Source organism: Cupressus sempervirens, chromosome 2 (genome assembly GCF_028749045.1).
Source record: "Cupressus sempervirens isolate cs-2001-9-10 chromosome 2, ASM2874904v1, whole genome shotgun sequence".
In the NCBI taxonomy this organism is placed as follows: domain Eukaryota; kingdom Viridiplantae; phylum Streptophyta; class Pinopsida; order Cupressales; family Cupressaceae; genus Cupressus; species Cupressus sempervirens.
The window spans coordinates 260,987,662-261,059,750 of NC_143119.1; the positions used below are offsets into that span (position 1 = coordinate 260,987,662).

At 32.9% G+C, this 72,089-nt stretch overlaps 1 protein-coding gene and 1 pseudogene across 1 annotated transcript; one reads left to right on the forward strand and one right to left on the reverse strand.

Annotated features, from left to right (window-relative positions):
• The first annotated feature begins 22,914 nt into the window (after positions 1-22,914).
• LOC149572047 (berberine bridge enzyme-like D-1 pseudogene) lies at positions 22,915-24,507 on the forward strand (annotated as a pseudogene).
• A 25,667-nt stretch (positions 24,508-50,174) lies between these two features.
• LOC149572048 (berberine bridge enzyme-like D-1) lies at positions 50,175-52,047 on the reverse strand. Its single transcript, XM_089810422.1, has 2 exons — positions 51,330-52,047; positions 50,175-51,270 (listed from the first exon to the last, which is right to left on the reverse strand). Exons 1-2 carry the CDS (start codon positions 52,005-52,007, stop codon positions 50,359-50,361), a joined length of 1,590 nt encoding a protein of 529 aa, XP_089666548.1. The 5' UTR covers positions 52,008-52,047; the 3' UTR covers positions 50,175-50,358.
• Between the last annotated feature and the right edge of the window lie 20,042 nt (positions 52,048-72,089).

A 72,089-nucleotide genomic window follows, 5' to 3' on the forward strand; every position in this document is an offset into this window, starting at 1 on the left:
TTATGAAAGTTATATGCCCACTCCAAACTAAAATTTGATTAGGGATCTGGAAAGTAGAGGAAAAATCATTCACTTTTAAAAAAAAAGCACCTAAAAATGTTACCAAATGTGCCGAAATAGAGCCTTGAAAATTGTAAAAAATAGGATTTACAATTTTTAGAAAACTTCATAGACAAAGATCCAAAAATTAGGTGCACCACTATGTAGATTGTGAAATTTTACCCCCAAAAAAAAAATCTTGGAAAAAGGAGTATGTATGAGGAAGATATTGCTATTTGAAAATTGCCTCTAAAATTATTTTTTCTAAATCGCCAACACCACACCTTCAAAAATCAAATGGCTCTATATTTGGCCTCAAATGTATGATTTAGATGAAATGAAATTTGATTTAGAGGTCTTTGGACCTCCTCTATATGATGCCAACCTCTGATTTGTACCACCAACCTCCAATTTTCACCTACAATAGAAGGTCACAAAATAGGACTCCCAAAATCTCCTCCAAATTATGATATTTAAATTGAAAAATGCTACACTAATAATGAGTCAAGCCAAGATTGCACTTCTTGAGAAGAATTCTTCACACCATGAGAACTTTGATACCATGTTAGAGTTTTAGGTGACACTAACACCCCTAGGATCAAATGAAAGACCAAGATAACTTGCACAAGAGATTTGCAAGAAATTTGCATGAATATGCAAGAATGCTATGATTGATAATGGACTTGATTGATATCCAATGGATTGATTTTAAATGTACATAATAGGCCCCCTTATATAGGAGAGGCAATAAGAGACAATGATAAGAAGAAGATAAGTTATCACCCACACAAGTTGGAATCACATGTCAACCAAAGCTGGATCATCCTCCATTATGCAATGAAGTATGTGCGATGATGAGTCTGATAATGTGATAAGTACACTAAAGGTTAAATGAGATAACAACTATGACCACCTAGAGTGGAATTCTCCTACACCATGTGTTTAATTGAGGTGCAAACTCCTAAGCATCTAAATCACAAACTACTCTGAAATGCATCATCCTAAATAAGCTTAAGTAAGTGTAATTAGTGAATATTTAATTACACCAAAAAAATTATTGATTTCAAGTGAGTTAAAATTTGAATCATTATAAAAGATAAAATATAGGTATAAAGCTGATGTTTATTTTTTATTGTTCTAGCTATATATGTTATCTACAACATAGTCTGAGATCAAAAGGAAATAGATTTATTTCCCTATAATTTTGTGGTGGGAACTAGACCCCCACTTTTCAACATTTTTCAATAGCTAAAAAATTGCTTGTAAAAATAAGGAAAATATATCAATTCTTATTCCAAATAATCATCCTCAACTTCATCCATTTCTACACATTTCATTAGTTTGCTTCCTTTTCAAATTAAAAATAATAATATTAATTTTATGTCATTGAAGGTGAACAATTATACTTTTGTTAACCTTTTAATTTACAAAAGGGTGATACAGGTTTGTGCGTTCACCCTCTCGTCCTCCTTTTTGTATGCATTCATGAAGGACTCAACCACACATTTTCCCATTTCCTCCTCCTCTTTCCATGACCTTCTTCCTTCCTCCTCCAGGAAGGTAATGGTGTGTTTTTTTTTTTTTGTGTTTCAAGGAAGATATATGGAAAAAGGAGGTATTACTATCACCTTTAGAGAGCCAAGAAATATAGGATCTTTTCTTCCAAAAGACCTCCTCCTTGCTAATAGTTTCCTTACACTTCTTCCTATAGAACTCCTCCTCTTGGGCGATAGCCTCTATGTCATCCCCTGATGCCATAGAAGCTTGAAGCCTTTTGAGTTCCTCCTCTATCTCCCTTTCAATTTTAAACACATCCCTAAAGGATATCTTTGCACATTCCTTAACATTCATCCTAACATTATCAAGTTTTTGGATCAGTGTCAACATAGCAGTCCCATCCACCCTAGCTAATATTCCACCATTCTTCCACTTTATTTATGAAGTCTAGGTGATATTTCCACATAATTTCATACCTAAAATATTTAGGCCCACTAGCAAGTCTATTCACCCAATTGAACATAATCAGGGAATGGTCAAAAATAGTTCTTGAAAGATTAACCAGGGAGGAGGGGATGATGTAAGGCTAGTTCCCTTAAACTAGGAGTCGATCTAATATAACTTGGATCAAATCATGGCCCTTTTTTTTATTGGTCCATGTAGAGTGGTTACCCTACAAGTCAATATCTAGAAGATTATAGGTGTTAATAAAATCCAAAAGATATTACATGCTTTCTGAGAATTCATTATTCCCCTCGATCTTTTTTGAGTGGTATAGGGGGTGTTGAAGTCCCCCATACACATAATAATTTTATCCTTCAAAGTTCCCACCACTCTTCCATACCTTCCCTAGGCTTCACTTCTTCCTACCTAGTATTTGAGGTGTAGATGTTTACCATGTTCCACACCATTTATTCAGTACTAAACTCTGTAATCATGAAGTTCTTTTCTTTATGGACCTCCCTACCTATCAAAGCATTGGGGTTCCACATAGTTGCAATATCCCACAAGGACCCTTCTGCTTCCAAATGAAGGAAAATAGCACCAAGCCATAAATTATCAACCAACTTAGTAAAATTTTGGTTAGTCATCTTAGTTTCCTTAATTAGAATACAATTTGCCTTTTCAACTATAATACATTACCTAAGAGCATACTATTTTTGGGAGTTATTCAACCCCTTCATATTCAGAGAAAAGAATTTCATTTCATACCTTTCTTTATTGTCTTTAGTGTTAGTTGTCTTCCACCATCCACCTCCCTTACTGCTTGCTTCGTTCAAGTAGTTCTATTGTTAGGATGTCCCCAAGTATTAGTTACCCCTACATCTAGTTTCTTCCCACCCCTAGTTTTCCTCTTTAGGAATTCCCACTCTCCCATAACACTAGTTTGAGGGGAGCAAGGGGCCAAGAGAGTAATTTTTCTCTCATCCTCCTTAATACTTCTCATGGCTTTGGAAGGAGCTTCCTTACAGGTCACCAATTTGAGCCTTTTTGGGGTTAGAATCCCCTAGTAGGTACTATTATCCATCCTTTCATATTCTCCTATATTGGAACCACAACTCACCTCCTTTAGGAGTAGAGAGTTCTTGACTAGAGTCACCAACACTATGGTTTTTTTCTTGGCCAAAGAGCTCGGGGTCACCAAAGGTGTTGTGGGTGAGATACCTTGACATTCAATAGTAGCATTTCCTATAATTTCACCTTCCTCCAAAGTCTAATTAGAATTATCCCCTCCCACCACTGGGGATTTTAGGAGGTTTTTGTTAGATTGTGGTGACTGATCAGGAAAGTACTGTACATACTTCATGACTGATCAGGAAAGTACTATACATACTTCATAAATAGTGGGGTGCCCCGAAAATTTTTTTTTGGAAGTAGCCGACATGGTAGCCGACATATTATGGCCGACATATGGCCGACATGTTATAACCCTAAAGCGGTTTAATACTTGTATAAAAAGGGCTTAGGGTTGGGTATTTTTCATGTGTGGTGATACGAAATTGGTTCTTGCGGCGGTATTGAGCTGTAAGGGATTACGGATTGTAATCAGGTTGTAATCACTGGATTGTAATAAGATCGGACTTGGTGTTTAGTGGACGTAGCCCAGGGATTGGGTGAACCGCGTTAAATCTTGGTGCCTTGTGTTCATTTCTGTGTGTTCTATTATTTTCTGTTATTGGTTATATTTGCATGTAGTTTTTTATTTCTGTCTGTGGTTTATCCTAACAAGTGGTATCAGAGCCTAGTTGTTTTTCAGTTATCCTCTGCAGGAAAGTCTCACGGGTAAGTGGGAGTCTCACGGTTGAGTGGGAGCAATGGCAGATGAGGGTAAGCTGAGGGTTGATAGGTTTAATGGGCAGAACTTCCAGTTATGGAAGATGCAAATGGAAGACTATTTATATCAAAAGAATTTATGGAAGCGGTTGGAAGGAAAAGCCAAGAATCAGGGAACTATGTCAAAGGCTGAATGGGATCTTTTGGACAGAAAGGCACTCGAAAGCATTCAGTTATGCTTGGCACCATCGGTGGCATTTAATATTACAAAAGCAAAGACGACAGAAGATTTGATGAAAACCCTAGCGACACTGTATGAAAAGCCCTCCGCTTCAAATAAGGTATTTCTCATGAAGCGTTTATTTAATATGAAAATGGCAGAAGGTGGATCTGTTGCAGATCATTTAAATGAGTTTAATACTATTACTAGTCAATTATCTTCTGTGGGTATCAATTTTGATGAAGAAATTAGGGCTCTCTTGATTTTGTGTTCTTTGCCTGAAAGCTGGAATGGCTTGGTAATGGCGGTGAGTAATTCTGTTCCTGGATCAAGTACCCTAAAATATGATGATGTGATCGGTGTTATTTTAAGTGAGGAAACTCGTAGAAAATCCTCAGGTGGATCTACATCAGGAAGTGCTTTAAATGCACAAAGCAGGGGCAGAACAACTGAAAGAGGAAGTAACTCTAGAAATCATGGAAAATCAAGAGGAAAGTCAAAGGGGAGGAGGTCTCAATCGAGAGGACCAAATGATTGCTGGTACTATGGGAAACCAGGGCACAAAAAGAAAGATTGCTGGACTCGAAAGAAAAATGAAGGAGATAAATCAGATGGAGACAAAGAGGCAAATGTGGTAAGTAACAAATCTGAAGAGGATGCTTTGCTTCTGTCTTTAGAGAGTGTTGATGATTCATGGGTTTTAGATTCTGGTGCTTCTTTTCATGCTACACCTCATAGAGGTTATTTCATTGATTATGTCCAAGGGGATTTTGGGCTTGTTTATTTGGGGGATAATGAACCCTGTCAGATTGTTGGAAAGGGAAAAATTAAGATTGAGTTGTAGAATGGGAATCATTGGCTACTACATGAGGTAAGACATGTTCTAAAGCTGAGTAGGAATTTAATTTCAGCAGGGCAACTTGGTGATGAGGGTTGTGTAGTTACTTTTAATGATAAAAATTGGAAGGTTTCAAAGGGTTCCCTTGTAGTACCAAAAGGTGTGAAAGTAGGCACCTTATATCTTTGTACAGGTCATATTGTTCCTTCTACTTTGATTGTTTCAGAGAAAAATGAATATTCAGGAACAATTACTGCAGTTCAGCAGGGAGAACAAATAGCTGTTGTAGATTCTGATACAGCGCTGTGGCACAATAGATTTGGGCACATGAGTGAGAAAGGTATGAAAGTACTTCATTCAAGGAAAGTTTTACCAGGTCTAAAATGTGTGAATATGGATTTCTGTGAAAGTTGTGTGTATGGAAAACAAAAGAGAGTGAGTTTTGTAAAGACAGGGAAGGAAAACAAAAAGGAGAAATTAGAGCTTGTGCATACAGATGTATGGGGACCGGCTCAAGTATCTTCCCTTGGTGGCTCTCATTATTATGTTACATTTATTGATGACGCAACTAGAAAAGTATGGGTTTATTTCCTTAGACAGAAATCTGATGTATTTCAAACTTTTAAGAAATGGAAATGCTTGGTTGAAAATGAGACTGGTAAGAAATTAAAATGTCTCAGATCTGATAATGGTGGTGAGTATTGCAGTCATGAATTTGAAGATTATTACTCCACTAATGGTATTCATAGACAAAAAACTGTTCCAAGGACTCCACAGGAAAATGGAGTGGCTGAACGCATGAACATGACTATAATGGAGCGCGCAAGGAGCATGAGGTTGCATGCTGGGTTGCCCTTACACATGTGGGCGGAGGTTGTCAATACTGCAGTATATTTGATTAATAGAGGTCCCTCTACTCCTTTGGGCTGTGGTATTCCAAAGGAAGCATGGACTAGTAAGAAGGTGAGTTATTCTTTTCTCAAGACCTTCGGTTGTGAAGCTTTTGCTCATATAGACTCTGAAAATAGAACCAAGCTAGAAGCTAAATCAAAGAAATGTGTCTTTGTTGGATATGGCATTAATGAATTTGGTTATAGGCATTGGGATTTTGAAAATCATAAAATTATAAGAAGTCGGGATGTCATATTCAATGAAAAAGTGTTGTATAAAGATCTGTTGCAGCAACATGAGAAGAAAGAAGATGATTATGTAGTGCTAGATGATACTCCAAAAGTTGATGTTCCAGCCATTCCTCATGATGTGCAACAACCGCAACAACAAATACCACATACACTAGTGAATGTTAGACGGTCAACAAGGCCAATTAGACCTCCACAAAGGTTTTCTCCCTCTTTGTATTCTATTTTACTTACTGATGCTGGTGAACCTGAAAGTTATGATGAAGCTATGCAGGTGGATACTAAGATTCAGTGGGAGTCTGCACTGAAAGATGAAATGGAATCTTTGCTGAAAAATAAGACATGGGATTTGTGCAAGTTGCCTACCGGTAAAAAGGCTTTACAGAATAAATGGGTTTACAAGTTGAAAGAAGAGGAAGGAGGTAAGAAAAGATTTAAGGCTAGGTTAGTTGTAAAAGGATTTGCACAAAAAAAGGGAATTGATTTTGATGAGATATTTTCTCCTGTTGTTAAAATGACTTCTATTCGTACTGTTTTAAGTCTTGTGGCTACTGAAGATTTGCATTTAGAGCAGATGGATGTTAAAACAGCCTTTCTTCATGGTGATTTGGATGAAGAAATATATATGGCTCAGCCACAGGGTTTTGAGGTTAAAGGTAAGGAGAACTTAGTGTGCAAATTGAAGAAAAGTTTATATGGCCTGAAGCAAGCACCTCGGAAATGGTATCTGAAATTTGACAGTTTTATGCATGAGCATGGATATAACAGGTGTCATTCAGATTACTGTGTTTATTTTAAGAGGTTGGATGATGATAGCTACATTATTTTATGTCTATATGTTGACGATATGCTTATAGCTGGGTCTAACATGCATCATATTAAGGGGCTAAAATGCCAGTTAGCACATGCATTTGCTATGAAGGATTTGGGGACAGCAAAACAAATCCTTGGTATGAAGATTTGCAGAGATAGGAAGAACAGAACATTGACGCTATCTCAAGCTGATTATGTTGAGAAGGTGTTGCAACATTTCTCTATGGAGAATACTAAAGCTGTCAACACACCTTTACCTGGTCATTTGAAATTGACTAAGGAGATGTGTCCCAAGACATAGGAAGAGGAGGATACGATGTCCAAGGTACCCTATGCTTCAGCTGTAGGAAGTTTGATGTATGCTATGGTATGCACTAGGCCAGATATTGCACATGCAGTGGGAGTCATTAGCAGGTATATGAGTCATCCAGGTTTTGAGCATTGGAATGCTGTCAAGTGGATTCTCAGATATTTGAGAGGAACATCCAATAAGTGTTTACACTTTGGGGGCTCTACTACTGATTTACAGGGCTATGTTGACTCAGATTTGGCTGGGGATATTGATACTAGGCGGAGTACTACAGGTTATGTCTTTACTGTTGGTGGGGAAGCCGTGAGCTGGGTTTCTAGGCTACAGAAGATTAATGCTCTCTCCACTACAGAGGCAGAGTATGTTGCTGCTACAGAGGCAGCCAAATAGATGATATGGCTTCAGTTCTTCTTGGAAGAATTGGGACATCCTCAGAAGGATAATTATTTGTTCACAGATAGTCAGAGTGCCATTCATCTTGCTAAGAATTCAGCTCTGCATTCTAAGACCAAACACATACAGTTGCGGTACCATTTCATTCGGTCAGTTTTGGAGGATGGACAGTTAAAGCTGGAGAAGATACATACCAATGACAATCCAGCGGATATGTTGACAAAGGTTGTAACAAGGGAGAAGCTGAACTCCTCTTCAGCTTCGGTTGGTCTTTTAGACTGAACATGAATACAAGAACAGTAGAGTCCAGGATGGTTTGATCCAGTGGGAGCCCCATGTGGTAGTGGTATTGCTACAGGATCAGTCTCCAAGTGGGAGATTGTTGTTTAGTGTGGAGCCTGATCAGTCCCCAAGTGGGAGATTGTTAGATTGTGGTGACTGATCAGGAAAGTACTGTACATACTTCATGGCTGATCAGGAAAGTACTATACATACTTCATAAATAGTGGGGTGCCCCAAAAAAAATTTTTTTGGAAGTAGCCGACATGGTAGCCGACATGGTAGCCGACATATTATGGCCAACATATGGCCGACATGTTATAACCCTAAAGCGGTTTAATACTTGTATAAAAAGGGCTTAGGGTTGGGTATTTTTCATGTGTGGTGATACGAAATTGGTTCTTGCGGCGGTATTGAGCTGTAAGGGATTACAGATTGTAATCAGGTTGTAATCACTGGATTGTAATAAGATCAGACTTGGTGTTTGGTGGACGTAGCCCAGGGATTGGGTGAACCACGTTAAATCTTGGTGCCTTGTGTTCATTTCTGTGTGTTCTATTATTTTCTATTATTGGTTATATTTGCATGTAGTTTTTTATTTCTGTCCGTGGTTTATCCTAACAGTTTTCTATCTCCTTTCTAAATGGGTATTCCTCCATGTCAGTCCCTTTCTTCACTTCAACACTTGACAACAAAACCAACTGGTCAGCTTACACATCCTTATCTTTCTCATTTCTTTCCTCTATAATTTGGTCTTAAGTGTTATCCTCCTTTCTCTCAACTTCTACCCCCATAGTATGTAGTCAAATATTCTCCCAATATAGTAGATTAATACTTAACTACCTAGTAAGCCCACCTTTTGCTTGTCCTTTTGAGAAGGGGAATTGAAATCTATCATCACATGGCCAAAATGACCACATTTTTGGTAGTAGAGGCTAGTGTTCTCATATTCTATAGACTAAACCCTTTTCCCCCTCTTAGTAGACAACATGACCATGGTTGGGAGTGCCCTATTAATAGCAACATCCTCACATAATCTAGCAAAGATAAGTCTAGATTTATGTAGTGTTGGTCTACAGCTACAAAATGTCCAAAAGTGTTACTTATGCATCTTAGGATCTTTTCATCCCAGAATTCCAATGATAAGTTTGGCAAATAAACCCACACTGGGGCCAAACTTTAGACCTCCAAGCTAGCATCAAATCCACGATACCATTTAGCCAAGGCTAAATAGTATTTAACATAATACTAGGTCCTCGAGAGAATGGCCGCCAGGTTCTCAGTAAAGGTGAAGTAGAAGTGGAATAGGCCACTAAGTATGGCCAATATACATACACTACCCTTCATGAACCATTTCTATGCCACCCACTTCCTGGTCATCTCAATCATTGGGTAGAAGGAAATAAATCTATGCACAACACAATGTTTAAGGGAGGTAGTAGCATTTTCAATGATAATATTTGGGAAGGAGATTTCCAGTCCTGTAGCACCATGGATGACTTTGGGATCCTTAGGCTTAGGATTCCCCTCCTTTTCCCCAATGAGTGCATTTTTCCACCCCCCATTTGGAGTGGGGGGAGAAACAATGATCCCACCTCATTTCAAGTAGAGTCAACTTTGGAATCCAAAGGGTTCATGTGTACTAACTTATCCAAAAGCATTACCCAAAAAAGAGGGGGAATCAATCCTTTGTAGCTCTAGCACCATGTGTGGGTGGGCACAATAGAGCCTCTACTAGAACTAGGCCCTCTAGGGCCATGACAATTCAAAATTTAAACCATGAGGTGAGTGGGAGAGTTATAGAGCCATTTTATGTTTATATGTTCATGAATTACTTGTGGAAAGATCTAACATGGATCACATTAAGGGGTTGAAACAATAGTTAGAAAATTCATTTTTAATGAAGAATTCGGAGGAAAAAAATAAATCCATGGTATGATCATTTGTAAAGATAGGAAGAAGAAAATATAGACACTATCTCTGGCTGATTATATTGAAAAGGTGTTGTAGAAATTTTATATGGTGAATGCAAAAGTTGTTAGGCTAATTTATTTAGTGAGATTGGTATGGGTGAATGACTTGGATTGAGTTTAAACCAGGGGTACAAGGTTTGGATAAGGGTTAGGCTAGGGTTAGGATTGACTAAATAAGAATTATTTAATCAAAAGGGATAATTTGGGAATTAAATGTTCAAATATGTTTGTTCATTTATTTAATTAATAGAGTAAGAGATTTATTAACTATTAGACTATGGGTCATCAAAATAATAATTAATTTGATTGTAGTTAATTAATTAGATTAATTTTAATTAACCAAGGGGATGATGTAAATCAATTAAATAGTATTTATTTAATTAATAATGTACTAGAATAAAAATAAATTAAATTACAAGTTTATGTAATCAGACTTAGGTATCTACAGTTTATTATCTTTCTGAGGTGCAAAAATCAAGATCAACATGAACCACAATAGAGATCTAAATTGGGACAAGAAATGACCCCCACTTTTGTAGGTATAGATATAGAGTTGCATTGAATTGTCCCTCAATAATAAATTTATGATTTTGATTGAGTGCTTGAGATTGTAACTTAGTCCATACCTTTTCTTTTTTTAAATTTAATTAAGACATAAATATTAACTATAGAAAAGGAAATATGAAAAAATAAAATTCTTACCTCAAGAACATCCAACTCGATGAAAGAATGATTAACTCGAAAAATAGTCAAAAAGGTTTCTATGATTTCTATAACCTTGATTAAATCTCAATTACAATCACACATTATCCTTTCTAACATTGTCCTAGTTGAAAAACATGTAAACATCTATAGAGACTTTTTTTGATATAGTAATATTGACAAATAGGTAATTTTTTTGGTACATTGCACACTTTATTAGTGACATTCAATCCCCTATGCTTCATGTTTTAAATATTGATTGTTATTTAAGATTGTGGAGTTTGAATTATTCTCTTAAACCTTGATTCTCAACATGTATTTTAAATTATAGATTATCTATTTAACAACATACTCTTCCTTTCCTTAATCATTTCTATTGTAATTAGTATACATCTTATATTATCATTTAGTAATTTAGATCTTGATTGACGAATGCATTTGTATTCTCACAGAGATGTAAACAAAAAAGGGAAAGTGAGCAATGATGTGTTAGTACTATTATGTGAATGAGATACACCTTTGGGCTTACATTGGATATCAGATGTGAAAGATTGTGTGGCACAAGAGGAAAGAAACATAAGGAGTATTCAAAGGTCAAAATGGGAGAGTTCTTATTATTGATAATAGAAAATATAGTAGTTTGAAAGTGAATAATAGAAAATCAACCTTGATATTTTTAAGAATAGATATATTTGTTAAAAATAGTTGTTCTCACAATATCATCCCATTTTTATTTGCTTGAGTGGCTTTTAAGTGAATTTAATACTTTTAAATTATTATTTTTAAGTTGATAGGCTTATATGTGGGAGGTTTTCTCCCAAATTTTACAATTTCCTACCTAAAATTTGTCAACCCCAACCAACAATTTTTGGATTTTAATTTCAACATTTTAAAGAAATTTCTACAAAATTATCTTTAATCTTTTCATAGAAACTTACTAACTTAAATTTTTGGATGAGTATTTTTGAAAGATTTGAACTTAATCATTGTTTCTTTTATCCCCAACAATTCTTGTCTTGCTGGTGGTGGTCTTTCCTAGTATTTGAAGATGGTGAATTCTCACCATTCCTTTGCAAAAGAATCCTCTTTATTTTTTGATTTGTTTTTGTGAATTTAATTTATGAAACAGTTATTTATCATCGAAGATGTTGAAGGTGACCTAGAGGAACTATCAAACGATATTGGTTTCCTTCTAAAATTTCCCAATAGTACATTACAGTTGAGATCCATTGTTTATGCTTCTAAATTTTGTGTACACATCTTTTGATGGAAATATCTTTGTGACTTGTTTCTATATTTTCTATTTTTTGTTTGTGAGATTGATAGAATAAGTACAATATTTTAGGGGATTCAATGAGAATAAGATCTCTATGTCACCCCTATTGAGTTAATTTTCCTTTTGTATATGCAGAGTTATAGTTTTTAAGTTTTTAGATATGTTATGTGCAATCTATTTCAATGAACATCAATATTAAGTTGCATACATGTTAATTGATGTATCTTTCACTCTAAAATGAACACTTTTTTTCTTCAAATTATTTCCAGCTATGAATTTAATCAAAATATGTGCATTATCAATGAGATATGCTAAAATGCTAACATATCACAAGGTTTGTTAAAAAGATAATGTTCAATGTTCATTTATTGTAGTTGGGAAAAACTAGTAAATGTAATTTTCTCCATGTATGTATCAATCATTTGAGTGCAACAAATTTAAATGTGTAACTCAAAGAATGCTCATAAATATTTGTTGATGAATTTATTTGAAATATAATGGTTTGAATTTAGTTTTTCATTTGTAGCTATTTATAATAAATAAAAGATTTTTAATTCATTTTCAAAGTTCTTAATATCTTTAGAAACCCCTTATAATAATCAGTGTGTTATTTTCTTAAGTTCAAAATGCACCATATACTATAATCTATTTTTTGCTGTTCATTCACAATGTTTATTTTATTAATTTGTCTAGTTTTAGATAAAAGACAAAAGTCTTCAAACTCAATAGCTACATATACTAAATTTCTTTTACTTTATTTTTTTTTAAATTAAAAAATACAAAGTTGCATCTATCTCTTTTCACATATGTTATTTTTCTTCATAAAACCAGTAAATTATGTATACAAATAGAAATAGAATTGTTATAAATGTTTAATAAGTGAGAAATAATATTCCAACCCTTACAAAATAAGTATAAAAAACAACAATACACCATCCAATTTTTTTTTTTTAAATTAAATAATGAGGTCAATGCAAGCTTTATATATAAGATTTCTTAATCTTAGAACAACAATTTCATGTCAAAACATCAAACTTATATGAAACTGCATATGGTATAAACCAAATCAATCATTACAAAATGATTATTTAAAGAATGTATTTTTTGACCTACATATCTAGGTATTGTTGATATTGTGATAGGATAAAAGTCCATTTGAGTGCATGATCCTAAAAGCCATAGTGCTAAAATACCTTAAATTTTTATAACAAAACTCAAAACTTATTATCTTGTGTTTAATCACAACTTTCCTCACAATTCATAGTTTTGCTGACAACCTTAATAAAAAATCAAAATTCTATTTAAAACTAAAGCTAAAGTGTGGTGGTTATTTTTGTTTATGAAATAAATCATTTGTATTTGGAGATATTCATAGACTTTAAAGTAGAAAAATATACAACAAATTAGAAAGAAGAAAAATACAACACAACAAAATTCATCACTTTGGTATTCACATAATTTTATGACACAATAGATAATTAGAAACATTGAGTCATGCCCAAAATCTCTAATAGAATGAAAATTATCTCTTGTTCTAAATTTTATTTTAAATTATCAAGAAAAGAAATTCTCATAAATTATGTGGTGTGTGTGTGTGTCTAGATATACATGTGTGTATGTATATGTACACACACACACACACACACACATATGTACGTATGTATATGAATATGTATATATATACATATACATATGTATACACATATACATATTTGTGTATGAATTTATAATCTATTAAATGAGAATATACAACTACAAAATAACTAATTAAGAATCAAGAGTTAGAAATGACCCTTCATTATATAAAAAATTAATTTAAGATAAACTTTTGTTTAGGAGAGGGCCAAATCTATATAAAATTTACTTTACCTAATTTAATAGATATAAATTAATTTAGATTGAAAAATAATAATATTTATATTAATATATATAAAATAAAATCTATGATAATTATCTCTAAGGATGGAACTTATAAAGTCAAAGAAGGGTATAGATTGATCACAAATTCCCAAATATTGGAGGTTAGTACCCTCCCAATAAACCTATCTTGGGATCCAGTAGGGCTCCCCAAAGCAAGTATATTTCTTTGGATAGCCATGCAAATGAGAATACTAACAATAGATAGAATTAAAAAAATGGGTCTTGAGGGACCATCAAGATGTATACTATGCAAAGAAAGTGAAGAAACTATAGAACACCTCCTATATCTCTGTAAATACACTCAGGAGTGCTAGAGGTGGCTCTAATACAAACTTAATTGGAATTATTAAGGATCCTAGTAAGATGGAGATGAATTATTGAGGATCCTAGTATAGACTGGCTCCTGAATTATTTGTGGGCCTTTGATGCATACATCCACCTGGTTGTAGACCTCTCTGATTTGGAAAATGTGGAATTCTACCTCCCAAATTATGATAAGTCAAGCAAAGGCAAGACAACCTACAAATTTTCTCCAGGCTCAAAAGCCACAGAGCTACATGAGGCATCAAAGATTATTATGGTATTTAAGAAATAGAATTGACATCTATAGTTATAAGTCTAGGTCATTTTGGTAATATTATATCGACCCAATTAAATATAGGGCATAGTACCTACATACAAGTTTAGTTTCTATACTTCTTGTCGACTGGTATTTGGTTTCAATTTCTTAAAATATAAGTTTTTAGTAAGGCTTCATTTTATAAGCAACCCTCTCATCTGCCTGACATTATCTTGTATATAGTTTTGATATGTAAATATTATTTTTAGAATAGATAAAGATAGTTATTTATGTCATCTCTCTCAACTCCATGAGCTAGTTTATGGCCTCTATGCTTTTGGCATGTGGATCTCTTTCAGTCTTTTAGTTTGGTTTTCCCTTCATGTGCATGCATGTCACTTTTCCAGATTGACTTTTGCTTCATATTGCAATTGACACTTTCATTTCTTAAATCTGTAATGACTTATGTAGAGTGGTGTGCACTTATATCTATGGATTATTCATTGTATCCCCTTACTTTCAACAATCTAATAATAATTTACTCTTTAAATATCGAGTTATTATGATCATCAGTTATTTGATGGATTTTGCTCCTTTCGGATTTTGTTAAGCACAATCACATTATTGTAATTTTATAACTTGACTTAACTAACATTTAACACCACTTGATGTTTATTATGTGATGTCTTATAGAAGTTAGGGCCTTCTTTATGCAGCGTCTGGAGCCCAGATGGTTTAAAAGATCAATTTTAAGCATATTATGATGTAATCCTCTTGACATAATGTCAAACTTTTATAAACTATGTTATGCCTTGATGTATAATATAGGACTTTGGTTCCAGGCTAGACTAGAGATTTTCTTACTCAGTTCTTTTCTACCAGTGCCCATCAGAACAGAGAAATTCTTCTATTCCTTTAATTTTTATTAATATAATACAACAGAAGGCTATGACCATTTACTAATATTAAAAAAAGTATGATAATTAGATAATTATAAAATTTGTGAAGTTTTTTTATTTTTCCAAGAAACATATCATTCATCTCGATTTATCGTTGCATGTAGAAAAATGTGCAACTGCCAATTAATTTTTTTTATTAAATTCCTAATGGAAACCATAACTTCAATCTAAAAGTAACATCAATCATCTGGTCGATTGACTTCAATGCCCATTTGGACATGAAAACTAGTAATTGCAACTTAATTGTTGGTTATATTTAAACATCATTTGTTCACAATTTGTATTTCATATATTGCCAATGAGCTTAAATAAACACATATTTTATTATTTGGTGAGACACATTTGTAACCAGAAATACAAGCAATTAAATCAAATAAAAAATCACTTTTGAACCTGATTGGACCCACAATATTTGAAATTGAAAGACAAAGTGTCCTGATATCCCCAAAAAAGGCCAATTTCACCCACACAACTCCATATTTATTCAGTGGCTCCTTTACTTCCATATATTTTTATTATATCTTTTGCCATTGTAGAGTTCTCCTAGTTGGACGGCTTTTCCAACCCTTGCTTTTCACACCACAAATGATGTAGTCAGCTCCCTTGTTTTTGGGCTTCCCTTTGAGGCCCCATTGAAGTTAAATTTGATCTAGTTAGACCATTTTTGCACTAATCTCTTATCCAATGAAGGATTATCCATTCTTATCCCCTAAACATGTATACCCTAATAATATTTTGCATGAAAGCAAATAGTGAATAGACATGACATGTTGACAAAATAATTTAATGTTAAAATTATTTAACCTATAGTTTGATAATTTGTAATTATTTTTTTGATTCCAATTCACCCACATACTTATGTATTTTTCCATTAGATTATGTAACATATAGAAATATTGGTTATATTTCTACTCTTTTGGTTTTCATTTGTATACTTCTGTAGATGTATAATCTTTTGAGATTTTGATCTTTAAAAGTTAGTGTTTCCCTATTTTTAAACTATTTTTAAAAAATAGATGATTTTTAACAAATTAGTAAGCATTTTTAAGACTTTGATATCTTGTTCCACATTACAAAATAATGATAATAAGGTTTTTTCTTATACAACACTAATTAAATCTTTAGACTAGCATAAACAATCCCACTATTTAGAAGTACTTTATTCAATACATTTCTTGTTAATATTTCAATTTATCAAATATGAATTACAAACACATATAATTTAATCTAAACAAATATAATTATGCAAATTTTATCATTATATATAAGTTATTATTTATATGACCAATGGTGAGAGCATCACATTTGAACTGGATTGAAAAATAACTACATTAAGTACCATACACCATTTTATAATAATGATTCAATTTAGGGAAGACATGCCCAATTAATTGACCATAAGCTTATAAATCATTTTCATCTTGTTACACTTTTTAAGCCACTATGTTTCAACTCTTATTTTTCTCCTTCATATAAAATGACATGAATGTAAAAACACAAATTGACCATTGAAGTTGATGAAAGATCAACCCCACAACTCCCAAGAATCATCTGCATGCAAACACCTATCATAGAAAGAGAAGATCAAAATCTATGGAGGTTGGAATTCATAGATCCATAGAGGAGACATTATTGATGAGAAGAAAGAGAAATTTCTTTTATCAAAAGTGAATTGTTAAATTACAAAGATGGATCAATCCTTATGAAAGGAGATCCAAACCCCAAAAGGTAAAACATAGGTTTCATTATAATAATTAATAAAAGAATTAATTATTATATGCCTAAATTTTAGCTTAAGTGTAATAGAGTTAATTAGAAATTATCTAATTGCTATAACACACCCCCTTAAGATAAACTTATGGATTAGCTAAAAACTTGGAAACTACTATTGAAAGTAGATTTGGGTCCCATCAACAAAGCTAGATGAGGTACCCAGGCACAATCAAATCTTTGTAAAGAGAAGAAATAGAGAAAATTACATGCAAAAAACCCTACTCCAAGAAGAGATAGAGGTAATGTTGAAAGAACTAGTAAAGGACTAAATAATCCTTCAAAGTAGAGAATATCCCAAAAGACAATGAACAAAAAAAATGATCATGTAGAACATCATTGAAACATGTATACGCTCCAAAGATATGTCCAAAAGTAATTGTTGATCTAAAGAAATTCAAATAAAATAGAACCTAGCTAGATAAAAGAGACTTTAATTTGCATCAATGCTCTTAGAGTTGATCAATCAAGCATGGAAGGTTGCATCCAAAGTAAGAACAAAACTAAAAGTGTTTGTATGGTAAATGATCCATCTACCAAAATGCATAGGTTCCCAGCCACTACATATGCTTATTACATAAGAAGAAAATAATAAATAAATAGCTCACTCCATCAAACCAAGGAATCATAAGAACAAATAGAGGAACCCCCCTAATGCATACAAGGGTGAGGTGATAAGCAACTAGAAAAGTGAGCCAAAAGAATTTCTTGTCAAGGAACCACAATCAAGATGCACAAAAGAATACATATGTGTGTAGTTAGGTGATCAATCTCAAACATGCCATGAGGCTAATGTCATGAAAGGGATACTTACTAGACCAAGGAAGATGGGAAACAAAGGAAAAATATCAACCCCCATGGCACTTTAATCAGAGTAGTGCATGTTTAATATGGCACAAGAGATAAAATGAATCCAAATACTACAATAATCTAGATGACTATCCTTACATGAAACTACTTGAATCAAAAGGTAAAATAAAGAAAAATAACTTAAATAAAAATACAAAAGCAATATGAAATTTTATCTTAGTGAGTTTGCAAGAATGCGTACAAATGATGTTTACAAAGACTAGAAGAGACATAAGGCTAATATAATAGATAGTACAACCCATGAAAAAAATTCTGAAGAAATGAATTTGATGCTTGACCCTAAAATAACCAAGATATTTACCAAACTATAAAAATATAAAAAACTGAATAGAATGTTCCTAGAGAAAAATATGGAAAAACAACTAGCATGACTGGAAAGAACTCTAAAACACCTTTTCAAGGATTTAAATAATTTCCAAATTAGAGATCAAATCCTCAAGATATGACTCCGAGAGTACAAAAAAGAACTCTGAAGTTTGATACCAAAAAAACCATTAAAAGTGCATCGAAACTAGAGAATACTTGCACCATTGTAATGGGCTTAGTAATAGCCTTTCAATGATCTTAGTTGTAGAAAATGGAGTCTATATTTCTAAGAAAAAAATTGAAGGTAAGTCCAAATAGAGCCTAAAGGGCTTGCAAGATATGTTGATGCGGTGCTAATGTTAGCAAGTGATGAGCCCAAATTTTATGGTCAAATGGCCACAGAGGCAAAAAATGGTCATAAAAATGATCTTTGTCAGAAAAATAACCATAGTTGGTAGGAAAAATTTTCCAAAAATGGATTCCGTGCCCAAAAATATTTTCGTTAGCCAAATAAGCATGTGAGAAAAATGCCAAATCACCACACAAAAACACAAAAACCATCAGTGCTAAACAAATCATTGGTGTGACTAGCAAACTGCCCATGCAAATTGTAAAAACACTTTTTACACGACCAATCATGGATTGTCGACATTGGTTATGCATAGTTCATGAAAAAAATGGAGACCAAAGAATGTTGATAACTTTTTAAGAAAATAAATAAACCATTAACGGATGGTGGAAACTACCAAAAGAATAAGAAAACCTTTGTTTGATAACAAAAAATGATAAAGATTCTACTCATAAAATGAAGAGACCACCATGCAATAATTTGGAAATCACCCAAAATCAAGAAAATGATTAGTCAATCACTAATCAAACCCACCCAAGAACAACCTTTATTAATGCTAAAAAACTCTATAAAGAATCCAAACCAGAGAATCGACGAGAAAAAAACTACCAAATAAAAAGAAAAAACTTATGAATCAAAGATAGAGGTGACAATGGAGGCCAATCAAGTTGTCAACTTATGAACTAAACTATGATTTGTATTAGCAATGTGAATTGTATTTGTCAGAACAACTTGATATTACTTTCTAACCATTGTATTAGTTTTTCAATCCTTTAATCAAGATTGACCTAAGAGTCATATGTAAATCCTTTCATTAAGGTGACATTCTAATCGAATGTTCTTAAGTCCTCTAACAAGAGAACTCCTAATAGGGTCATTAAAACCTTTAACAAGGTCACATTTAATAGTGTATTTTGTAAACTTTAATAGGGTTGGCTCCTAATAGAGTTCACTTTAGAATAATAAAAAAATGGTGACATTGTACTGCTAGTTTTTTCCCAAATTAAGTTTCCACATTTAAATCCTAGTGTCATACTTGTGTGGATATCATTTGAGATATTTTATTGTTAATGTTTTACATTTTGAAATTTTGTTAGTATTAGGATATTTGACTTCAAGTTTATGTTATTGATTGTTTGTTATAGAGACAAAGCTAATAAATGTCTATATTTGAAGTTTTTGAAGTGATTAAAAGTTAAATTGGTACAATTGGACCTTGGATAACTAATTCAACTCCCATTTCAGTTACTTGAAATCATTTTAACACTGGGAAGAGTAGTTAAAGTGTAGAAGATTAGGTGTTGATAATTGTTAGAGACTAGCACTCTATCTAACTTAACTAGTATAAGCTCTTGATGTTTCCTATAACTTGTCTAGGTGAAGGGGGAAACGTGTATGTCCACATCAATGAGGTCATTTTGATTGATAAACAATGCTAGAACCTACAAACTTAATGTGAAGTCATTTAGCCCTCCCAACCTCTGAGAGGGGTAGAGAGGAGAACTTAAGTCCCCATCCATACAAGCATTTTGTCCCTATTATTTTTTTATAAAGGTATTATGGGCCTCCCAAGACTTGTATTTAGAGCATATACACTCAAAATATACTAGTTAACCTTTTTAGTGACATGTTCAATGACAAAAAAGTTTCTACTATGTAAAAGGAGTCTACTAGATAAAATAAGGAACATTCTCCACCTCCAATTGCGCCCCCCCAAAAGAGGTCTACAGTGTTGCAAATTTAGGAAAACAAGAGGCCCAGAGTTAGATTTTAGCCTATCTTCACATGCCATGCACATGCAAAGTTCTAATTCATAACCAAGCGGGAAAGTTGTTCAAAAGAGAATCTATCATTACTTATCCTGGCTAATATTTGTATTAATTATTCTATTTAAACAATATAAATAATATCATGTGTGTATGTACTCTTCTACTGACCTTAAGAAGGTCTTTTCCTTTAGTCAAAATAATAATAATAATGATATAAATTTGATAGTATTACAAACTAATATATCTATATTTTAATATATTTATGTAAAAGATCTTGAAGGATAGAATTTCAAGGTGTCCATTCTATTTTATTTATTTAAATGAAATCATAAATGAACCTTAGCTCAAATAGTATATGTAGTTATAATCTTAAAGCTAATTGAATATTTAATGTCTCCATATTTAGTGCTAGATGCATTATAACATTGATCTAATCCTTAATTTATTTCTATTCAAAACCTATCTTTATAATTGATTTCTTCCACATAGAAAATAATTAATTTATATTTAACATTATTGTCAAAGTTTATTTAAAATATGAGAGATGACATTATTACAAAATAAATTGTAGAATAATTTAAATATTATAGTAACAAGATGTCTATTTTAATATCTCTTCTAAATACCTTCCTATTTTCAATATTACCATCCTATTGACTAGACCTATTTTAACGAGAAAAATGTCTAGCTAATAAAATATTTTTATTTTAAAAATATAGTAAATTTATTAATATTAATTAAAATTATAGTAAATTGAAATAAATAATTAATGTCGATAAGCATTCTACCATGGAAGAATGGGTGGAGTGGGAAAGTGTGAGTGTGTTAATGTTAACATTTACTTTCTAGGTTAAATTTGACAACCATCTACATGTCAAGATCTTAATATTTATTATAAATACGGTATAGTATTCTTTAAAGTTTAATAAATGATCCATAAAATATTTTAAAAATTAAAAATTAACAAATATAAATAATTATTTTTAAAAAAATTTAAAAAAACTTAAGTGTATGTAAAAAAAGGCAAAATATAAAAAAATTAAGTGCAAAAAAAAAGAATAGAAATAGAAATATTTTCAGATTTAGTAAATTAAATTCTAATCGTACTTATAATCAATATCTATGGACATTTCTCTAGATAGATTTATTTAAGATATCTATACTAGTTTTAAAACATTGATGTATTATAAATTAGTAAATTTATATTTAATTTTATATATATATATATATATATATATATAGAATAAATAAAAGTATCTTTTAGCATAATTGATAGAATTAGGCCAAGATCTTCCATTAGAAGGGTAATATTAAAAATAGTAGGATTTATATAAGATGTCTTTAAAATTCAAGATAAAGAACATCTAACAAGAAAATTTCTACATACTTAAATATCTAGAATATTTAGATCATCATTTGAATTTTTTTAATATTGATTAAATCATTTAGTAAATTGAACCACAATAAGGATAGAACTTTCTATATTATATTGATAAAAAAATAAGATATAATTGAAATAAATCAAAAATGTTATTAAATTTACATTTATTTTTCATCATAAATAGCTTTAAAATATAAATTTAAAATTATTGCAATTGAGTGTCTATTTGACATTAAATAACATAGTTTCAACTAAGTGTCTAGTTCACATTGGAGAACATAACTTCTATTAAAAATCTATTTCACATTGGAAAACATAGTTTTTCTTACAGGAATATTTGTATTTAAAATATTTTACATTTACAATTTTTCTAAATGTATTTAAAATTTACATTTAAATCAATATACAAAAGAGGTGTCTATTTTGAATGGAAGACCACAATTTTAGTTAAAGATCTTGTTCATAAAAGTATAATATTGAAAATTATAAGGTTTATAGAGGCTAAAAGCAAATGGGAAGAGCATCTAAAGAGGAATAAATCAATATTCATAGCAATCGAGATGTCTATTTTATATTGGATGGCACACTTGACATTGGTAAACACTTCTAAGAGAAAAACTTCGAATGAAAAAATGCCATTACAATTCAATATTTAACACATTTAGAGTATCTATTAAATTCATTAATATTATTTATATTTTATCTTAAATATAAAATATTATAGTCATGGAGGTGCCCATTCACATTAGAGGGCAAACTAGATTGTTCACAATGGAGTAGTGTTCCAAATTATGAAGATTACAGAATAAAGAGCTTGAACAGTGAAGGAAAAAGCATTCAATTTTTTTTTTTAATCATTTAATGTTAATAATATAATAAATTGAGAGAGATGTTGGTTTTACATTGGAAGATACAATTGGCAGTTAATGGTCTAACCAATGGGAAGCTAAAATTTGAAATGGAAGGAATATAGAAGAGAGAGCTTGACTAATATTTGAAATTTAAGGGATATAGAAGAGAGCTTGACTAACAAAAGGAAGAGGCTCCAGCTAGGGACCATCGGCATAACCCTAAACCTAAATTAAATGCTTGACACGATGGCGCGTGAAAAGAGAAAAGAATTACCGCGTAGGCGTGGCCAAATTTTATTTGATCCATCATCGGTTTAGATCCTCGCCGCCCTACTTTTGGCTATCCAAAAACACCACAAATACCCACGGGCTGCATAGCGTGGACACACAAAAGAAGCTGAGCACCTCACCTTCGTATTGAGTTATCATGGCGCTCTTTAGGTTTTCCAAGTTCATCAGATTGTTTATGCAGCTGTTGTTGGCGGCGATTATGTGCACTGGAGATGCAGCACAACCACCAAGGGATGATGCGAATGCACAATCCCTCATCTCATGTCTGGTCGGAGGCGGGCTGAAAAACGTGACAGTGAGAAGCTACTCTCGTCCCGGAGCATTCGATTCATTGCTCAACTATTCTCTGCAAAATCTGCGCTATGCGGAACCGGGCGTGCAGAAACCATACGCTTTGATCGTCCCCGAGAGCAGACAGCAAGTGCAAAAGGCGGTGCAGTGCTGTATTCAGAGCAGTTGGCAGATTGTGGTGCGTAGCGGAGGGCACAGCTACGAGGGCCTCTCTTATACTTCTCAGAACCCTAATTTCGTGGTGATCGATTTCATGAAACTAGATCGGGTTGATGTGGACATGAAATCGAAGACGGCGTGGGTAGAGTCCGGCGCATCCATTGGACAACTCTACGCCGCCATTGCAGACAAGACCAACCGCTACGGTTTTCCTGCGGGAGTGTGCCCAACGATAGGCGTGGGCGGGCATTTCAGCGGAGGTGGTCTCGGCTTACTCACCAGGAAATACGGCCTCTCGGCAGACCATGTCATAAATGCCGTTCTCGTGAACGCGCATGGCGAAGTGGTGGACAGAAAGAGGATGGGAAACGATGTGTTTTGGGCCATCCGAGGCGGCGGCGGTGGCAGCTGGGGTGTGGTTGTTGCATGGCAGATGAGGCTTGTCAAAGTGCCCGCCAAGGTCACCGTGTTTAATGTCAATCACGCGGGAAGTGATAATGTGACCAGGGTTCTCCAGCGATGGCAAGATTTTGCACCGACCGCCCACAAGAATCTGTATGTTCGTGCGTTGGTGTTTGGAGGGAAGCCTGAGGTGAGAGTTACTTTGAATGGTATGTTTTTGGGGTCTCTTCATAAGCTTGTTAAACTTGTCAATAAGGGTTTTCCGGACATGGGTTTGGTGGAGGGGGATTGTAAGGAGACGGACTGGATTGGTGGTGTGATTTATACAGCTGTTTCCAATGGTTACTCTGCTGACCTCCGCAACAGATTCTTGCCCGCCAAGAGTTACTTCAAGATGAAGTCGGATTTTGTGACAAACCCCATCTCGGCATTAGGGTTAGCAGGAGCTTGGAAGATTATGGAAGAGCAGGCCAATAGCATTATGATATTGGCTCCACTTGGGGGAGCCATGAACCAGATACCCTCCTATCAGATTCCTTTCCCTCACCGGCAAGGATATCTATATGACATTCAGTATATAGTTACCTGGGACAACGCTACTACTGATAATCAGTCCCTTGCTTGGATTCGAAAGTTTTATGACTACATGGCTCCCTATGTCTCCAAATCTCCGAGGGCTGCTTATGTCAACTATGTGGATCTGGATTTGGGGACCAACACATTTCACTCCGAAGGCTCTGGAATTGGACAGTCGAAAACATGGGGCGAGAGGTATTTTGGTGGTAATTTCGAGAGGTTGGTTTATGTCAAGAGTAAATTTGATCCCATGAATATTTTCAGGGACGCTCAGAGCATTCCTTCTCTGCCATATCAGTGATCTTCTCTTTGTTTCCCTTTGATGTTAGGGACGCTTTCAAAATTAGCTAATCAATAAATGAGCATTCCTTTTCTGTAATGGGAGTTGTGCGTGTGCCTTGTGTCTTGTAACGTTCTAAACGTTATTTTCCCCTCAAAAAGGTCTTCGTTAAAAATCTATTTCTAAAGTGTCCTTTAATTATTATTATCCAGTATCTCTGTTTGTCTTTGCTAAAGTACACAATTTTGTTAGATATAAGAGAATAAATGTTTCACTCTCTAGATTTTTAAGAGGAAAAAGAATACACATTCATAAATGTCCCTAGATTTTAACCTTTTGTACTTTATAAATAAATTTTTAAACAAATACATATTTATTATAATACTTTGGAAAACTACAAAGGTTCATGATTTTTAATGAGTTTCTTAAGTGAGTATATTGCTAAAGTACATGATTTTGTTAGATATAAGAGAATAAAAGTTTCACTCTCCAGGTTTTTTAAGAGGAAAAAGAATACACATTCATAAATGTCCCTAGATTTTAACTTTTTGTAGTTTATAAATAAGTTTTTAAACAAATACATATTTATTATAATACCTTGGCAAACGACAAAGGTTCATGATTTTTAATGAGTTTCATAAATGAGTATATTTGTAGAATAGCAACTAACAGGTTGTTAAGATATTGTAATAATTTATAAAGATTCATTTTAAAACAAAAAGTGGAGGCTTGTTAAGCAAACTAAAATTTATTTTGTGAGCCTTAAATAAAGTTCTAAGAATGAATTTATATTTGTAGTTTTTTTCAAACCCTAGAATTGATGGTTGGTCAAATATAGTTACACTGTCAATGTGTCCTTGGTCTATTGGTGAAGATGAATGGCTCACAAACAGCCTAGTAGGGCTAAGAACATAAGGGATGAGGCACAATGGGCTGCCTCATATTTGAATCCTCCATAAAATGTGTGTGTGTGTGTGTGTGTGTGTGTGTGTGTGTGTGTGTGTGTGTGCGTGCACGTGTGTGTGTGTGTGTGCGCATGTGTGTGTACATATGTATATACATATACGTATATGTGTGTGTGTGTGTATACATACATACATACATACATACATACATACATACATATATATATATAGAGTTGCACTTAATTTATGTAAAAATTAATTTTGACTAAATATACTATTAAAATATAGTTAATTTTTATTTAATCTGAATAAAAAGACACTTAATTTTTTAATAGAACAAATACTAATAAAATATTCAAATGATTTTTTTATCAAATAAATTTTTATTGTTTAAAATATTCAATTTTACATTATTGACAAGTTCATGTATGACTAAGATTTGATGATAATGATATTTTGTTGCTTAGAAGTATTTATAAAGATAGTGTTTGTAAGACACACACATAAATTTAGTAAATTTAGTGTAAGAGATAAGTTTATGTTTCAAAATCACTAATACATGTATTTGTAGCTTTTTACATACATATTTAGTATGAAAAATATGTATTATCATGATATTTTAAAATCATCTATGATTTATAAAATCACTTTTCAAGAATTTATATATTTTACATAAGTCTTTAATTATCTTAGATATATAATAAGAAGATATTAACTTCTATTATTTATGAATGATCACATTCAAACACTATTATATTTTCCTTACTATTTCATTAGTTTCTCTTTCTCTTGGCCTATTTTTAGGTGTTTTCTCTTCACTATAGAGATTGTTTTTGGTAAAAAGATGGTTTTTGTCATGAAGTTCCTTCTCATTAGCAAATTTGTGGATCCTCACTCTATTATTGACTATGTAAGAGCTTGGATTTCTTAAAAATGGAAAGATAAGGACAATATATATGTCCTTGCAATGCATACAGCTTTTTTCACACTATATTTTAGGTGTGAATAAGAAAAGAGGTACTCTAATTAAAATTGATAATTGTCATGATTTTCTAGAATTTATTGATTTTCATGAACGTGTAGACATGGATTTCCATTGAGTTGTGAAAATGGCTATTGCAATCATTGATTATTAATATCCTATCTTAAACAATTATTTAACTGGCCTAAACTAATTCACAACTAATATTAGAAAATAACACAACTACAACTTCACCAAAAATATGGAAAAAAATAAGCAACAGAATGGAAAAATATTTTCCATGAAATTGTCCTTGGAAAAACCTCTAAGGGAAAACCATTTCTATAGATGAGCTATTATATTAACTTCTATAAAACAAGAGATATAAAATTCCTTTCCACTTACTAATAGAACTTTGACAATCTCCTAATTTCTCCCATTGATATTCCCCACTGCTATCCCCAATGGTATCACTATGCCATTGCTTACACTGCAAGACTATTTTCTATCACTATAAATTCATTTGCTAACACTACAAATGATTCTCATCTTATTCATAAAATGTCTCTCTAACCCCCTTTTATACTACTCATGTTGAAAAGTTAACGATCAAGATTAATTCTCAATCAACGATTAAGATAAAAAAACAATGTAACAACAGTTACGTATTTGGTTTCTAGTTTCTTCTAAAAGGAGTCAATTATTTAACAAATAAATGTTCCTACTCTAACTAATTAGTTACTAAAACCATTATTTCTAAATATTTACATAAGGATGAACAATTGTCTAAAGCTACCAAAACTAACATTCCCTCTTAGTGAGGAACTTGTTCTACATGACACCTATCTTATCTCTAAAGAAGATGAATTTTTCCTTGTCCAATGCCTTAGTTTTTATGTCTTATACTTACTCCTTTGTATGTATGTACTATAGGTGAACAACCCCCCATTGTACACAATCTATGATGAAGTCCTATCTAATGTCTATATGTTTAGACCTATCATGTAGCATTGGATTCTCAAACTACTTGATGCAACTCTAATTGTCATAATGTATCACAGTAGTCTCAACTCTCTTACCAAATAAAGCTAGTGACAACTTTCAAAACCACATAGCTTCATATGTTTCCATGCTAGCTACTATGTATTCTATTTTTGTAGAACTTAGAGCCATAGACTTCTGCTTCTTGTTGAACCAAGATACAACTCCTAATCCCAAATTTAAACAACACCCTAAAGTGATGCTTTTGTCCATTGTACTGCTTGCCCAATCTACATTAGTATAGCCTATTAACCTAAGTCTTTCACCTTGAACATATCTAATCCCATACTTCATTGTACCATGTAAGTAACATAACACATGCTTAGCTACTATCCAATGAATTCTCTTTGGTTCAACCATGAAATCACTAAGAGAGTTTATTATAAATGTTATATTTGGCTTGGTGTTGAAAAAATAAAAAAGTGAATCAATCAACTACCTAGATAAGGTAGAATCTACATCCTTTTTCCAGGATATATCTACCTTCCTCTACTTTGTGATCATGGGTGTAGACATTGCTTTACAATCCACCATCCTAAATCTCTTCAATATTTCAATGCAATATTTCCCCTAACCAAGAAAAATCTCTCCATCAATCTACTATGCTACCATGCTTAGAAAGTACTTGACAAGTCCCAAACCCTTCATTTCAAACTCTTTTGTAAGGTCCCTCTTACAATCCCCTATATGGACAAGTGAATCTGTAAGAAACAAGTCATCCACATTAAGGAAAAAGAATGAAAACCTAAACCCCAACCACCAAGTTGTAGAGGTTATCATTTTCTTTATTCTTCACAATGACCATTTCCTACAAGTATGTATCAATGTGTTCATACCATGCTCTAGGTGCTTACTTAAATCTATACAAGGCTCTCTTTAATTTTCACACATTTGTTTCTTTATTATGTGCTACAAAGCCTTCTAGTTTCTCTATGTATACCTCATCCTTCAATGTACCATAAAAGAATGTTGTATTGACATTCTTTTGATGGATTTTCTATCCCATTTGTGTTGCAAATGAGACCACGTCTCATATAGAAGTATACTTGGCCACTGGAGCAAATGTCTCTTCATAGTCTATTCCCTCCTTCTGAGATAACTGCTTTGCTATAAACCTTGCCTTGTATTTCTTGATGCTACCATCTACACCATGCTTTATCTTATAGATCCAACATGATTCAACTATTGTCCTAAGTGTTGGTCTAGGTACTACTTCCCAGACATCATTATACACTATTAAGGAATATTCCTCAAACATAGCATCTCACACTACCTGAATCTTTGTAGCCTCCTAATAAACTAAAGGCTCACTATCTATCGACTAACTAACTCATGTAACATAGTCATTGAACTTGGTTGGTTGTCTTCAATGTCTAGTACTCTTCCTAGGAGTTCCCACAAACCCCTTAGTATCCTTGTGTATATCTTAAACCTCATAGAACCATACTACAAACTATAGAGGATGGAATATCAACCTCTATGTTTTCTTGATTCATTTCTTGTTACACCAAATGCTCCATATTTAGTGAATCTTGACCACCTAAGTCTACACTTGTACTGGTAACTATACTTAAGCTTAGCTGCCCTTAACTTGGTCTTGGAACTTCTAGTGGTTGCTCACTCTAATCATCTACTGGAAAATCCCTAGACCTTCTAAATATCTTATCCTCCATAAACTTGATATTACATCTGACAATAATTATTCTCATCTCAAGAATAAAAATCCTATATGTCATTAAGCTTTCACTATGCCCAAAAATGTACCCTTTCTCTATAATCTGATCTAACTTTGTATGTGAATCATTTGGAATATGACAATATGAGAAACTCCCAAATATCCTCAAGTGACCAAAATTTGGCTTCTTCCATGTAAAAGCTTCCTCTAGTATCATCTTCCCTAGCACCTTATGTGGAACCCTATTATGAATGTAAACTATTGTACTACAAGCCTCTACCCATAAGTAACAAGGCATGTCATGGTCATGTAGTATAGCCCTTTCTTCCTCTGATATAGAATAGTTCTTCCTCTTAGCTACTCCATTATGGTATCAGTTGTAAAGAATGATCCACTCTATCTTGATTCCTTCTCTAGTCCATAACTCTTGGAAGTCAATTCCTTTATATTTGCCTCCATATTTTGACAAAAGAATCTTTATCTTCCTTCTCGTAGAATTCTCCACAAGAGCCTTGAACTCTTGGAAGTGACTAAAGACCTCATCCTAGGTCTTCAAGAATTATATCTAGGTCTTCCTAGTGAAATCATCACTAAAAGTAACATAGTACTCATATCATATGAGAGATCTCATTGGTATTGGTCCATAAACATTTGAAAGTACTAGATAAAGAACACCTTCAAATCTAGTGTCACTCTTTGGAAAAGATTCTTTTACAAACTTCTCCAACACACTTTTGTTACATATATCATCATGCATTTTCTCACCTCTAGAACACATCTCACTATCTCCTAAAGTGATTTAAGTGCTCCATGATGAATATGGCCCATCCTTCTATGTCATAGCTCTCCAAGATCTCTAGGATTACTCTTACTCATGGGTTCCTTACAGGTATCAAATTGCAACCTATAATTTTGATCACTCCTAACTCCCATAGTTATGGATGATTTCTAATCCTTATGCTTGATCAACACATGTGCCCCTCTAAAGAGTACATTATACCACTTATCGTAAAGAAAAGATACAAAAACCAGATTTATACTTGAGCCTAGCACATGTAACACATCATGAAGTAGAATTATCTTTTCATTCTCCCTTTGAAATTGAAAAGTCTCTTTCCCAACTGGATTGAGTTTGTACAAGTTTCCCATAGAGATTTGGATACTAGTGTTCTCATCCTTATAACTAGAGAAGTACTCTCTAACTCCTATCATATGAAATGATGCCCCATTATCTATATACCAAACATAGTGTGAGGTTGACCTTACTATACAAGCTCTGAGGTAAAACTCATCTTCCATTCTAGTAGAGAGTTCTTCTACACTTTTTGAAGTAGCCACCTACTTCTTTCCATTCTTCCTTTCTAGGAAATCACTAACATAGTGACCATTTGCATGACAACCAAAGTACTTGACCATATAAAGGACTTTCTTCTTCTTCTTCCTCCTCTTCCTCTTCCTCCTCCTCTTCCTCTTCCTCCTCCTCCTCCTTCTCCTTCTCCTCTTCTTCCTCTTCCTCTTCTTATTATTCTTCTTCTTCTTCTCACCTTGTGAATTTGTTCATTTTCTAGACCCCTTATTTCCTTTCCCTTTTCCTACTAGGGAAATGTTCTCTTGTTCCACCTCACTTTTCTGACTCTTGTCAGCCCCATTAAAAAGACTTGGTCTAAACTCCTCTTAAGTGAAATCACTCCATAATTGATCCCAACTCAGTAAGGTATCTTATCTACTAACAACATGAAGGAAGACACTCCACTTCTTAGTAAACCTATTTAGGTCTATTATCACTAGCTCTACATCACTAGGGCAATCTCCAATAGCTACTAACTTATCTTTGACAAGTCTAAGCATGGTGAGGTAACTTGTGACATCTTCTCCCTAGTTCATCTAGGTATTCTTCAACTTCTCTCTGAAAATCATCTTCCTATTGGTGTTAACATTCTGTTATAGATTAAAAATGGCATGCCACATTTTTTAACATTATTTTTAGCTCTAAGATATATGGAACAATAATGGTCCTAGACACCATCAAGGATTATCCTCCTTGCCTTGGCATTGTCCTTCTTGTATGCTTCAAGTTATTTCACATCTATAGGTATAGATGAACACTGATAACACAATCCTTGATACCATTTTCTTCCAACAATAAAGAAAATTTGACTTTCTAGACACCAAAATTTAAGGTACCATCCAATCTATCATGATCTCTCAAACCAGCTAAAGCAATATCAAGGGATTACATAAATAATAAATCTAAAGAGATAAAACTAGGTTTTATAAACCCTCAAATTATTTCCTAGGAAAAAAAATTCTACCCTCAACACTGCTTTGATACCATGTGAAAATTACTATAGCAGTCACTCATTATTAATCTCTTATCTTAAATGATTATTTAACTGTTGAAAATTAATTCATAGCTAAAATAAATAAATAACACAATTGAAACTTCACCAAAAGTACAAAAAGAAATAAGACATACAATAACACAATATATTCAAATAAATCATCCCTGGAAAAAATCCTAAGGGAAAACCAGTTCTATAGATGAGGAATGTATTAACATCATAAATCAAGAGATACAATTTTTTTTGCCTCTTACTGGTAGAACTTAGATAACCTCCCAATTTATCCCATTGGTATTCCCCTCTTCTATCCCCAGCACTATCCCTATGCCCTTGCTAAAATTGTAGGACTATTTTCTATTACTACAAATTCATTTGCTAACACTTCAAATGATTCGCCAACTTATTCGCCAAATTCCTATTGGACCACCTTTCGTACTATTCCTACTGGAAAGCCAATGACTGAGATTGATTCTCAATCAATGACTAAGATAGAAATCAACAACCCCAACTAATTTCATTTCTCGTTTCTTCTAGAAGGACTCAATTATTTGACAAATGATTGCGCCTACTCTAACTAATTAGTTAGTAAATCCATTATTTTCTAAGTATTTACATAAGGACAAACAACTATCCAAAGCTACCAAAACTAACACAAGTAACATATTATTAGAATAATAGAAGAATGGGCATGGATATTAATTATTTTAGATTGGATAGATCCCTAGTCTCTGTAATACCCCCAAATTGGCACATTGCCATATCAACCAACTTTGGTTTATTCAACTATTCCTAAGTCTTATTTCACTAGGCAATTCTAATTTTGATAATCACTACTTGACCTAGGTGTCAAATGCAAAAAACCCTAATTTGCATTAATCAAATTACTTATTTAATTCCTAAGTATTGACTCAAATTAGCTACATAAACCTATTGATTTAATTTAATTGAATTATAAGTGTTCTACTTTAATTAAATTAAAATTACCTCTTTAGCTAATGTACAAAGCAATTAAATACATTTAAATTAATAAGATATATCCTCCATTTACTTATTGAATTGAAATATTCAATTAATTAAAGTTATTCATTTATGAGGTCATATTCTATTGTATAAAATTAAATATTCTTGAAAAAGGATTAACTCCTTTTATCATTGAAAAAGGAATTAGTTAACTCCTTTTATCACTGAAAAAGGAATCAATTAACTCCTTTTATCACTCAAAAAGGAATCAGTTAACTCATTTTATCACTGAAAAAGGAATCAGTTAACTCCTTTTATCACTCAAAAGGGCAACCAGTTAACTCCCTTTTCATAAGGAAGTTTCCTTTATAACTGGCTCTCCTCTTCAATCTTGATCATCCTTTCTGATTAATCTCGATTATTGATCATCTCTTGGATTCTATAAAAGAAGCTCTACATTCCTCATTACAAAGGTAGAATTTTGGAATTTGCATTGAACTTATGCTTAAATATCTACTCAATTTTCTCTTGCATTCTTAGCTTAATTTCTTACATTGCAATCTCATATTAGCTTAAAATGCATTCATTTAGCATAATCAATTTTTTAATTTCTTATCTTAACCATACATTCTCATCTAGATTAATCTTGCATATCTCATATAGCTTAAAATCCTTCATTCCAAAGGTCTAGTTGCCCGCTTCTCATTCTGAGAGCAAAGGCATAATCCTTCTAGTTAGAAGGCAACAAGTCAATTTGTCAAACTATTTTAGATGAACAATTCAAAGTTCATTCTGGGATGGTTTCACATATAATGACCATGTTGAAGTGTGTGTGAGGATTTGAGGCCCGCATTCCACACACACAGTCTCCACTCATTTGAATAGAAAGTTTAATTGTCACATGACTTCTTTGTTAGATATTGGATCTAACCATTTTTCTTATCTCTTTATTAGATAACATTGTATGTAGAAAGAAGATTCTCTCTTTAAGGTTTTAAAAAATGTGATACCTTAATGAAGATTTAATAACCAAAATTTAGGATTGGTGCAGACTAAATTTGTAAGGAACTATAATTTACAAAGTAATTATGAAGTTGGTTGTTGTTAATAAAATGTTTGAAATTTGAGAAAATCTTCTGTCATCATATATTTGATAAAAATGAAAAAACATGGAAGAGGGATCTCAATAATGTTGAAGCTGAAGTTCAAGTGCAAGGGGTGTGGAGATATAATTAATATAGGGATATAAATCTCATCTCAAGTTCATGAATTTATTTCCAGGGAGGGGGAGTTTATTTTTTTCTTAGTGCAAAAAGGAAGACTTTTGAGAACAAAGGTCTTGTAATTTTTGGTAGTGAAGTGGTAAAAATAATATCAAGTCCTTCCTTATGTATACCCTAAAACATAAAAATATTAATAGAAATCACTCCATCAAGTGGAATTGAAAGGAGTATCAAATAGATGAAGAGAAAAAGTACATTTTCATTGATTTTAATTCTTTTCTTTTATATGATGATGACATTTTGAATTCATATTGATAGATTAATCTCCTTAGGTACATTCATTCTTTGGTCTCCCTTAAAATTAATTATTATTTCCTTATGAAAAATCCCTTAGTGTAGGAATTTCATGATTTTTTCTTCTCATTTAAAGGCAATAAGTCTCCTAGACTAGAGAAATTTCACATGCTCTTCTTTCAATTGTAATAGAATGTAAATTTTAAGGATTTTATTGTAGCTACTAAAGAATTATCTTGATATTAAACTTTGTTGAAGGACGTTATTGCAACCTTTATTATTATTATACCTAAGAGGACCTATACTGATCCCTTTCAGGATTTTAGAGTTCATAACTTGTGTAGTTTAGTTCATGAAATCTTCTAAAAAATCCTTGCTATTAGGCTAAAGGAGATTGTTCCTTTAATAGTTTGTAGTCAACAAAGTGGATTTGTGCTAAGCTAAAAAATCCTTCACTTTGATGTCATAGACAAGGAAAAATATTCACTATCTTTTTATCAATAAAAATATGAGATTGGATTTTAGAATTTGGATCTACTTAATATCTATGATAGGGTTAACTAGAGATTCCTTTTAGTGCCTCCCCCATTTTATTTTTGTATGCTATCATGATGGATGTGACCTGGATGTTTCTTCTTTCAAAATGATCATGTTAGGACTAATGAGTTATCTAAACCATTAGGGAGATTTTATATATGTTGTTGCATTAGTAGTTTGCTTCTTCTTTATGTCTATTTTATTTGGCTTTTAATGCATTTGATGGTTTCATTTGAGAGCTTAACTTGTGATGAACTACATACTAACAATTTTTTGTGTAAGGACAATTAAATAAGATGTTTTCTACTATTTCACTTGATGCTTTACATAACATATACATCTAGATGGGTCTTCATATACTAATTTTTGGAATCATTCAATTGTGAAAATTTAGTTTGGCATTGTTTCCCATAAAAATATACCAGCTTTGAGAAAACAATGCTTATCTTGACATAGGTTAAGAGAGGAATTAGATAACTTCTAATTTTGAGATTAATAATTTGCTTATAACCTTCATTAACATTGTAGTTTCCATTATTTTACCCTCCCCAAACTATCTTATCTTTCCTTTTTCTAATAGTAAATTGTCTATTTATTAATACTTTCATTAGAGCTATTTTTTTATTGTCCTAAAGAGGTATATCTTCAAAAAAAATTCCATCTCCATCACGTGGAAGAAATTTATTAAAATTTTATGATATAATTTCCAAGTCTGGAACCCCTAAATTGAAATAATTTGGTTTAAATAAGGGGGTATAGACCTAGGCAGTCTAAGGTTTCATACCCAACTCAGGAATCCTACGAAGAAATTACATCGTCATCATATCCTATATCTAGTGTCTCTTTTCCATTAATGTTGGGTATAAAATATTTCAAAACTTTCAAAAAATTTGATCTCTTGGGAATATTTCTATATCCTAAGATGTTAATAGGTTAAACATTCAATTTGAACTTATTAAAAAGGAAAAGGGACCCACTTCCTACCATGTTGTTGAAGAATTTTCCAAGTTAGTTTTTTCCTTAACACTAGATTTCACAAGATTAGATGCATAATACCAAGGCCCCCATTTTATAAAGGTTTTTTAACATTGTCTCCCATTTAATCAAAGTCATTATTTTTATTTTGACATTCCTTGCCAGAAACAATTTCTCACTTTGGAGTCTAGTTTATTTTTAACACCATTAGTTAAAGGTTGAATTGACATTTGATAAATAGGTATTCCTAAATGATTTCATTTAATCATGGTAACCCTCCAAGAATTATATATTCATTTACCCTTCCAACCATTCATTTTGAGGTGAAATTACATTATGATTTGATACCATAAATTATTGGTTTTAGAGCCCTTATCTATTAGATTGCCTATATATTTGTAATAAAAATTGTGGGACTTGAAACCAAGGATTTTGCACATTTATACTTCCATTTTTAGTTTAGTATTTAAGAAGAAGATTATTGTTTTTTTTTCATTGGATTTATCATCCAAGACTAACATATATTTGGAAAGAATATTTTTTTATTTGAGTTCCTTCCTTCTAAGTGCTTTTACAAGGGAGGATAGGATCATCTGTTAATCATTAATGGGTTATATTAGGTGAGTTATTAATACTTTTAATATTATCAATAGTTAATAAAGAAAATGGAGAAGTTGGATCACCCTATCTAATGCCACTTCATATATTGAAAAATAACTTAGGATTTCTATTCACTAGAATGGATACATTACAGGTAGATGTATAGATAAAGATAAGATCAATCAATCTTTTTGAAATAAAATAAATTTTTTAAAAAATTTTAATAAGAATATCCAATTTATTTTATCATAAGCTTTTTGGGTATCAAGTTTTATCATCATGAAACCCTCTTTATTTATTTTATTTTTTTGATCCATAAGAGGCTGAAGCCAAGATTAATTATTATGTATTTTAATTAATTATTATTATTATTATTTATTAAGTGTGATAGATTTGAACCCAAGACCTCTTTGATAAGAGGCTCACAATTTACCATTGTGTTGTAGGTTCTTGCCTAAAGTATTTTTTGATTGGTAAATGGCGAAAGCATAGATCCATTATTATTATTTGTTGTAATTATTTATTTTTTGTTAAGAAAATTCAAACCAAAGACCTCTCACATGAGAGGCTCACAAGTTACCATTGTGTTGTAGGTTCTTGCCTTGAAACCCTCTTCATTTGATTGTGATGTATGAGAAATTATTGTTTCACCAATAGTAGATCAATTAGGTACAAATTCATAGTGTTCCTCAGAAATAATCTTAGGTAGTAAATATTTTAGTCAATTTGCTAAGGCCTTAGAAAGTAGTTTTTAGACTATATTACATATAATTTATTTTTGTTAAACAACATATATTGGAGTAATTTGATTTTTCGGGTATTAGTGTTGTGAGTGTATTATTAATTTCTAATTTATGTGGATCTTTACGTATTAGCTTTTGAAATATATGAAAGAACTTATAATTAAAGCCACAAGGTATAAGATATTCACAAGGATGCATCTAAAATACTACTCAACTAACTTCTTTCAAAGTATATTTTCTAAGTTAAATCAATTATTACCTTCTTTTACTATATTTTTGGTATGGATGCCAACATTTTATCTAATGTCTTAAGATTTGAGGCATCATTTTAATTATATATGTTTGTATAATAGTTAGTTACTTCCTTTACAATGTCATCAAGATTTTCTCTTAATTCTCCTTACTTAGACTTGATTTTTGCTATTTAGTTGATGGATCTTCTATTTTTTATGCTATTGTAGGGAATGTTCTTATTTTTGTCTCATTTAAATAACCACATTTCTCTAGATTTTTGTTTCTATAATGTTTCTTCTTTGGTTAAGATACCTTCTTGTTGAGCTAGTATCTCTTTTTATTTGACATAAATTTCATTATTGATGGCTATTTTTGTTGAAAATAACTATTCAATTGTATATTATCATTGATGAAATGTCAAGCTTTAACCAAGCACAGTATAAGCCAAGCTCAATCAAGCACCAAAGGAGACTCTAGTATCAACCGAGAAGAAGTTAGTGCCAACCAAGCCTAGTCAGTCAACAAAGGAAGTCAGTGTCAAATAAGCCTGGTTAGACAATAAAGGAAGTTAGTTTTAACTGATTTTTTTTAGTCATTAGAGGAAGTTGTGTATTAATTGAGTGAGCAGTCTAGTGTTAGTCAACTATAAATATATTACTTTTGTTGATTAATTGGTTAGTACAAGCTGACTGAATGGATGTCAAATGTTTGTATGAAAGGGTATTCAAGCCAACTTGACATTGAATATCATATATATGAAAGGTCAAGTTGTGGATTAAAATAAATAATTTAGCACCAATGCAAAAGAAGAAAAATGAGAAGCATATTTGATTAATGATAGAATATCTAACGCGATATAAAGAATATTAGGTTCATGAAGGATCAAGAGCATAAATTAACCAGCAATATGAATCTAAAAATTCAATTGCTTCGTCAATTAGGTCAATCATTGATACTCTCTAACAAATGTAGTAGTGAATAAATCTCTTAATAGAGTTTCCTTAACAATCATTTTGAAAATCATTTAACACGGTGGCATTTCTAGTTGAAGTGTCTAAAGACCTCTAACAAGACCATTCCTAAAAGGGTGATTCAAATCCTCTAATAGGGTCACACTTAACCGTGTGTTTTTTATCCTTTAATAGGGTTGGCTCCTAACAAGGGTAACTTCAGAAGAGTGAAAAGTTGTAACTAGTTGTATTGGTAGTTTTTCCAAATTGGGTTTCCATGTTAAATCTTGGTGTCTCATGTGTTCATGTTATTTTATTAATTTTTTGTGTTAATGCAACTAAGTTCTAAAGGTTAATATATATTAATATCTTATGACTGCTTTGTTAATCCAGTTATACTGAATATCTAGTTTACCGAGCAAAACAAGGCTTTAATTAATAAGTGAGAAGTTTGTATCAACATCTAATGGACATGGAAGTATTTTTGTAGTAACTAATTCACCCCTCCCCTCTTAGTTACTCCTTGCAATTCAAACAATTGGTAATAGAGTTGTTTATGCTTACAAGAAAGGTTTCAAAGACTAAAGCTATAGATCAAGATGTCTTATAGAAGATAGATTTAAGTAAGCTTAATTGAGAGAACTTTTCAACATTTTAGGAACTAATGAAGCTATATCTAGGAACTACTGAAGATATAGGTCTTGACATATTGAACCAATATGTGCAAACAAACATGTCTTAGTAGATAAATCTAGATAGAACAAGTTACCTTTTGTCTCATCACCACTTCTAATTAGCTTGCCATCAAATCATATATTTTGGCTTCTTTGTGATGGAATTAAACTTTGTACCTTGATTTTTTAAACCATGAAACACTCAAAATATTATAGTTAAGTCCTTCCACCCATTACATATTGTCACACTTTTTTGTCACTTAATTGAATTGTACCTTTACCTTTCACAACAAATGGAATATCATTGCGAAATTTAACACAACTACCTTTATATAGTATAATATCCTCAAATTTATTTCTATCACTAGAAATATGATTAGAAAATATACTATCAATTATCCAATGTCACTTTTGTTCACATAAGAAATTAATGTAGTTTTCTCATCATTATCAGAATATTCTTTCATAATAACATAGAAAACTTTATCATCATTAATTTCAGATTCAGTGTTAGTTTCCTCTTCAGCAATAGAATAAGATTAAATACCTTTGTCATCATTTTTCTTCTTATAGTTTTGGTCATCTCTCCTTCCTTTGTACTTTCTTTCCTTTCTCTCATCCATGCCATCTCTATCAGAACATGTTGCAGCTATATGACCAACCTTGTTGCATGAAAATAAGTTATAGGTAATTTACATTTTTATTTACCTATGCCTCCTCCAAATATTTTTTTAATAAGTGCTTCAAGTTCATCAAGCTCTTCATCATAACTATCACTATTGCTTTTCACATATTTGACTTTCCTTTTGCTAAGAACTAATTCTAACTTAAAAGTAGATTCAACAATAGCAAGTGCATAGTTATCAAAATTAGACATCCCAAAAGAAGTAAGTCTACCAATTACACCTTCCAAAGTCAAATCTTTACCTAGAGTACACCTCAACTCTTGTATTATAGAAACTCTACTGTCAAATGACATATGCAAAAATTAGAGTTATCAATACATTGCTTATCACTATTTCATCTTTAATCTCTTGATTTGCACTTCAAATAGAATTGACAACTTCCTTGATTCTTGTATAGTATTGTATTATGTTCTTACCTTCCATCATTCTCATTTCATCAAATTTACCTCTTAGGCTTTCTGCTTTAGCTCTCAAAACATTGGCAACTCCTCTATATGTGGTCTTCAATTTGTCCCACATTTTTTTTGGAACATTACATTCTTTCATATGATCAAACATAACATAGCTTAGGGTTGAAGCAATCTGCAACATTGCTTGATTATGTTCTTATTTTTCTTTCACTTGTTATGCAGTTAAAGGAACAATATGCATCTTCACATATTCACCTTTCACAAAGTTTATTGTAGAATCACTAATATTTGATATGTGTAGCCTCATCAACATTTTTCATGTAGGAAATTTCTCCTTGTTCAGCTTTGGTACCTCCCTTTTAAGAGTCAATATCTTTATCTTTAAGTAATTTCAAAATTCTCTTTATAAGAACCAACTACTTTGATACCAATTGTTAGAACGTTTGGAATAACTAAGAGGGGGGGGGGGGGGGGTGGGGGGGGGTGTGGTGAATAAGTTAGTCAAGGTCCATAAGTACACTTTAAACAATCAAACATTAAACAATATCTATTATGCTTATCCCTCTGTAACTCGGTCTCTACCGTAAACTCAGTAGCAAAATTAACTAGTAGTCCATTGTCCTAAGATAAAAGACTTATCTGAATCTAAACATGTAAATGTAAAACACCATAAAACTGTTGAGATAATGGGTGTTGCACACATTGCATAATATTGTTATATTTTATTATTTTATTCTATTATTCAATGTTGTACCTAGATGGACGTGCAACATGTAAAGATTCCCATAGAATATTCTTGATGAGTTGTATTGTAACATTGTGATAATATTTCATGTAATTATTTAATATTGGGAAAAAGAATTAAATGCCCAATATTACATGTGGGGTTAGTGGGTTAGGTAGCACATGGTTTTAGCACATGGTTTATGTAATAACACTTGGTGGTTTTGTGGGACTTGCTACTATATAAGCAGCCACAAGGATAGTTGTTGTAGAGTAAGAGTGACAAGAAGGAAAAAAGGTAAGAGTCGAGCGGGACAAGGCTTGACAGGTTAGCCAAGGGAGCATTTGTGAAAGTTGGAAGCATGGCATGGGATGTGTGGATTCATGCTTGTTCACATAGTTTTCTTGGTTGTGGCTATGGCCATGAAGGCTTCCATGGTTGTATTGCAATGGTATTTTTTGCTGAATAATACATGGTGATGGATGCTTTTGGAGGCTGGGTTTTTCCCTCAATGAGGGTTTTTTAGAGTATATCTTGTGTCATAATTTTGTGGGTATGTTGTCTATTCTCTTGCATGTGGATTTTAATTTCATATTAATTTCAGATCTATTATGGGTTATGTGAAAACGGTTATATTCTTTATTGCCTAGTTTCCTTACAAGTGGTATCAGAGCTATGGTTTTATTATTGTAACCCTAGATTGAATCCATGGGAATGCATGAGAGGATAAAAGTAAATGGCAAGTTATATGAATGATTTATTGCAGATCTGAGGGCTTTTGAATTTGCTGTTATTTTGGGATGTTAAAAGATTTGGGCATGTGAAATTGTTGGACAAAAAGATTTTTTGGATGTTTTATTTAAAATGAGGGTTTTGGGGAATAGCATGCAGAAATGACCTCCTGGGTAAAAAAAGACCTCACCATTGGATCCGGGTCAACATTTCCATAAATTTTGATATATAATATGCCCTAGTTTGGCCATGTTCAGAGGAAATGAAAGAGTTTTTTGGTTTCAGCCCATGATGGCCGTCAAATTTAATCCTGGCAAAATTTTCATGACAAATTTTTTTTTGAAAAATCGCAATGAAAATGGTAAAAAGACTATATTAGTAAAACAGCCATAACTTTCTCTTAGAATATCGGATTTCAGAGTTCTTATAGGCGTTGGAAAGCTAATTCAGAGCACCACAACATGGTGTAGGTTTGGTTCTATGATTTTGATAGTTTTTCAGGTTTTAAGAGCCCTAAAGACAAATGTTATTTATTTTGAGCACGAATTAGGGCATAACTTGGGCATACAGAGTCAGATTTTGGACTTCAAGTAGTCAACGAAAAGCTGTTAGAGAGCTCTACACATTAGTTCAGATTTGGTGAAGGTTTGGCATGATTTATTTGGTAATATAATGATCTGAATAGTTTATAGATATATTTTAACTATGGTAACATTATGAGTTTATGGCATTGGAGATTTAAGATTTGATGTCATTGTATACTCAATTCATATTTCAAATTGGTCTCATGATGATATGGTTATCGGTGTTTGGTTTTGGATATGTATTATAACTTGTTGGATCTACAAGTTGTACAGTGTTGTAAGCGGTCTATACTTACAAGTTGCATTTATGGCTTGATTATGGGTTGTCTTTGCCCATTGATCCTTTCATTATTGATGCATATTCAGATTGGTGGCTTGGATTTGGGTTGTCTATGCCCTAAGTCACATGATTCGCTGATTTTATTCTTCATGTAGAAGGGATGAGATGTTGTTACCAGGTACAGTCATGGTGGAGGATTGTGGTTGACTATTTTATGCTAACAGGTTGGACACTTTAAGAGCTAGATGATCGGTTCATGGATGTGATCATGGTGTCATAGATTTTGGCATGACATGATTGGTTATATAGGTACATCCTTGATGTTCATTAGCTTGGATTTTTTATTTGGTTATGGTGGTATATCTTCTTGGTTGAGGATCATGGTTATTTGGTTTCTTTTGAGGAGCTCATGATGTGCACTTTGAGTTCTTTGATGGTTTAATGCCTTGGTTGATTCTCATGGTTAGAGGATGGATTTTTTCATCATGATGTCATGGATAGCTTGGATACACGATTTAGTGGGAGCTTGTGACAATGATGGGGTGACCCTGCTAGATTAGTTCTTGGTTTGGTTTGGATCTTCATGTAGGAGATGGATTTTATGATGCCATAGGTGACTTGGTACCATGGTTGAGTGAGAGTTGTTGGCATTGATATATTTATTGAGTGTTTGTAGATGTTGGATGTTTTTCTTAGATCCTATTGCTACAGAAGCGTCTTTAACATTTGCATGATGCACTTGTTATCTTCATGGTGTGTGAAAATGGTTAGATCTTGAGGACTCATGGAGTTCTTGGTTATCTTCATGGTGTGTGGAGATGGTTCTTCATGGTGTGTGGAGATGGTTTTCTTCATGGTGTGTGGAGATGGTTGCATCTTGAGGACTCACATGGTTCTTGGCAAAGGTGTTGTTTATGCTTTGATTTGGTATGTTATCTTTGGTATGAGGATGGTCTCATTATTATGTCATGGTATACTCTTGATAAGCGTTTAGAGTTGTGACATGTTATAGTTTGTTCATGTGGAGCATGTTATCTCTTTAGTTGAGATGGTTAGATAATGTTGTCATGTTTATGTTCTTGAGGCCATAGTTGGAACTTTGACATTGATCTTGGTTTAGTTTCTTGGTATTGAGTGCACTGATCATAAGCTGGATACTTCATGATATTACTATGTTGCATTTGGAGTTGGCATGGATTGATTGGTTACAGGTGCTCATGGATACTTAGAGATGGTGGTGATGCTGATTTCTCTTGGATTAGAGAAGTATTTGTTGGAATAGTTGATGGTTTCAGTAGGAAGTCCGAGGGGTAGTCACCTGATATGGACTTGAGAAGAGATTTTTCTTAGATGAGTCTTGGTTGAAGACTTGGGTATCTTGATGAGCATTCTCATTCCCCACTCTTGGTCTACTCGGCGGTTTGCTACTTGAGAGGTATAGCCCATTATTTTTTCTCAATTGCATTATGCTTATCTTTCATGGATATGGATCTTGAGCTATGGTACATGTGTTAGTTTTGGAGGGTTAATTTGAGAGATGGTTTAGTATTGGTTATCGCCATTTGCATATGTTGTTATGCTGGTTGAGTATGGGAGATGGTTTTATATTGGGCATATTTCTTAGATTAGGAATGGTTTATTGAGTTTGATCTTCTTGTGAAAGGCTTATATCCATGATTAGTTATATGGTATGGTTTGAGTGTTGTTGAGACTTCTTGTTGGGTTTTTATAGAGGAGATCATACTTGCACAGTTTACATCTAGAGGTGTGTGTAGAAGGACATGATACATGTTATGATTTGCATGGTTTCTCTAATCTTGGTTATCTTCCTGGATGTTCAGTTTTTCTTACATTGGATTTGAGATTGGTTAGAGATTGTGATCACTGGTTTGTGCTCATGTATGTCATGTGAGAGATGACATGGTTATTCCTTTATCTCTTTCCTCTATTGGTTGTGGAGAACTTGGGAGAGCATTGGAGACTTGTTATGAGAGTTGTTCTTCCAGGATATCAGTTTATGTATTGGGAATGTCCTTGAGACTACATGGATTCACTTCTTTGAGATGTTGTGAGTGGATTGGTTATAGATTTGACATTATCTTTTGTAGTGGGAGCTTCTTGGTATATATGTGGTAGGTATTGCTTTTGAGGCTTGTGATTGAAGGTTATAGATTGGATATGTTGGCGATATGAGATTCACTTGTTATACCTTTGGACGTATGGATAGTTGGATGGGTTTGGCACTTTGTTGTGGGTTCTATTTCAACTATGAATATTTTGACAACTACAGATACATGTGATTACCTTTGGATCAGATTTTTTTTTTGTGCTTGGAATTTCAGTTGGTATAGGATTTTATGATCTTCTAATGCGACAGGTTGGGTGGCTTTTGCTTTGGATGGCTTCTATGTATGTCCAGTGGCAGTGGCATAATAGGAGGTAAGATCATTCATGTTTGAGATGCTGGATACTTTGATTTTGTTGCGGGTACCAGGATGGAGCACTTGGTGTAGTTTGATCCATGATGGTGGATGTGCTAGGAGGGATTGTTCCCTTGTTCATTTGTGTGGCTACAAATTTACCCTATGCAACTTGTATACAACAAGTGGGAGATTGTTGAGATAATGGGTGTTGCACACATTGCATAATATTGTTATATTTTATTATTTTATTCTATTATGTAATGTTGTACCTAGATGGACATGCAACATGTAAAGATTCCCATGAAATATTCTTGATGAGTTGTATTGTAACATTGTGATAATATTTCATGTAATTATTTAATATTGGGAAAAAGAATTAAATGCCCAATATTAAATGTGGGGTCAGTGGGTTAGGTAGCACATGGTTTTAGCACATGGTTTATGTAACCACTTAGTGGTTTTGTGGGACTTGCTACTATATAAGCAGCCACATGGATAGTTGTTGTAGAGTAAGAGTGACAAGGAAAAAAAAAGGCAAGAGTTGAGTGGGATAAGGCTTGACAGGTTAGCCAAGGGAGCATTTGTAAAAGTTGGAAGCATGGCAAGGGATGTGCGGATTCATGCTTGTTCACATAGTTTGCTTGGTTTTGGCTATGGCCATGAAGGCTTCCATGGTTGTATTGCAATGGTATTTTTTGCTAAATAATACATGGTGATGGATGCTTTTGGAGGCTGGGTTTCTCTCTCAATGAGGGTTTTCCAGAGTATATCTTGTGTCACAATTTTGTGAGTATGTTGTCTATTCTCTTGCATGTGGATTTTAATTTTGTATTTATTTCAGATCTATTATGGGTTATGTGGAAATGATTATATTCTTTATTGCCTAGTTTCCTTACAAAACATCCAACACAAGTTTCAGACTAGGATTTAATGTGAAAACCCAATTCGGAAAAAAAATACTGACAACATTTCACCACTTTTTCACTCTTTTTAAGTGAACCCTATTAGGATCCATCTTTTTAAAATGTTACAATACATACTGTTAAATGTGACCTAGTTAGAGGATTTAATCAACCTACTAGCAATGGCCTTGTTAGAGGAGTTCAGATCATTCCATTAGAATGTCACCTTGCTGAAGGCTTTACATAGACTGTAAAGTCCTTTAATGACTATTAGGTCAACCTTTGACTAAAAGGATTTCAATAAAAATTATTTATAATGATTAGAGAGAAAATAGTAGGGTTTGATGTGTATGATTACAGTTCACTTTTGCACTTTTAGATATCTATTTGGTTCATATGTTGACTCTTTGATAAGCCTTCCTTGCAACATTTGTCCTTGACAACCCTTCAAGCATTCATCCTTCATAAAAAAACTTAAGCCTTCTTCTTAGATTTTCTTGTCAACCTCAACAACTTTGTATCCTCTTACTAGAAACACACATAGATTCTTGGCTCTGTTCTCTTCTTTACATATATTATTTTCACTCTCACTAAAGTTCATCTATATACCTCCTTAAAGAGGTAATTCTTGTCTTTTTACATTTTCAAAATCATCATAGATCTTAGGGTTCATGATTTGATTCATGAAGTTCATTGTATCTATTCATCTCCCTTCTTTGCTAGAAACTTCTCATTGACATTATTCATTAAGTATCTTATCTAATCCTCTCCTTAATTAAATGATCTAACTCATCAATCTTATCATCAAAACATTTTCCATATCCAAGAAATCAACTAAGTCAGCTAGAAATCATGATTTCTCATATGCATTAAAATTACTATCACTTGGCCATTACAAAGTTCTAATACGTGGTCATCACTAAATTTCTTAGCCATTGTAGAACTTTTGGCTTGACATCAACTTTTTTTCTTGGTCTTTACTGATGCTCAGTCAACACTAAAATTTTTCAGCACTTATTATGGCTCGACTGACACTAGCATCACTTAGAATAGTCTTCAAGATTCCTTGATCTTTTTCTCTATTACTCAATCAAGTATTACATAAGTGATCTATCTTGGCTTGCATTTTCAAGACTTTAACATCAACATGATTTAAATAATCACTTTGTTTTTCAAAGTCTAACTAATCAAATGTCCATTGTAGCTTCCTTTTCATAACCCAACCTTTCTTCTAGGCGCTTTTGTTAATTATGAGCAATTTATCAAATCCTCTTCATCAATCAAATAGCTATGACACGTAGATCTGATAGAAACATGTCTCGTCAATAGATTTGACATCAAAGAAAACACAACAAGTGTTCCATTTGTAATTTCGCAACAGGAAGGAGCAACTTGAATACCTTCTAGAGCTTGTCTATCATTGAGTTTGGAAATATTTCTACTAAGGACCTTGGCCACAAAAATCAAAAGATAGGGGGAAAAATGGTCACCTTTTCTTCTAGGCCTATTCCCATAGAAAATAATCCATTTGGCAGCACCCCATTGAAGAGAAAAATATGTACTTCATAATTTTAACACAAATCATAATCATTTTGAGGAACTTCCCCTTGAATTGAAATATCTCCAACACTTCCTCTAGAAAGGTACAACTAACCTTGTCATATGCCTTAAAGATGTCTAGTTTGAGAGCCATTGAGGGTAAATCCTTTGATTCCATAGTATAAACTAGTTCATGAGTGGTGCTAACTACATCTATAACAATCCTTCCTACCACAAAGCCTTTTTGTTCTTTGGAAACTAGTTTGTCAAGAATAGGTTCAAGTATATTGAGCATCACTTTAGATATGACCTTTTAAGAAATATTACAGAGATTGATGGGCCTATAATCCATGCGAGAAGAGGGGTTTTCCTTTTTGGAAATTAAGGAAATATAAGTATTACTCAAGTCTTTAGCAAGTTGACCAATTCTAAAAAAGGACACAGATCCTTGAAGACCACATCTTCCACAATATCCCAGTACTCTTGGAAGAATGTAGGAGGGAATCCATCTAGGCTAGGGGACTTAAAAGATTGAAATTAAAAGGCATCTAATTTTACCTCATCTTTAGTAATTCTTCTCATAAGGTTTTTATTATCTTCCTCAAATACCAGCTCTGGAATAGAGTTCAGTAGGTTTCTTAGATCTTCAAGAGAGTTGGAAGAACCTTTGCTCATAAAACATTTAAATCCCTCTATATTTAAGTCCTCAATATTCCTCTATCACTATCATGCCATCTTCTTTCTTTAGACATCTTATTCTTTTTACATACACTTTTCAGTGTAGATTGATAGAAAAATCTTGTATTTTTATCTCCCTCAATGAGCCATTGAATCCAAAATTTATGCTTCTAGAACAACTATTCTTGTTTAGAAAGCTTTAAACATTGTTCTCTTAAGATTCTTCCAATTCTTCCCTTCTCTTCATCTTCATAGTCTATTTCCATCTAGTTTTGAATTTGTTAGATTTTTTCTATTAGATCTTTTTTCCTCTCAAATATATAGCCAAAAGAATTCTTGTTCTAGCTTTGAACTTTAGCTTTTACCTCACTGGCCCAAAGGTTGATCACATGAGAGTTAAATACCATAGTATTTCACAAGTTGACAAATAAGGTATTTAAGGCTAGGATGGGAGAATGACATATTTTCATATCTAAAAGGGGTCATCACTCTTTTACCCTTTTCCATTCCAATTGTAAACAACTACAATCAAAACTAGCTCTGGTTTTAGCAGTAAGGAGAAAGTTGTCCAAGTTATTCCATTTATTAGAAGGGAGAATTTACAAATGGGTAGGGTACTTTTCACATTAGTCCATTGGTGAGAACATATGTAATATCTTTAGTGCTAGAAAATGAGAACATAAACATACCATCCACCATGGTGCTAATCTTGATACTTCCTTATAAAGACCATATTGTGCAAGCCCACTTCCTTAGTGTTTCGATAGACAACCTATAGAGTAGGAAACACTTGACTAGATTAAGTTTTAACTCTTTAGTTGCTTCATCGAGAATCACATTTGGGATATTGACCATACCACCTTTGACTGAGAAATATCTGTTGGGAGCCATAGAACCTTAAGTGTTTACTTTGGTGCAAGCGACCTTAGAACAAAATGATTCCCCCACCAGGGGGGGAAACAAAAGGTTCAACAATAGAATGTGCTATTTTTCGTCATTACAAACAACTAGGGGGGAGTAACCACCATTTGAAATATAGATCTCGATGGCAGAAGAGGAGAAGGAAAAGAGAGATCTAGGAATGGGAGGTGGGAAAGGGAGCAGCCCCAACCTTAGGATCAACACCAAGCATTGAGCCAGATATAGCTAGGACGATGATAGTGTTGAAGGAGGGAGAGGGGGAGAAATTGTAGAGGGAAAAATGGGGAGTTCCTTAATTAATAGTTACTAACGATTTGATATTAGTCTACAATAAACCTATAACATTTGGGGTTACCCATATTTACCCTATACAAGATGGACCTATTCTTCATTTACTCTTATGAATGTTTAGAGGGCTCTCCATAGAAGATATTTATCGTTCCTATTTAAATTTGATATTTTATATCATAGTTATGATTAATAGAAAGGTGGACAATATCTTAAACTATTTCCAAAAGTCTAGAGAAAGCAACATTGTCATGGCTCGTGAGGTTAGCCTCATAGACTAGTCATACCTAGAATGAAACAAATGAAAGGGAACTTGAATAGAAAAATAAGAACAGTGAAAAATGAGGGATAGTTTTAGCTTTTTTTAGCTTTTTTGTGTTATAGATTTCATTACATCATTGGCATTAGTCTTGCTTTATTCACGCAACAGTCCTTTTTTATAATGCTATATTTCAAACCATTAATTGGTTATGGCCTTTTGTTGCTTAACTTATTTAGAAACAACTAAAATGGGAGTATTTTCCTTTGTGTTAGTTTTTTTCAAGAAATTGATGGATTATCATCTTATAATAAATAAAATAGGCAATTTCCTATAATTGTCTTTAGTTGTATACAAATAAATTTTATTGGCCTTTTTAGGCCATATGAGCATGTTTTGATATATTTTATTTGTCAAGAACTGAAATATTTACCTTATCTTTGGGAGATTAAGATTATTCTTTTATATTTTGTAAGATGGATTAAAATTTTTATTAAGTGTTATTTTTATTGAAGATTAAGTTATAATCTTAAGAATATAGAAATGATTTTTTTATTGTCTTGTAAAGAATAAGACGTCATTAATATTTATTTCAAATAGAGAATAAAGATATTATTTTCGGTTGATCATTGAAGAAATTTCAATTTGTTCTCGTAGACTTGACATATGAATAAACAATCTAGTCTCATATACTTTCATATATTATTTATAATTAATAGAAAAATAATTTATAGTTTTAAAAACGATATTATTTTTACACACAATAACATAAAAATTTGAAATAAATTATCTATATAAATTTATCATACTTATTTTCTTATATGAATTTACATTTTATATATATATATATATATATATATATATATATATATATTACCAATACTAATTCATTTTCAAAAGGCTTGCAGGCAGTATTATGTTGGGGATCTCTTGGTTTTGGGTTTGAATTTAACCCTATGATGATTTCGGCTTTAAAAAAATGGGCGAGGGGAGGTGGGTGTGTGTGGGGTGAAGCAATAATAGAAGCACGAGTGAGTAGAATGTGGCCTTTTAAAAAGAGATTTCCAATTAATATTATAGACATCACTTTTCTATTTGTGCCTTTGATAGTTTGGATTTGTATGTCATACTTTGGATTCTTTCCGTAGTTGAACGCAAATGAAGACTTGATTTTATTCTATTAAGTATTACACGTTCTATGACTGTTGCACCAGACATTCACTATTCCTGCTAGAGAAATAGTAGTGTCGGGGGCGTTTATTAATGAAAATAATTCCTTAGCGGCAGAGTTTTTGTGAACTTTTATGAAGATGATTATGAAAAGCAATAAATCTAACCGAGAGTGAGCGGTGGAATGCTCTGAGCATTCTTGAAAACGTTGGTGGGATCGAATTTTGTCTTGACACGCACCAGCCTGAAGAAATTCCCACCAAAGTACTTTTCGCCCCACGACTTTGCCCGTTCCACGGTGGAGGTTCCATTGCCATCCGCGTGACCCAGATCAAGGTCTACGTAGTTGACATAAGCAGCTCTAGGAGATTTGGAGACGTAAGGAGTCATGTACTCGTAATACATTCGCATCCAATTCACGGACTCCGCATCTTCGCTAGGCTCGTCCCAGTTGAGTATATACTGAATTTCGTATAGATTTCCCGCTCGGTGGGGAAAGGGAATCCGAGTGGATGGTATTCGATTCATTACGCCTCCCATGGGAGCCAATACAAGACTGCTATCGGGCTTCTGCTCCATAATCTTCCATGCTCCTTGTAGGGCCGATGCAGGAATTGGGCTCTTCACATAATCTGACTTCTTGAAATACCTCTTGGTTGCAAGATATCTGTTGCGAAGATCAGCAGAATATCCGTTGGCAACGGCAGTGTAGATGACAGAACCGATCCAGTCCGTCTCGTTGCAATCGGCAGCGACCATCCCCATTTCCGGGAAGATCTCGTTCACAAGCTTGAGAAGCTGAGGTAAGCGACCCAAGTACATCCCGTTAAAGGTGAGGCTGACGGGACTCCCTCCGAAGACAAAGACGCGGATGTACAAATCCTCCGGAGCAGAGGCCGCAACAGTCTGCCATCGGTTTACGAGCCGCGTGACGTTGTAGCTCCCTGTCCTGTTGAAGTTGAAGACAGTAATTACGGGAGGCACTTTGACGAGCCTGATCTGCCACGCCACAACTACTCCCCAGCTCCCTCCGCGGCCTCGGATCAAAATTGGAATAGATTTATTCCAATTTTTCTATTACCGTTTTTCTATTTCAGGTTAATTTCAACAATTCCAGGTTAATTCCAGCGAACAAACGAGCCCTTTCTGTCCAGCAGTTCGCCCTTGGCGTCCACAAGGAGTGCGTTTATAACGTGATCTGCAGAGACGCCATATTTCCTCGCGAGTAGCCCAAGCCCACCTCCGCTCAAAGACCCTCCCACGCCTACTGTGGGACACACTCCCGCAGGGAAACCGTAGCGCGAGGTCTTGTTGGCAATGGCGGAGTAGAGTTGGCCGAATGTTGTACCGGACTCCACCCATGCAGTTTTGGATTTCATATCCACCTCGACTCTTTCAAGTCTCATGACATCGATGATGACGAAATTGGGGGACAGAGAAGTAGATGAGAGGCCCTCGTAGCTGTGACCTCCACTGCGCACCACTATCTGCCACCCGTGTCGCGTGGAACACCGCACGGACTTGTGCAGCTGGTCTCTGCTCTCCGGGACTATCACAGCGTACGGCTTCGCGACGCTTTCTTCCGCATAGCACAGATTCTGCAGAGAGAATTCGAGCAGAGAGTAGTAATCTCCAGATGAGCTTTTGAACGTCACATTTTCGATACCGTTTCCAGACAGACATGAGGTGAGTGCGAGTACGGTTGCATTTTGTGACGAATATGCCACAACTGCATCTCTCCCTCCCAATGTTACCCCCCATAACAATACGATCAAACTAAACATTCTCATCATATAACTCCAGACAGCCATTACAATGTTCCGAAACTGATAGTTTCAGTTGCAATGTTCTTTACAGCCGATCTTGGCACTAATTTACACCCATGAGCGCGAAGGAATATGCATTTCGTATTCAAAATATTCCAGTCCGCCAAAAAATCCTTCTAGAGCCTGAGGAAGTTTCCGCTTGCGACTATACATGGACGACTTTACTGAGAACGTGGGGAAACAGCTTTCTTATTAGAATTCTCATGTCCGTAGTAAAATCCCATTGGTGACCAAACCCCGCCTGTGTCATTATTGATGAATTTGTTATTGCGTGCTCTGCACGCTTCATTCAGGCTCTCAATGTGTTGCTAATCTTATTGAAGAGAGACTGAATAGTTTTGACATCTTTCTCTTCGAAGAATTACCGATCAAATTCGTGTTGCGTAAGATCTGACGAATTAAATTTATCTCATTTGTTCATCATTTCCTCGCTGCCGGCAAGTAGACGAATTGAATATCTCGTAACGAAGTGTTAAGTGAGAAAAGTGTTCTGATCTTATGCAAACATGTTCAAATCATGATCACGAGGAACTAATACGAAAGATGATGTTTTTGAGAGAGTCTCAATCGTTTAGGGCCCGTTTAGCTGCAGATTAGGAAAATGGGAGTAGGCATTTGTTATCTTAGAATAGTAAATGAGAATATATATTTCTATTTTCTGCTCAGTTAGACAAAATTAACGCCACTCCTGAAACCGTGTCACATATCTCTTTGACCGGGTGCAACATTTTTCACAATTTCTTCCAATTCCTTACAAGCAAAACCTCTGAAAACTTTATATAAACACACACCTAATGTATTTTTCTTTGAAAGACAACACCCAATATAGCTCTTTGATCAGACACCCAGTCATTGCGAAACTGCGTTTCCACCAACAGAAGATGAACAATTGAAATTTGACTTGCCCCAATGAAATTCACATTTCTACTATTTCAAACCCCATACAAATCCTCTCGAAGATCTGATTGCATTAATGCATTCAATAAAAAAATATTAACTGTGGTTTGAATCTTCTCATCAGTTTATACCAATTTTTATAAATTATCTTTTGTTTCAAAAAATTTATAGCCTTGTTAAACCCCAGTGCTATGTTTTGTGCTTGTGTAGAACATAATAAACAAAGGAAAAGATACATCCTCTGTTACACTCGAGTGGGCATTGACAACTCTTTTGCACAATCTCCATACAATGACCAAAGGATGAGAGGAGCCTGGCATTCATGTGGGGTGGGATCGAGTGCTTGATAATCAAATGTTCCATTATAATTAAAGTATCTTGAAGCAATTGCCAAAGTAACTCTACATCATTATCCTGCAACACCTCTCTTGGTGCCTCGTGAGTCCATACAGGATTGTATTTTTGGAGGATTTGATGTACCCACAGGAATGAGGCTTATGGTGAATGCTTGGGTAATACGAACCTACCATTGGGATCAGCCAAATGAGTTTGATCCCGATAGGTTCTTGAAGAGTCCAACAGATATTGATGTGAAAGGGGATATCGATATTACTAAAACATGCAACCCACAAATATTGCATGACTGATAATTTGGATTGTGAGCTTCAATGAAGAAGACTTGAAATTTTATCAAATTGTGGAAAAAAAAATTCAAATAGAAAAAGTTCATTTTGGGGCCAAAATGGGAATACTGTTAGGATCAACAATGGATAGAAATAACAATTACATGCAAATATAACCAATATCAAAAAATAACCAATCACTCATAAGAGAACATAAGACACAAAGATTTAACATGGGTCACCCAATCCTTGGGCTACATCCACCAATAGCAAGTCCAATATTATTATTATCTAGTGATTACAATCCGCGATTCCATACAATTGAATACCGCTAGAAGAAGCTACAATATCATCACAAATTATGAAATCCCTAACCCTAAGCCATTTTTTACAAGCTTTTTGTCTCTTACAAAATTAGGGCTACAATAAGTCATCCAATAAAAAAATTGCAGCCAATGGCTTTTACAATCATAAGTTATTTTTGGCTTCCGGAGCGCATCTGGGGTGCTCCCCAGGATCTCGCAAGGGGCACTACCCCCAAACTCTCGTAGTAATAATCTAAGAAAAAATTAACCTCTGAGTCTTATTAGACTCCACATCACAACAAATACCTATTAATGGGAGTATCTACCTAATGTACAAAGTAAAAATAGATTTTAGGTACAAATAAACTATCAGATTCAAAAATAAATGCGATAAAGGTTTGCTAAAACTAAATAAGAAAAATAATTAATGAGACATTGTCCAAAAGAAGCTTGTGAAGATCAAAATAAACTTTACAAAAATATTTTCTATATCCTCATAGTGGTAACTAATAGAAGAAATTTAAGATACAAAAAAATCATAGCAATGAAGAAAATGCATTCATGCAAATGATAGGGCAAATATAAGATACAAAAAAGTTATAGTAATGGAGAGAAGTCATTCATACAACCATTTGTATTGAAACCTAGTCTGTCCTTCCATGGTGATGAGAAATTGAGTAAAGAAATGAGAAAAATATCATTAAACATGAAAAATATTAATGAAATTTAAGAGTAAAAAAATATATTAGTATTTCAAATATCACAAAGAACTAAAAAATGTAGAAGAATTGGAAAAATGCTCCCCGATAACATTACAAGACACACCTTCACTTTCACTTTCATCTCATAAAAAACCATCTCGAGGCTAGAATCTCAAGAAACTATCCCAAAAGCATTGGGTAAGTTGTGGCTTAACCAAAATTCATTTTCTAATAACCACGCATTGCATGGCCTCTTCTTGGAAGAAGATACCTACTATCAACAAAGATAAAAATCTACTATCAAGGAAAATACCTAATGTCAATGAAAAATAAAATCCTAAATTTTGCAAAAGTGCTTCCACAATATTATTGCACTTATATGTCTTGAGTTTGAATGTATTCTCCTAGAGCCATATAAATCATTTTCCCACTATTTGGAATTTGTCTCTACATTTTGTTCTAGTGCTCATGTGTGTAAAATATAAAAACCTAGAGAACACATATCATCAATTTGTTGTACACCATTTTGAATATTCTAAGTTAAAATACAACATGAAGGTGATAAGTTAATTCAATAATCTTGGAAACCTCCTTCCAAATGGCCTATATATGATTGAAGCTCGAAAGAAAACACATATAATTTTTGGAAATGTCTCTTTGAAAGACTAAGACAATATAATGGCACAAGTAGTGCCAATGTCTTCAAACTATAGCCAAGATCTTTCTTGCATAGAAGTATTTCCCTAGCCTCCATATTAGGAATGAAATAAATTACTCCTATAATATGCACAAATAATTTTTCATGGTTAATACAAGAAAATCAATTTCTTGGATAAGCCTTAGAAAGTCTTAAAAAGTACAAATGATGGACACAATGCCAAATACTACAACCTTTAAAGAATTTTGCAAGTAGAAATAAAGTTTTGAAATAATTTATAGACATTTCATAAGAGGGAAATGCACTGACAAACATTGCATGGAAATTGTGGAACCAAAGACAAGGTTGATAATTTAAATATTGCATCACAAATGGATTATTTCATGGCAATGATGGTTTTAATATCATCAATTACTATAAAATATTTTTAGTGAATGTATTTAACATTTCTACTACTCTTTCTATTCAAATGTGTAAAGTTAAATGTTCCCTACAAAAACAAAAAGGGATTTTACTCAAACTCCATGAATTTCACTACAATATGACCCTTCATTCCTCCCCTCAACTTGCCCCTGAGTTTAACAAGAAGAGTTTCAAGTTTATTTCTTCCTTGGAAAGACATTGTTGCACTCTTGCTACTCCACTAGTTCTGTAGTTAGGACACAACATCCCCCCCCCCGTCGATAAATCCAAAAATAAAAAGAGGACCTCCCTAATAACCAAGATGCAAACATAAATGTTTTGGGGGATTCAAAAAAAGGATCCTCTTCCATTGAAACTAATTGGATCTCGAACAACTCATCCCAGTTATTTACTCCCCTATCCCTGGGATTGACAATATACCTTCCCCCTGCCCCCCCGCCATGTATTTAAGCAATATAGATGATCCCTATGTGTCCAGGGATGCCTTACTTGGCCCTATACTAAAAAATTATATTGGTTTAATTGATTTCAACACTTTAACCTTGCATTTTGTGATGGTGGCCTCTTTTTATAGTAGGTTAAAAGCATTGGCAAGGTGAATTCTTTTTCAAATGCATTTAGTCCACAAAAATATTAGTAGACTAGAGGTAATTGATATAGTGAAAAGAAATTTAGTTCACTAAATGTTGGGTTGCACAAATGAGGTGTAATGGGATGTGGGTTGGGAGCTAGGAGATAACTTCAATAGCTGGGAGAAGCTAGAGGAACAAGTGGAGGACATCAAGAAAAAAATTCCTCTTGAGGAAGAATGAGATGAAATGCTAAAGGCCTAGGTGTCTTTGAAAAAGGTGCAGACACAATAGGGGTAGACAATAAATAATTTGGCCTCTTAAATAAATTAGGCATAGACCAAGATAGATGAGAAAATTGGGAGTTTAAAGGCTCAACTAAAGGAGAGAATGGATAAGAGGGAATACAAGGAGGACACTCTGATAAAGGAAGAATGAAACGAGGAGACCTTCTAGGGTTTTATTGAACTTAGGCTTATTCACCACCCTAAGATCTCCTTGTAGGACCAACACAAGGAGCTACAAAAGTAAGTGGTTGATCCATGCTCATGTGCTTCCTAATGACATTGGATCCCTTTAGATTTTTGTTATGGTTCCTGATGATGTGGGTTTTTCTACTAGGTGGTAGTTGTTGGTTAATGGAGTGCAGTAGATGGAAGTTGTTCCTAGTTTGATTTGGCATGGACTTAGTAGTTCATATTTTTTTGTTTTTAATACTTTTTACTAGTGGTGGATTGGTTGACCTGGAGACTCTTTTTGATGGAAGGGTAAAAGTACAAACCCCTATCACCTTTTATAAAGAAAATGGATCTCAGAACTTAAACTGTTCAAATTTAATGACATAAAAATAGAATTTTTGTTTAGACTTTGAAGATGATGTAAACTGATGAAATGTGTAAAATTAGATAAAGTTTATGCTTGTAAATTTTTTAAAAATTGAGTAAAATTTTTTTGTATTTTAAATTTTTTTAAAGCTCATTTACTTAATTTTAAAAAATATTGAAATTAGAGAGTTTCATTCCCCCCAAACAAATATATTGAAATGATGATATTTTTCTTTGATTTTGTAATATCTTAAAGTTGACATGTACAGCTAGTGAACAATTTTTTTATATAAAAAATTGATGCATATGTTTCTAGTTGTAAGTGTTCAAAGTCAAACTTATCATAAATTGAAAACTTTTTTCCTTGCTAAATTTTTTCTATCAAATCTATATATTTTATAAATCAAATTATATATTCTTAATGAGTACTCTCTCCTCTAGGGGCACATATAAAATTGTAAATTTTTTAACATGATTTACTAGTTTTTTTAAATTTATTTATTTATTTATTTATTTATTTTATTTTTCCCCTTTTTTGAAGTGGCATCTTCTTGAGTCTTATAATACCTGTTTATAATATTTGAAGATTATAACATATTATAACTACTCAAAACACTATATAATTTATATGGCCATAATCTTGACTCCGAGATCTAAAAAAGGGAATTTTAGCTTTTTTTTAAACTTTAGTTTTGATGGAGAAATAAATCTTCAAAGTGAGAAGTTTTAAGAAAATTTAGCTTTTAGTTGTGTGGCTACCATATAGGGTACCACGTAGATAGTTACATCCAAAACCCTTTCATCCATAATAGGTTTAGGTGTAATAGTTTTTGTTGTAACCAAGGCCAACTAAAATAACTATTGACAGTCTTTTGGAAGCTTCATATAATTTTTTATTTGTTTTTATAATTTAAAAATTAAGAAATATAGTGAATAATAAAACATTTTTTGTGAGGAAATTTTTTTTTAAGCAGTTTCGTCAATTTTTTTGTGGAGTTGAAAGGCAATTACGAAGGATCATCCTCAAGGTATGTTTTTTACACCGCAATATTTTCGTACTCTAAATTGAAGCATTTTAAATTGTATTTAGTAAAGTTGAATTGAAAATATTAATGTTGTAGATCAAAGCATTTAATGGTGCATAAAATTGGTAGATTAAGGATCTTTGATAGAATAAGAGACGAAAAAATGAAAGGTTGTACAAAATGTAATCAAAATCAACGTATTGAAGTTCATGAAGAGGATGAGATTCATGAAGAGGATGAGATTCAATAAGAGGATGAGATTTAATAAGAGGAACAACATGGTAGTTCTAATGATAGAAACACTTTATTAGGCTTAGGAAATTTGATGGATTTAGATGGGGAGCTACTTTTTAGTCAAATTCCATTTGATCATATGGTATCTGAGAACACTATTAAAAAGCACTAAAAAAACATATGGGATTAATATTTAAAATATAAACATAAATTTTGAAAGGTACATTTATTTGTCAAGTTATTTAGGATAAAATAGATGAGTCCTATTTTAGAGTTGTTGGGTGTTGATAATAGTAAAAACCATACACATAATGTAAATAAAATAATAGTTAAAAATTTACAAACTACATAAAACAAAATTGACAACACAACTTGAGGAGGCGATTTAAGAACTACACGTAGAGCATTGATGACTATAATATCTAGTAGAAACTTGACACAAAGAAAACAAGTATGTGCAATTTCTAATTTAGTACATATAGCGAGAAGAACTATTCAAAGATACATTAAAGGAGGAGAAATATGCTGGATGAAAATATTGAGAATAATTGGGTGAATATTTGTAGAGTTCCTCAAAAAGATAGAATTTGTGAAGATGTAAAAAAGTCATGTTATTAAATTTTGGACCACATCCTCACATGTTTCTTCCAATAAATGTGATACTATACAATAAGGGAAAAAATTGAACATCCAAAACATTTTGTAGATATAACACAAAGTGAACTATTTCAAACATTCAAGAGAGAATTCTCAAATGTGAAAATATTTTAGAGAATATTTGAGAGTCAATGTCCTTTCTTTGTATGTATAAATAAGATACGTGAAACTTGTTGTTGTCAAAATCATGTTGAATTTGGTCTACACTTGCAATCATATAAAAAAATTATGGCTATAATTAATCCAAATTTAGTCATCCCTAGCAGTACAACACAATTTTTGAAGTCTATATTATGTGATAAATTTAAATATTCAAATGGGTTCAAAGTATAATTTATCAAAAATCAATGTGAAGATTCTAGAGATTAGTGTAAAATTCTACTACAAGTTGAGAACATTAATGAATCAACACCAATTTCATGGATGAGATATCAATATGAGACATACCAAACCAAGACATGAGATGAATCCAAAACAATTGTATTGAAGGAGATTCAATTGTGTTATGATTAGTTTATGAACAAATTGTATCCATTAATATATCCACATATCCAAAATTATCATGGTGTACGATGGCAAGATAAATAGTTTTGTGATTCAAAACATTGTTTTCGACATGGTTGTATTCCTTGAGTTGTAGATTTCTCTTAGAACTATAGATTTTCACCTCAAATAGAGCTTCAAGCTCAATATTATCATTCTAAAGAAGTTTTAATATTTGTACAAGTGACCTATAGACATGGATGAGGTTGAAAGTTTGGACCAAAATGAGGGCATTATCATCATGGAGGTTACTTTCCATATCAGTGATGGTAGAGTTCATGTAGGAGCTATGTGGCCGATTGTTTTACAATTTTCTACAAAGATATTAGAAATTGTGGAATAAATATTTGAGAACACTAGATTTGGTTTGATGGTTGTGCAGGTTACTATACACATGCACGTATATATATTTTTAACTTTGTTTAACTTATGTATATATATATATATATATATGTATGTATGTATGTATGTATGTATGTATGTATGTATGTATGTATGTATGTATGTATGTATGTATGTATGTATGTATGTATGTATTTTCATTGTTTCAGTTTGATATATAAACATTTTAAATTTTATTTCATGTTAACATGATAATTTAAATCTGCAAAAGCATTTAAGTTGTTAGCCATACAACATGCTAGAAGAAATATTATAATTTTGTGGAACTTCTTTGAAAGTGGATATGGAAAAGGGGAACATGTATAAAGTATACAATTTGATAACATGAACTTGTAGGTAGATATACATTTAGTCTATTTAATGCTTGTATATATCTTATCTCTAGATCCAGGACATTTTCAAGTTGAATTCAGAATTATGATCTATAGCTTTCATAGATATGCATGTATATGTTACACACATTGGTAATAGGATAGAGAATGCAAACCAAATTGGTGAATGGTGCAAAGTTCATTGCGTTAGTCGAGACACTAACACAATAAGCACTATTTTTGGGAAGTGAAAGGTAATTTACATATATTTAATGTTCATCAAATTCAAGTTTTTATTTTTATTTATTTTTAAATGTGACAATTACTTTTCATATTTGTAACAAATATAGATCGATCTAATCCTTACAATTGCCAAACGATTCTTAGCATTAGAATTTTACATCAAGTGATGACTATAGGACACCAAAAATCTCCAGTGATTAAATTAAGAGAGCCATCATGTTTTTGTGATGATTGCATTAAGGAAAATCCAACAAGTGAATGTGAGAATATTGCAAATAGATCTATTTCACATTGGAATTCAATGTTGATAGTCTAACATCCTCCTTTTAAAGATGCTAACATTGACATTGACATTCATGATCCTATATATTCAGCCAATTATGAGAGCATTTATGATTTAGTTACTACAAGTCTATGTATATATGTATATGCTCATTAAAAGTTGTACAAAAGCAAAACAAAAGTTGCTAGAAGGTATTGTTGATGGTAATGGATAATCATATCCAATTGGTTTAGTTTTTGTTGAAGGAACATATTATAATAAAAAAAAGGCAACTAAAAGTGATATCAAATTTATTAAATACATGCCGAGAGAGAAAATTTTACATTTTAGTAAGCATGTTATAGCAAGAAAGTTGCAATTAGAGGAAATACAAAGGAGAGGACATTGAAAATATAAAAAATGAAAACTGTCTATTCAATGTTTGTGAAGCTCTAGAAGCTAAATAATGTAGCTCTCATACTTTTGTATTTAATTTGTACATTGGTTTTTGGATATACATGTTTTATAAATGTATAAATTAGATCATGGATATGCTAAATTATGCGTGTTGTTATTTACATTTTAATGATTCAAAGCTATATGTTATATTTATGCTTCAAGATGTTATAAATATACTTTTTTTTTGTCTTTATGTATGTTCTTACATGTATCCCCAAATAAGATGTCCTCTTAGAACCTCCCTTTAAGAAAACCCCTTAAGTCATGTACTTGGTAGATATATTCTTATGATTATATATGAACTCTTATGTATGTTCTTATGTATGATTATATGTGAAATTATGTATCTTTTTATGTATGATTAAATATGTTCTTCTATATGATCATATGTTCTTATGTATGTTCAAGATGTTGCATATCCTTTAACTTATGCTTTGATCTACATTCTTATGCTTTTTTTAGGATCCCCCCTTAAGAAATCCCCTTAAGATATCCCCTTAGGACTTCCCTCTTAGGACCTTCCTCTTAGGACCTCCCCTTAAGAAATACCCTTAAGATATCTCCTTAGGAACTCCCTCTTATGACCTCCCCTTAAGAAAACCCCTTAATATATCCCCTTAGGACCTCCCTCTTAGGACATCCCCTTAGGACATCCCCTTAGGACCTCTCTCTTAGGACCTCCCCTTAAGACGTCCCCTTAAGATGTCCCCTCACAATCTCCCTCTTAGGACATCCCCTTAAGAAATTTTCTTAGGACCTCCCCTTAAGACATCCCCTTGATTATATGTATTCTTTCTAGCGATTAATGTTGGAAATGATTAAAAATATCATGGATGAAGAGAAATGGAATTGGTAAAGAACATTTCAATCATTGTTTTGTCATTGTTGTCAAACTTTCTAGTTGCAGGAATGACAATTTCTTAAGTGATCCAAATACTATCAGTTGGTTGATTGACAAGGAGGTGGAAATCAATAAGATATAACTAGAGTACCTAGAGAAAGGTTGAAGTTATGATGTTGTAATGAAGTATAAGGATTAGCTAAGCCATTGATGAAATAGTGCATTGATGACATACTCTAAGACACAGAGGATGGACACACTAAGACATATCGAAGATGTAAGGATTAACTAAGTTTTAGTTAGTGCCGAGCAGTCTTCATGTGCCAAGTGAACATCAAGTGTAGAGTAACACAGAATCATTCAGCTGTCGAGTAGTAGAAAAAGATAATGGATGCCGAGTAAGTCTTCAAGTGCTGAGCAAAGCCACAATGCTTCAGGTGCCAAGAACCAATAAATAACATTAAGAAGCTGACTAACACAGAAGGTGTCGAGCATCAATAAACCAATGATTTCGATTTGCTGCATTATTTTGAATAGTCAAAGATTCACCAGATCTTAGCCAACATGGTAGGTATCGAGAATTTTGTGAACCAGGTAGAAGATAAGAATGATGAGGTGGTGGCACAGAACACTATGTAAAACATTTTTTGGCAAATCCTAATGGATTTATCATGAAGTTTCTAGATAGAAAAAAGATATGGGACAGATACATTGTATCCTACATAATCCATTGAAACCCTAAAGTTAGAGATGAAGATTTGAGTAGGAAATCAAGAATAGAACTTCTTTATAAGGAGTTACAGTCAAAGATCAAGCACACGTGCATGAGAGGGAGTTGTTCATAAGTGTAATCATGTGAAGAAGCCAAGAGGAGTAAGAACAAAGCATCAAGACTTTGAATTGATCGAGTGACTAGACAGAGCATTGGCATAATGAGTGGAAGAACTCAAGGAGATAGATCTTGAAGGGTGAACAATCTGTCAGCACTGCAAGGGAGGAAAGCCAAGCAAAGAAAAGGACTGAATAACGATTTGAAATTTGCAAGGTTGAAGTTGCAATCTATATTAGGTTAAAAACCCTTCTAATACTTTGTTACCATTGTATTAGATATTGAAACCCTACATTGCTAGGTTAGCTTAACAGCTAAGTGGATAAGCCTCAGGAAAAAGATAAAGAGATCCCTAGGAGAAGGATAAAGAGATTCTCAGGAGGAGGATAGGAGATCCTTAGAGAGGGATGAAAGATTCTTTTGAGTAGGTGACTGTAAATCCCATGGACTTGGGTGAGCCAAACAACTCTATGTAAATCCTTTAACAAGTTGACATTCCAAGTTGAATGTTCTTAAATCCTTTAACAAGGTCACATTTAACAATGTGTTGTAGTCTTTAACAAGGCCAATCTTTAACAGGGCAGACCATCATAAGTGGTTGAAATCAATTGCGCAGTTATTTTATGGGTATTATCCCCACTTTAGTTTTACCTTCTTATTCCTAGAGGGTTTCTGGGTTATCAAATCCTTAGTGTTATGGTGTGATGCATGTTTAATTTTCATGATTGTTTAATGTTCAATTGTATGCATGATAATTTCAGTTATATGATATTAAGGATTTTAAAAAAAATAAAATTGTATTGGACATCATTGGACCTTGGATAACTGATTCACCCCCGCTCTTAGTTATTCTAAAGAATTAAAACAATTGGTATCAGAGGACACTGCTAATTTGTTTCAAGGTACTAGTAGTAGGAAGATCAAGATGTCCAAGAGAGAAGTTCCCAAGCTAAACAAGGAAAACTTTGTTGCATGGCAAAGTTTGATGAAGCTACACCTCAGATCAATAGGTGACTATGCATAGACCTTAATCACAGTTGACCTTGTAGACCCTGTAGGACCCCTCACTGTAGATGACATGAGCAAGAAGGAGGAGCACAATCAAGCAATCTTATATATTGCTTCAACACTAAGCTATGCCAAGTATGATGACATCAAAGGATGTGATACTTCACATCAAATGTGGAATAAATTATCAAGAATCTATGCAGGAGATGACAATGTCAAGAGAGCCAAAAGAGAAAGCCTAAGAGGAAAATTTAATGATATGAAAATGGAAGAAATAGAGAATGCTGCTCAATATGGTGCAAGGATGAAGGAAGTAGTCAGTGCCATAAGAAGCCTAGGAGGACAATTAGCAGAAGAAGTAGTATGTAGCAAATACTTGATAACTTTTCTTCCTATCTATGCTATAAGAGTATCAGCCATCCAAGAACTAAGGTGTGTACTAGGCAATGCAGTATCATTTGAAGGAATAATTGGAAGACTCACTGCCTTTGAGCTATCCAACTTTGACAATTACAAACCAGAAAACTTTGAATCTGCATTCAAAGCCAATATGACAATAAAAGACAATGATGAGGTGCAAACAAAGAAAAAGAATGGAAAAGGAAAGTATGTATCTAGTGACAGCAACACTGATGAAGATGATGTAGACCAATTGGAGGCATTAATAGCAAGAAGATTTCATAGAGGAAGAGGCAAATTCAAAGGTAAGCTACCAATCATTTGTTTTAATTGTAATGAAGCTGGTCACATTGCAACTAGATGCACACAAAAAAATATTACAAAGATGGAGGCAACTTCAAGAACAAGAAAGTGGACAACAAGGACTACAGAGGTAAAGGCAAAAGATGCTATATTGTTGAAGAAGACTCTGATGAGAATGATGATGAAGTAGTCTATGTGGCTATGAAAGATGAATCAGATGAAGATGAAGCAACTACTCTGGTGACCTGCATGAACAAGAATGATAGATGGATCATAGATAGAAGATGCTCTCATCACATGACTCGAGACAAAAGTAAGTTCATTACCTTTATTCAATATGAAGGAAATAGTGTTAGATTTGGTAACAATGCACCATGTTAGATCAAAGGGAAAGGTAGTATCAAGCTTACTGAAAATATATCATGTGATAATGCATACTATGTTGAAGGCCTAAATTATAACTTGTTAAGTGTCTCATAGTTAGGCAACATAGGATGTAAGGTTGAATTTGAAAAAGGAGTTGCTAAGATTTATGATTCTCAAGGAACTCTAATAGGAAAAGGTGATCAGACTAAGAGTAATTTTTTTTACCTAGACATGGAAGATGCTTCTTGTCTTATTGTTCAAACTAATGATGTATGGTTATGGCACAAGAGGCTATGTCATGTAAATTTTGACAATCTAATAAGCATCAGCAAAATGAAGAAAGTCAGAGGTCTATCAAAGTTGAAGAAGCCTGATAACACCATGTGTAAACAATGCCAACTAGGTAAGATGACCAAGTCAACTTTCAAAAGCAAGTCTTATACTTGAAATGAAGTACTAGAGCTATTTCATACTGACTTGTGTGATCCTATTGAAGTACAAAGCTACAAGGGTGATAGATACATAATGCTATTTGTAGATGACTATTCAAGAATGATGACAGTCATGTTCCTGAAACAAAAATCAGATGCATTCCAAATGTTCAAATGGTACTTGGCCAAAATTGAGAAAGAAACTGGAAAGAGCCTAAAATGTCTCAGATCTGATAGAGGAGGTGAATTCACATCAAAAGAATTTGAAGAGTTCTGCAATGAAAGAGGAATTAAAAGGCAGACATCAGCACCTAGAATTACACCACAAAATGGTATAGCAGAGAGAAGGAATAGATCATTTATTGACTATGCCAAGACCTTAATGATGGAGAAAAATGTTGCACTCAAGTACTCGAGAGAAGTTGTAAGTATTGCAGTCTACACACTCAACAGAGTTCAAGTCAAGAAAGGTACAAATGCAACACCTTTTGAATTATGGTATAGGCATTCTCCTAATGTAAAACATTTCAAAATATTTGGATAAAAATGCTATATTTATAAAGAGTCTAGGAATTGAAATTTTGATGCAAAGAGTGAGGAAGGCACATTTCTTGGTTATTCTACTAGAAGAAAATCTTATAAGTGCTTGAATGGTAACACTAACAAAGTAGTAGAAAGCACAAATGTGAAATTTGATGAGCTTGCAGAAGTTCAAAGTGTTGAGAACACCAAGAAATTAGAAGAATACAAGACCTTTGTATACTTTTATGAAAGTATACCTAATAATGATGAAGTTGCAACTCAGAATGACAATCAACAAAAAATTCCAGCATCTACTGAGTCACAGACAGTGAATGTTGAACAATAGACACATTCAGAAGCCAAGCTATAGAATACAAAAAATGTTCATTCAGACTCTGAGAACAGCCAATAAGAAGAAAATGAACAAATACCTAATGAAAATGTACATGAGAATATAGATTCTAAAAGAGACAACATGCAAACAAGGAAAGAACTTGTATTGGCAAAGTATGTGAAAAGACATCATCCTATAGATGAAATTATTGGAAACAAAGAGGCAGGACCAATGCCAAGGAATAGACTCAGAAATGAAATGTTTTTGCTCAATAAAATGGAACCAAAAACAGTAAGTAAAGCCATAACAGATGACGACTGGTATAATGCTATGAAAGAAGAAATAGAACAAATTGAGAAGAACAAGACATGGACCTTAGTCTCAAGACCAGTTGATAAGAATGTGATTGGAACCAAATGGGTGTTTAGAAACAAGTTAGATGAAAATGGTGAAATCACAAGGAACAAGGCAAGACTAGTTTGCAAAGGATATGCACAAGAAGAAGAACTAGATTATGGAGAAACTTTTGCTCCAGTTGCTAGAATGGAAGGAGTAAGGACCTTACTGGCATATGCAGTCTTCAAAGGATTTAAAGTCTATTAGATGGATGTAAAGTCCACATTTTTTAATGGTATACTTGAAGAGGAAGTCTACATAGAGCAACCAGAAGGTTTTGTTAATGAAAAGAACAAAAATAAGGTATGCAAATTACATAAGGTTCTATATGGATTGAAGCAAGCCCCTAGAGTGCGGTATGAGAGACTTAACAAGTATTTGGTGCAAATAGGATTTGAAATAACTGATGATAACAACATGTACATCAAATCAGAAGAAGGTAAGGAAATTCTTGTATCTGAAATATTTGTGGATGATATAGTTTTTGGAGGAAAGGAAGTACTCTGCAAAATTTTTGCTGACAAAATGAAACATGAGTTTGAAATGTCTATGTTTGGAGAAATTAAGTTCTTTGTAGGATTGCAGGTGCATCAACTAAAACATGGTATATTTGTAACACAATCAAAATACATCAAGGAGATACTCAAGAAGTTTGGATTAGAAGACTACAAACCTGTCAGCACACCAATGGCAACAGGACATAAGCTATCTATAAATGATGAATCAGTTGAAGTCAATCAAACAATGTACAGATCCATGATTGGAAAACTACAATATGTTGTACATAGTAGACCAAACATAGTACTAGCAGTTGGAATAGTGGCTAGATTCTCTGCCAATCCTAGAAAAAATCATCTCATGGTAGTAAAAAGGATAATGAGGTATCTCAAAGGAACTGATGATTTTGGCCTATATTACAAAAAGAATGAGAAGTTTGAGCTCAATGCATACATAGATGTAGATTGGCAAGGAAACATTGATGACAAGAAAAGCACAAGTGGAGGAGCATTATTCTTAGGTAAAAGGCTAGTTACTTGGACTAGTAAGAAACAAACATGCACATCTCAGTCCACTGTAGAAGCAGAATATGTGGCAGCAGTAGTCAATTGCACAAACATTGTGTGGCTCAAACATCTATTGAAAGGAATGAAAGAAGAGATAACTAAACCTGTGATACTATATTGTGACAATACAAGTGCTATAAACATATCCAAGAATTCAGTAATGCATGCAAAAACCAAGCATATTGCAATCAAATATCACTATGTCAGAGAATTAGTGGAAGACAAACAAGTGAAGATGGAGTACATTCACACAAACGAACAAATTGCAGATATCTTCACCAAACCATTTCCCAAGGATGCTTATGAATATCTTAGAGGAAAGTTGGGGGTAATGCCCCTAACTCAAGTAGTCTAAAGCAACATAGAAGTTTCCCTGCATCAATAGGAGTAGATCATTGAAATATCAAAAGAATGATGCAGAGGATGACAATAGGAGCAAAAACTCCAGATTAGTCACAAGCATGGTGACAGAAGGAGAAAACATGAGATATAAAGATTATATTTAGCATGTTAATGATGCTACATCTTTGGCATTTATGTCAAAGAGGGAGATATATGAGAAACTGATCAATACAAAGTAAGAGGGAGATATATATGAAGGATCAAGAATACAGAGTAAGGATGCAATAGTCTAGAGGGAGAAGTAGAACAAAGGATTTAGTTTGTATTAGCGAAAAAAAATGTATGTAATTTTGGTGGTAACTAAGTTGATTAGCTTAATTAATTGATCAGTTTGGTTTGCCATCAATTCCTAGAGGGTTTTTGGATTATCAAATCCTTAGTGTTATGGTGTGATGCATGTTTATTTTTCATGATTGTTTAATGTTCATTTGCATGCATGATAATTTCAGTTATGTGATATTAAGGATTTAAAAAAAATAAAAAATTGTATTGGACATCATTGGACCTTGGATAACTGACTCACCCCCCCTCTCAATTATTCTAAAGAATTATAACAATTAAATGATCCTATGTATTCTTCAATGTGTCTTTATGTTCTTATGTATTCTTGAGTCATATAAAGTATTATTTATGTTCTTACATGTATCCAGTCTTATGTACATGTTCTTTGATAATTGAATTCTTTTTATTTGTTTGAATGCTTTAATATAATGTTCTTATGTATACTTTAGGACCTCCCTTAAGGAATGCTATTTTATAGTTCATTAAAGTTAGATGATGACATGCAAATTATCATGTCTAATTTAATAAAAAAGTGAACATGAACATCAGTAACATGTACATGACATGAACATAAACATTAATGTAAATATGAATATTAGAAAAACACATACATCCAATATGAACGTGTAACATGTGAACATAAATAGGAACATAAGGCATGAACATAACATACATCTACAAAATAACACATCTATGAAATAATATGTATATTTATATAATGAAATGTCTAGATAGAGAATAAATTAGCCATATAAAATGTTTCTAAAATACCATATAAAATTTCTTGGAAGAAAACATATATAAAAAGTCTCCATATCAAATGTATCTGAATAACATGTAAAGCATGTTGGTCTACATATCAAATGTATCCAACTAATATTTAAAACATGTAGGTCTCCATATCAAATGTATCCAAATAACATATAAAACATGTAGTTCTCCATATTAAATGTATCATTATATATAATCAAGGGTCATTCAAGAGGGACTATGTTTTCTATAGATGCAATTAAAGGAGTGGTAGAAGATAATGAGATGGCCCAAATACAAGCCCCTCTATGTGGGAGGACTTGAGTGAGACAGATGGAGGGAATAGTAGGGGAAATCATATTCCTTCTAGACCAAAGGTTCCTTTCTCTTCTATTCATATTCAGAGATTTATGATTCCTATAGAGGCAAGGAGGTCTTATCAAAGAGCTCCAAGAACTCTTAAGAGGATTTTCTTTTGTTTCTTGCCAATAACATAAAACTAGGTATGTGCATAGAGAGATGGATCAAAAATTGGAGGGAACATGGAAATCCCCATCCTCCATATATGGGGATTTGTAGGGAATGAAGGGCTGAAGGGATGGGAGTGGAGAGACACTTGGAAAACAAAAGACAAATTCATAGTCAAAGTTCACAAAATGTGGAGCTTAAAGTATATTTGTCTCAAGTACTTTTACTTATGTTTCAAGAAATGTGTGTGTGTGTGTGTGTGTGTGTGTGTGTGTTTGTGCATTTCTATGTATATTTATATGTATATTTAGGTGAGAGGACCCAATAGTTGAGTGGGGTCCAATAGTCGATCACCCTATCGTGAACATATTATCCAATTTTTCAACACATTTTTACTATATATTGTAAATAATTAATCTATTTGTAAATATAAAATAATCCAAATGTTGATAAAAAAATATACCAATACTTGAACACATGAAAAAACATATAAATGTTATAGAAAAACAAATAAATAAGTTCATTAATGAGTGAAATAAACAACTTTTTGTCTCAAAAAAAAAATCTTAGCCATCTAATATATGTGTGTTAGGGAAAACATAATATGCTCACTTAAATAAACATTGATATCTTAGTGTACAAATACTATTCTTATGTGTACAACTATTGGAGTAGCAATGTATATATGTAGAGTACAAATCATATCAATAATATGTCTTACCATAAATATAAAAGGTGAATACAAATAAATGCCTTGTATTTTCTCATGAAATGTGTGACATTGTCAAAAAAAAATAGTGTTCAACTAATGGTCCCTTTGTGTTGGATATATGTTGCATTTTATATAATCATGTGTTATTATTATAACAAAAAATAATTTTTTTTATGTTCAAGTATTTGTCCTTTTGTGTTTATTATAAAAGTTATATATAACAAATATTTATGATTAGTAATAACTATTTGATCCATATAAGTTGTATATGTTACATTCTATATAGTTATACAATATTCTATCAACAACAAATGAAAAATTTAAATTCAATTATTAGATATTTTGGGATTAAATGGTCGAATCTAAGTTAAAAAGTCATTTTTTGGACACTTTTTTCTAGGTGCACTATTTCTAAAAAAAATGAAGGTTTTACAATATCCCATGTACCAGTTACATGTTGACAAAGTTAGCCCTCACAACTATTGGTTCCTCTCCCATATATATATATATATATATATATGTAGACACACACACATATATATACATATATGCATATCTACACACACACACACACACACACACACACACACACACACACATTTCTTTGAAACTCTCATTAATAAAGTTTACATTCCACTTAGTTATGTTATTGAATAAATTTATTTGGTAATTTAAAAATAATAACTAAATATATTAAAAATATATATATGAAAGAGAATAAGTTTATATAAGAAAAAAGTATGATAATATTATCATAATTGTTTTATTGAAAAGGTGTATATTATATAAGAAAAATGTATTTGTAGGAAGATTAATATAGTTTAATCTTATATCAATTTTGTATGGTAAGCTTTTTAATACCCAATTAAAATCTTATCTATTCCCTTTATGTAACATATACAAAACTAACTTCTCATTTCCTAAAAGACTATTAAAAGTTATTGTATATTCTCTAGATATAATTTTTTCTGGGTGCATGCTCATATGAATGTAATGGGAGATGTAGATTCCTATGAAATGATTCATTCAATTTGTTTTTAAGAAAACCATCACTAAAACCTTAAACACACCTTATATCTTTTGTATACAAGAAGCTACTTGGAGTTTAAATTGCTACACTAGTGTTTTTCAATATTTTTAGAAAAGTGTGATTAAGTCAATATGCAAATTTGTTCTACTTAGATGAAAATATTTAAGATATTTACAAAATTTTGTTATAACCTTAGTTACATTATTGTTACTAGATACATTGAAAGCAAGATTGAATATTTTCATTAGACCATCCTTAGAGTTTGGTATCTCTCTAGTTTTATATAATATAGCATAAGTTACTTTTTAAAAAAATAAAAAAATCTTTCAACAAATATTTTGGAGCTATTTATTCTTCTAAATAGAGAAAATAATAGTGACAAAACCCAACAAGTAGTAGAGATCTATGTAATGTGATTTTTTGGCATATAAGTTTTGTATGTTTAAGGGTATTCTATTGAACTCAAATATGATCTTATTTAAAATAAATATAAGAATATAGTAATGCAAGATATAATAACAAAGTGTAGTCTTAAGTTTCTCAATAAAAAAGTACAACTACATGCTCCAATAACTATGATTGATGGATAAAGTGTTTAGGTACTAGAGCCTTTTTTTCATAAATAATTTTGTGTATCATAATAGTCTTTTTTATGATAGTTTACATACTAATCTAATACAGACAAGATTATATATAGTAACACTAGTTTCAAGGAAAGACAAAATAAATTTAGAATAAATTAATGCATAAGAGTTCTTTAGAATACATAAACACATTAAAACATAAAAGGTTTA

What these genes read in the sequence shown, in the direction of transcription:
- LOC149572048 (XM_089810422.1), bottom strand. Translation starts at nt 52,007, where the DNA reads ATGGCTGTCTGGAGTTATATGATGAGAATGTTTAGTTTGATCGTATTG. An exon ending in TGGACAGAAAGGGCTCGTTT is followed by an intron (nt 51,271 to 51,329) that starts GTTCGCTGGAAT and finishes AAACGGTAATAG; the next exon opens with AAAAATTGGAATAAATCTAT.